Genomic DNA, 71252 nt, shown 5'->3' on the forward strand with positions numbered 1-71252 from the left:
CGGGGGCAGTGAGCACAGGGGGTGATGGGTGAGTGGGACTCGGTGTGAGTTAGGACACGGGGTCAGCGAGCACAGGGGGTGAGGGGGGAGCGGGACTCGGTGCGAGTTAGGACACGGGGTGAGCACAGGTGGGTGATGGGTGAGCGGGACTGGGTGCGAGTTAGGACACAGGGGCAGCCAGCACAGGGGGTGATGGGTGAGTGGGACTCGGTGCGAGTTAGGACACGGGGTGAGTGAGCACAGGGGGCGATGGGTGAGTGGGATTCGGTGCAAGTTAGGACAGGGGTCAGTGAGCACATGGGGTGATGGGTGAGTGGGACTGGGTGCGAGTTCGGACACGGGGGGCAGTGAGCACAGGGGATGATGGGTGAGCGGGACTGGGTGCGAGTTAGGACACGGGGTCAGCGAGCACAGGGGGTGATGGGTGAGCGGGACTGGGTGCGAGTTAGGACACGGGGGCAGTGAGCACAGTGGGTGATGGGTGAGCGGGACTCGGTGCGAGTTAGGACACGGGGCAGTGAGCACAGCGGGGTGATAGGTGAGCAGGACCCGGTGCGAGTTAGGACACGGGGTCAGTGAGCACAGCGTGTGATGGGTGAGCGGGACTCGGTGCGAGTTAGGACACGGGGGCAGTGAGCACAGGGGGTGATGGGTGAGTGGGACTCGGTGCGAGTTAGGAAACGGGGGCAGTGAGCACAGGGGGTGATGGGTGAGTGGGACTGGGTGCGAGTTAGGACACGGGGTCAGTGAGCACAGGGGGTGATGAGTGAGTGGGACTCGGTGCGAGTTAGGACACGGGGGCAGTGAGCACAGGGGGTGATGGGTGAGCGGGACTCGGTGCGAGTTAGGACACGGGGGCAGTGAGCACAGGGGGTGATGGGTGAGCGGGACTCGGTGCGAGTTAGGACACGGGGGCAGCGAGCACAGGGTGTGATGGGTGAGCGGGATGCGGTGCGAGTTAGGACACGGGCTGAGCACAGGTGGGTGATGGGTGAACGGGACTCAGTGCGAGTTAGGACACGGGGTCAGCGAGCACAGCGGGTGATGGGTGAGCGGGACTCGGTGCGACTTAGGACACGGGGTGATGGGTGAGTGGGACCCGGTGCGAGTTACGACACGGGGTCAATGAGCACAGGGGGTGATGGGTGAGCGGGACTGGGTGCGAGTTAGGACACTGGGCAGTGAGCACAGGGGGTGATGGGTGAGCGGAACTCGGTGCGAGTTAGGACACGGGGTCAGCGAGCACAGGGGGTGATGGGTGAGTGGGACTCGGTGCGAGTTAGGACACGGGGCAGTGAGCACAGGGGGTGACGGGTGAGCAGGACTCGGTGCGAGTTAGGACACGGGGTCAGTGAGCACAGCGGGTGATGGGTGAGCGGGACTCGGTGCGAGTTAGGACACGGGGGCAGTGAGCACAGAGGGCGATAGGTGAGCAGGACTTGGTGCGAGTTAGGACACGGGGTCAGTGAGCACAGGGGGTGATGGGTGAGCGGGACTCGGTGCGAGTTAGGACACGGGGTCAGTGAGCACAGGGAGTGATGGGTGAGCGGGACTCGGTGCGAGTTAGGACACGGGGGCAGTGAGCACAGGGGGTGATGGGTGAGCGGGACTCGATGCGAGTTAGGACACGGGGGCAGTGAGCACAGGGGGTGATGGGTGAGTGGGACTGGGTGCGAGTTAGGACACGGGGTCAGTGAGCACAGGGGGTGATGGGTGAGTGGGACTCGGTGAGAGTTAGGACACGTGGTCAGCGAGCACAGGGGGTGATGGGTGAGCGGGACTCGGTGAGAGTTAAGACACGGGGTCAGCACAGGGGGGTGATGGGTGAGCGGGACTCGGTGCGAGTTCGGACACGGGGTCAGTGAGCACAGGGGGTGATGGGTGAGACGGACTCGGTGCGAGTTAGGACACGGGGACAGTGAGCACAGGGGGTGATGGGTGAGCGGGACTCGGTGCGAGTTAGGACACGGGGCAGTGAGCACAGCGGGGTGATAGGTGAGCAGGACCCGGTGCGAGTTTGGACACGGGGACAGTGAGCACAGGGGGTGATGGGTGAGCGGGACTCGGTGTGAGTTAGGACACGGGGTCAGTGAGCACATGGGTGATGGGTGAGCGGGACTCGGTGAGAGTTAGGACACGTGGTCAGCGAGCACAGGGCGTGATGGGTGAGCGGGACTCGGTGCGAGTTTGGACACGGGGGCAGTGAGCACAGGGGGTGATGTGTGAGTGGGACTCGGTGAGAGTTAGGACACGTGGTCAGTGAGCACAGGGGGTGATGGGTGAACGGGACTGGGTGCGAGTTAGGACACTGGGCAGTGAGCACAGGGGGTGATGGGTGAGCGGAACTCGGTGCGAGTTAGGACACTGGGCAGTGAGCACAGGGGGTGACGGGTGAGCAGGACTCGGTGCGAGTTAGGACACGGGGTCAGTGAGCACAGGGAGTGATGGGTGAGCGGGACTCGGTGCGAGTTAGGACACGGGGGCAGTGAGCACAGGGGGTGATGGGTGAGCGGGACTCGGTGCGAGTTAGGATACGGGGCAGTGAGCACGGGGTGATGGGTGAGTGGGACTGGGTGTGAGTTAGGACACGGGGGCAGTGAGCACAGAGGGCGATAGGTGAGCAGGACTTGGTGCGAGTTAGGACACGGGGGCAGTGAGCACAGGGGGTGATGGGTGAGTGGGACTGGGTGCGAGTTCGGACACGGGGTCAGTGAGCACAGGGGGTGATGGGTGAGTGGGACTCGGTGCGAGTTAGGACACGGGGGCAGTGAGCACAGGGGTGATGGGTGAGCGGGACTCGGTGTGAGTTCGGACATGGGGTCAGTGAGCACAGCGTGTGATGGGTGAGCGGGACTGGGTGCGAGTTCGGACACGGGGGCAGTGAGCACAGCGGGTGATGGGTGAGTGGGACTCGGTGCGAGTTAGGAAACGGAGGCAGTGAGCACAGGGGGTGATGGGTGAGTGGGACTCGGTGCGAGTTAGGACACGGGGTTAGCGAACACAGGGGGTGATGGGTGAGCGGGACTCGGTGCAAGTTAGGACACGGGGCAGTGAGCACAGGGGGTGATGGGTGAGCGGGACTGGGTCCGAGTTGGGACACGGGGGCAGCGAGCACGGGGTGATGGGTGAGTGGGACTCGGTGCGACTTAGGACACGGGGTGATGGGTGAGTGGGACCCGGTGCGAGTTACGACACGGGGTCAATGAGCACAGGGGGTGATGGGTGAGCGGGACTGGGTGCGAGTTAGGACACTGGGCAGTGAGCACAGGGGGTGACGGGTGAGCAGGACTCGGTGCGAGTTAGGACACGGGGTCAGTGAGCACAGGGAGTGATGGGTGAGCGGGACTCGGTGCGAGTTAGGACACGGGGGCAGTGAGCACAGGGGGTGATGGGTGAGCGGGACTCGGTGCGAGTTAGGACACGGGGTGAGCACAGGTGGGTGATGGGTGAACGGGACTCGGTGCGAGTTAGGACACGGGGTGAGTGAGCACAGGGGGTGAGGGATGAGCGGGACTCGGTGCGAGCTCGGACACGGGGTCAGTGAGCACAGGGGGTGATGGGTGAGTGGGACTGGGTGAGAGTTAGGACACGGGGTCAGCAAGCACAGGGGGTGATGGGTGAGTGGGACTCGGTGCAAGTTAGGACACAGGGGCAGCGAGCACAGGGGATGATGGGTGAGAGGGACGCGGTGCGAGTTCGGACACGGGGGCAGGGAGCACAGGGGGCGATGGGTGAGCAGGACTCGGTGCGAGTTAGGACACGGGGGCAGTGAGCACAGGGGGTGATGGGTGAGCGGGACAGGGTGCGAGTTAGGACACGGGGGCAGTGAGCACGGGGTGATGTGTGAGTGGGACTCGGTGCGAGTTAGGACACGGGGGCAGTGAGCACAGGGGGTGATGGGTGAGCGGGACTCGGTGCGAGTTAGGACACGGGGTCAGTGAGCACAGGGGGTGATGGGTGAGTGGGACCCGGTGCGAGTTAGGACACGGGGGCAGTGAGCACAGGGGGTGATGGGTGAGTGGGACTCGGTGTGAGTTAGGACACGGGGTCAGCGAGCACAGGGGGTGAGGGGGGAGCGGGACTCGGTGCGAGTTAGGACACGGGGTGAGCACAGGTGGGTGATGGGTGAGCGGGACTGGGTGCGAGTTAGGACACAGGGGCAGCCAGCACAGGGGGTGATGGGTGAGTGGGACTCGGTGCGAGTTAGGACACGGGGTGAGTGAGCACAGGGGGCGATGGGTGAGTGGGATTCGGTGCAAGTTAGGACAGGGGTCAGTGAGCACATGGGGTGATGGGTGAGTGGGACTGGGTGCGAGTTCGGACACGGGGGGCAGTGAGCACAGGGGATGATGGGTGAGCGGGACTGGGTGCGAGTTAGGACACGGGGTCAGCGAGCACAGGGGGTGATGGGTGAGCGGGACTGGGTGCGAGTTAGGACACGGGGGCAGTGAGCACAGTGGGTGATGGGTGAGCGGGACTCGGTGCGAGTTAGGACACGGGGCAGTGAGCACAGCGGGGTGATAGGTGAGCAGGACCCGGTGCGAGTTAGGACACGGGGTCAGTGAGCACAGCGTGTGATGGGTGAGCGGGACTCGGTGCGAGTTAGGACACGGGGGCAGTGAGCACAGGGGGTGATGGGTGAGTGGGACTCGGTGCGAGTTAGGAAACGGGGGCAGTGAGCACAGGGGGTGATGGGTGAGTGGGACTGGGTGCGAGTTAGGACACGGGGTCAGTGAGCACAGGGGGTGATGGGTGAGTGGGACTCGGTGCGAGTTAGGACACGGGGGCAGTGAGCACAGGGGGTGATGGGTGAGCGGGACTCGGTGCGAGTTAGGACACGGGGGCAGTGAGCACAGGGGGTGATGGGTGAGCGGGACTCGGTGCGAGTTAGGACACGGGGGCAGCGAGCACAGGGTGTGATGGGTGAGCGGGATGCGGTGCGAGTTAGGACACGGGCTGAGCACAGGTGGGTGATGGGTGAACGGGACTCAGTGCGAGTTAGGACACGGGGTCAGCGAGCACAGCGGGTGATGGGTGAGCGGGACTCGGTGCGACTTAGGACACGGGGTGATGGGTGAGTGGGACCCGGTGCGAGTTACGACACGGGGTCAATGAGCACAGGGGGTGATGGGTGAGCGGGACTGGGTGCGAGTTAGGACACTGGGCAGTGAGCACAGGGGGTGATGGGTGAGCGGAACTCGGTGCGAGTTAGGACACGGGGTCAGCGAGCACAGGGGGTGATGGGTGAGTGGGACTCGGTGCGAGTTAGGACACGGGGCAGTGAGCACAGGGGGTGACGGGTGAGCAGGACTCGGTGCGAGTTAGGACACGGGGTCAGTGAGCAAAGCGGGTGATGGGTGAGCGGGACTCGGTGCGAGTTAGGACACGGGGGCAGTGAGCACAGAGGGCGATAGGTGAGCAGGACTTGGTGCGAGTTAGGACACGGGGTCAGTGAGCACAGGGGGTGATGGGTGAGCGGGACTCGGTGCGAGTTAGGACACGGGGTCAGTGAGCACAGGGAGTGATGGGTGAGCGGGACTCGGTGCGAGTTAGGACACGGGGGCAGTGAGCACAGAGGGCGATAGGTGAGCAGGACTTGGTGCGAGTTAGGACACGGGGTCAGTGAGCACAGGGGGTGATGGGTGAGCGGGACTCGATGCGAGTTAGGACACGGGGGCAGTGAGCACAGGGGGTGATGGTTGAGTGGGACTGGGTGCGAGTTAGGACACGGGGTCAGTGAGCACAGGGGGTGATGGGTGAGTGGGACTCGGTGAGAGTTAGGACACGTGGTCAGCGAGCACAGGGGGTGATGGGTGAGCGGGACTCGGTGAGAGTTAAGACACGGGGTCAGCACAGGGGGGTGATGGGTGAGCGGGACTCGGTGCGAGTTCGGACACGGGGTCAGTGAGCACAGGGGGTGATGGGTGAGACGGACTCGGTGCGAGTTAGGACACGGGGACAGTGAGCACAGGGGGTGATGGGTGAGCGGGACTCGGTGCGAGTTAGGACACGGGGGCAGTGAGCACAGTGGGTGATGGGTGAGAGGGACTCGTGCGAGTTAGGACGCGGGGTCAGTGAGCACAGGGGGTGATGGGTGAGCGGGACTCGGTGCGAGTTAGGACACGGGGTCAGTGAGCACAGGGGGTGATGGGTGAGTGGGACTCGGTGCGAGTTAGGACACGGGGGCAGTGAGCACAGTGGGTGATGGGTGAGCGGGACTCGGTGAGAGTTAGGACACGGGGTCAGCACAGGGGGGTGATGGGTGAGCGGGACTCGGTGCGAGTTCGGACACGGGGTGATGGGTGAGTGGGACCCGGTGCGAGTTACGACACGGGGTCAATGAGCACAGGGGGTGATGCGTGAGCGGGACTTAGTGCGAGTTAGGACACGGGGTCAGTGAGCACAGGGGGTGACGGGTGAGCGGGACTCGGTGCGAGTTAGGACACGGGGGCAGTGAGCACAGGGGATGATGGGTGAGCAGGACTCGGTGCGAGTTAGGACACGGGGTCAGTGAGCACAGGGAGTGATGGGTGAGCGGGACTCGGTGCGAGTTAGGACACGGGGTCAGCGAGCACAGGGGGTGATGGGTGAGCGGGACTCGGTGAGAGTTAGGACACGGGGTCAGCACAGGGGGGTGATGGGTGAGCGGGACTCGGTGCGAGTTCGGACACGGGGTCAGTGAGCACAGGGGGTGATGGGTGAGACGGACTCGGTGCGAGTTAGGACACGGGGACAGTGAGCACAGGGGGTGATGGGTGAGCGGGACTCGGTGCGAGTTAGGACACGGGGACAGTGAGCACAGGGGGTGATGGGTGAGCGGGACTCGGTGCGAGTTCGGACACGGGGCAGTGAGCACGGGGTGATGGGTGAGCGGGACTCGGTGCGAGTTAGGACAAGGGGTCAGTAAGCACAGGGGGTGATGGGTGAGCGGGACTGGGTGCGAGTTCGGACACGGGGGCAGCGAGCACGGGGTGTTGGGTGAGCGGGACTCGGTGCGAGTTAGGACACGGGGTCAGCACAGGGGGGTGATGGGTGAGCAGGACTCGGTGCGAGTTAGGACACGGGGTCAGTGAGCACAGGGGGTGATGGGTCAGCGGGACACGGTGCGAGTTAGGACACGGGGTCAGTGAGCACAGGGGGTGATGGGTGAGTGGGACTCGGTGCGAGTTAGGACACGGGGGCAGTGAGCACAGTGGGTGATGGGTGAGATGGACTCGTGCGAGTTAGGACGCGGGGTCAGTGAGCACAGGGGGTGATGGGTGAGCGGGACTCGGTGCGAGTTAGGACACGGGGTCAGTGAGCACAGGGGGTGATGGGTGAGTGGGACTCGGTGCGAGTTAGGACACGGGGGCAGTGAGCACAGTGGGTGATGGGTGAGCGGGACTGGGTGCGAGTCAGGACACTGGGTCAGTGAGCACAGGGGGTGATGGTGAGTGGGACTCGGTGCGAGTTAGGACACGGGGGCAGTGAGAACAGGGCGATGGGTGAGTGGGACTCGGTGCGAGTTAGGACACGGGGGCAGTGAGCACAGGGGGTGATGGGTGAGTGGGACTTGGTGCGAGTTAGGACACGGGGTCAGTGAGCACAGGGGGTGATGGGTAATAGGGACTCGGTGCGAGTTCGGACACGGGGGCAGTGAGCACAGGGGGTGATGGGTGAGCGGGACTCGGTGCAAGTTAGGACACGGGGCAGTGAGCACAGGGGTGATGGGTGAGTGGGACTGGGTGCGAGTTAGGACACGGGGTCAGTGAGCACAGGGGGTGATGGGTGAGCGGGACTGGGTGCGAGTTAGGACACGGGGCAGCGAGCACAGGGGGTGATGGGTGAGCGGGACTCAGTCCGAGTTAGGACACGGGGTCAGTGAGCACAGGGGATGATGGGTGAGCGGGACTCGGTGCGAGTTAGGACACGGGGCAGTGAGCACGGGGTGATGGGTGAGCGGGACTCGGTGCGAGTTAGGACACGGGGTCAGTGAGCACAGGGGGTGATGGGTGAGCGGGACTCGGTGCGAGTTAGGACACGGGGTCAGCACAGGGGGGTGATGGGTGAGCGGGACTCGGTGCGAGTTAGGACACGGGGTCAGTGAGCACAAGAGGTGATGGGTGAGCGGGACTCGGTGCGAGTTAGGACACGGGGCAGTGAGCACAGTGGGTGATGGGTGAGTGGGACTCGGTGCGAGTTAGGACACGTGGTCAGCGAGCACAGAGGGTGATAGTTGAGCAGGACTCGGTGCGAGTTAGGACACGGGGTCAGTGAGCACAGGGGTTGATGGGTGAGCGGGACTCGGTGCGAGATAGGACACGGGGGCAGTGAGCACAGGGGGTGATGGGTGAGCGGGACTCGGTGTGAGTTCGGACACGAGGTCAGCGAGCACAGGGGGTGATGGGTGAGCGGGACTCGGTGCGAGTTAGGACACGGGGTTAGCGAGCACAGGGGGTGATGGGTGAGCGGGACTCGGTGCGAGTTAGGACACGGGGTCAGCGAGCACAGGGGGTGATGGGTGAGCGGGACTCGGTGAGAGTTAGGACACGGGGGCAGTGAGCACAGGGGGTGATGGGTGAGCGGGACTCGGTGCGAGTTACGACACGGGGCAGTGAGCACAGGGGGTGATGGGTGAGCGGGACTCGGTGCGAGTTAGGACACGGGGGCAGTGAGCACGGGGTGTTGGGTGAGCGGGACTGGGTGTGAGTTAGGACACGGGGCAGTGAGCACAGGGGGTGATGGGTGAGCGGGACTCGGTGTGAGTTGGGACACGGGGCAGTGAGCACAGGGGGTGATGCGTGAGTGGGACTCGTGCGAGTTTGGACACGGGGTCAGTGAGCACAGGGGGTGATGGGTGAGCGGGACTCGGTGCGAGTTCGGACACGGGGTCAGTGAGCACAGGGGGTGATGAGTGAGCGGGACTCGGTGCGAGTTAGGACACGGGGTCAGTGAGCACAGGGGGTGATGGGTGAGCGGGACTCGGTGCGAGTCAGGACACTGGGTCAGTGAGCACAGGGGTTGATGGTGAGTGGGACTCGGTGCGAGTTAGGACACGGGGCAGTGAGCACAGGGGGTGATGGGTGAGAGGGACTCGGTGCGAGTTAGGACACGGGGGCAGTGAGCACAGGGGGTGATGGGTGAGAGGGACTCGGTGCGAGTTAGGACACGGGGCAGTGAGCACAGGGGGTGATGGGTGAGCGGGACTCGGTGCGAGTTAGGACACGGGGCAGTGAGCACAGGGGGTGATGGGTGAGAGGGACTCGGTGCGAGTTAGGACACGGGGCAGTGAGCACAGGGGGTGATGGGTGAGCGGGACTGGGTGCGAGTTAGGACACGGGGGCAGCGAGCACGGGGTGTTGGGTGAGTGGGACTGGGTGTGAGTAAGGCCACGGGGTCAGTGAGCACAGGGGGTGATGGGTGAGCGGGACTCGATGCGAGTTCGGACACGGGGTCAGTGAGCACAGGGGGTGATGGGTGAGCGGGACTCGGTGCGAGTTAGGACACGAGGACAGCGAGCACAGAGGGTGATAGGTGAGCAGGACCCGGTGCGAGTTAGGACACGGGGTCAGCGAGCACAAGGGGTGACGGGTGAGAGGGACTCGGTGCGAGTTAGGACACGGGGTCAGCGAGAACAGGGGGTGATGGGTGAGTGGGACTGGGTGCGAGTTCGGACACGGGGGCAGCGAGCACAGGGGGTGATGGGTGAGCGGGACTGGGTGCGAGTTAGGACACGGGGTCAGCACAGGGGGTGATGGGTGAGCAGGACTCGGTGCGAGTCAGGACACTGGGTCAGTGAGCACAGGGGGTGATGGTGAGTGGGACTCGGTGCGAGTTAGGACACGGGGGCAGTGAGAACAGGGCGATGGGTGAGTGGGACTCGGTGCGAGTTAGGACACGGGGGCAGTGGGCACAGGGGGTGATGGGTGAGTGGGACTTGGTGCGAGTTAGGACACGGGGTCAGTGAGCACAGGGGGAGATGGGTAATAGGGACTCGGTGCGAGTTCGGACACGGGGGCAGTGAGCACAGGGGGTGATGGGTGAGCGGGACTCGGTGCAAGTTAGGACACGGGGCAGTGAGCACAGGGGTGATGGGTGAGTGGGACTCGGTGCGAGTTAGTACACGGGGTCAGTGAGCACAGGAGGTGATGGGTGAGCGGGACAGGGTGTGAGTTAGGACACGGGGCAGTGAGCACAGGGGGTGATGGGTGAGCGGGACTCGGTGTGAGTTAGGACACGGGGCAGTGAGCACAGGGGGTGATGCGTGAGTGGGACTCGGTGCGAGTTAGGACACGGGGTCAGTGAGCACAGGGGGTGATGGGTGAGCAGGACTCGGTGCGAGTTCGGACACGGGGTCAGTGAGCACAGGGGGTGATGAGTGAGCGGGACTCGGTGCGAGTTAGGACACGGGGTCAGCGAGCACAGAGGGTGATGGGTGAGTGGGACTCGGTGCGAGTTCGGACACGGGGCAGTGAGCACGGGGTGATGGGTGAGCGGTACTCGGAGCGAGTTAGGACAAGGGGTCAGTCAGCACAGGGGGTGATGGGTGAGCGGGACTGGGTGCGAGTTCGGACACGGGGGCAGCGAGCACAGGGGGTGATGGGTGAGCGGGACTCGGTGCGAGTTAGGACACGGGGTCAGCACAGGAGGGTGATGGGTGAGCGGGACTCGGTGCGAGTCAGGACACTGGGTCAGTGAGCACAGGGGTTGATGGTGAGTGGGACTCGGTGCGAGTTAGGACACGGGGCAGTGAGCACAGGGGGTGATGGGTGAGCGGGACTGGGTGCGAGTTAGGACACGGGGGCAGCGAGCACGGGGTGTTGGGTGAGTGGGACTGGGTGTGAGTAAGGACACGGGGTCAGTGAGCACAGGGGGTGATGGGTGAGCGGGACTCGGTGCGAGTTCGGACACAGGGTCAGTGAGCACAGGGGGTGATGGGTGAGCGGGACTCGGTGCGAGTTAGGACACGAGGACAGCGAGCACAGAGGGTGATAGGTGAGCAGGACCCGGTGCGAGTTAGGACACGGGGTCAGCGAGCACAACGGGTGATGGGTGAGAGGGACTCGGTGCGAGTTAGGACACGGGGTCAGCGAGCACAAGGGGTGATGGGTGAGAGGGACTCGGTGCGCGTTAGGACACGGGGTCAGCGAGAACAGGGGGTGATGGGTGAGTGGGACTGGGTGCGAGTTCGGACACGGGGGCAGCGAGCACAGGGGGTGATGGGTGAGCGGGACTCGGTGCGAGTTAGGACACGGGGTCAGCACAGGAGGGTGATGGGTGAGCGGGACTCGGTGCGAGTCAGGACACTGGGTCAGTGAGCACAGGGGCTGATGGTGAGTGGGACTCGGTGCGAGTTAGGACACGGGGGCAGTGAGAACAGGGCGATGGGTGAGTGGGACTCGGTGCGAGTTAGGACACGGGGGCAGTGAGCACAGGGGGTCATCGGTGAGTGGGACTTGGTGCGAGTTAGGACACGGGGTCAGTGAGCACAGGGGGTGATGGGTAATAGGGACTCGGTGCGAGTTCGGACACGGGGGCAGTGAGCACAGGGGGTGATGGGTGAGCGGGACTCGGTGCAAGTTAGGACACGGGGCAGTGAGCACAGGGGTGATGGGTGAGTGGGACTCGGTGCGAGTTAGGACACGGGGTCAGTGAGCACAGGGGGTGATGGGTGAGCGGGACTGGGTGCGAGTTAGGACACGGGGCAGCGAGCACAGGGGGTGATGGGTGAGCGGGACTGGGTGCGAGTTAGGACACGGGGTCAGTGAGCACAGGACGTGATGGGTGAGCGGGACTCAGTCCGAGTTAGGACACGGGGTCAGTGAGCACAGGGGATGATGGGTGAGCGGGACTCGGTGCGAGTTAGGACACGGGGTCAGCACAGGGGGGTGATGGGTGAGCGGGACTCGGTGCGAGTTAGGACACGGGGTCAGTGAGCACAAGAGGTGATGGGTGAGCGGGACTCGGTGCGAGTTAGGACACGGGGGCAGTGAGCACAGGGGGTGATGGGTGAGTGGGACTCGGTGCGAGTTAGGACACGGGGGCAGTGAGCACAGGGGGTGATGGGTGAGTGGGACTGGGTGTGAGTTAGGACACGGGGGCAGCGAGCACAGGGGGTGATGGGTGAGCGGGACTCGGTGCGAGTCAGGACACTGGGTCAGTGAGCACAGGGGTTGATGGTGAGTGGGACTCGGTGCGAGTTAGGACACGGGGCAGTGAGCACAGGGGGTGATGGGTGAGCGGGACTGGGTGCGAGTTAGGACACGGGGCAGTGAGCACAGGGGGTGATGGGTGAGCGGGACTGGGTGCGAGTTAGGACACGGGGGCAGCGAGCACGGGGTGTTGGGTGAGTGGGACTGGGTGTGAGTAAGGCCACGGGGTCAGTGAGCACAGGGGGTGATGGGTGAGCGGGACTCGGTGCGAGTTCGGACACGGGGGCAGTGAGCACAGGGGGTGATGGGTGAGCGGGACTCGGTGCGAGTTAGGACACGAGGACAGCGAGCACAGAGGGTGATAGGTGAGCAGGACCCGGTGCGAGTTAGGACACGGGGTCAGCGAGCACAAGGGGTGACGGGTGAGAGGGACTCGGTGCGAGTTAGGACACGGGGTCAGCGAGAACAGGGGGTGATGGGTGAGTGGGACTGGGTGCGAGTTCGGACACGGGGGCAGCGAGCACAGGGGGTGATGGGTGAGCGGGACTCGGTGCGAGTTGGGACACGGGGTCAGCACAGGAGGGTGATGGGTGAGCGGGACTCGGTGCGAGTCAGGACACTGGGTCAGTGAGCACAGGGGGTGATGGTGAGTGGGACTCGGTGCGAGTTAGGACACGGGGGCAGTGAGAACAGGGCGATGGGTGAGTGGGACTCGGTGCGAGTTAGGACACGGGGGCAGTGGGCACAGGGGGTGATGGGTGAGTGGGACTTGGTGCGAGTTAGGACACGGGGTCAGTGAGCACAGGGGGAGATGGGTAATAGGGACTCGGTGCGAGTTCGGACACGGGGGCAGTGAGCACAGGGGGTGATGGGTGAGCGGGACTCGGTGCAAGTTAGGACACGGGGCAGTGAGCACAGGGGTGATGGGTGAGTGGGACTCGGTGCGAGTTAGTACACGGGGTCAGTGAGCACAGGAGGTGATGGGTGAGCGGGACAGGGTGTGAGTTAGGACACGGGGCAGTGAGCACAGGGGGTGATGGGTGAGCAGGACTCGGTGCGAGTTAGGACACGGGGCAGTGAGCACAGGGGGTGATGCGTGAGTGGGACTCGGTGCGAGTTAGGACACGGGGTCAGTGAGCACAGGGGGTGATGGGTGAGCAGGACTCGGTGCGAGTTCGGACACGGGGTCAGTGAGCACAGGGGGTGATGAGTGAGCGGGACTCGGTGCGAGTTAGGACACGGGGTCAGCGAGCACAGAGGGTGATGGGTGAGCGGGACTCGGTGCGAGTTCGGACACGGGGCAGTGAGCACGGGGTGATGGGTGAGCGGCACTCGGAGCGAGTTAGGACAAGGGGTCAGTCAGCACAGGGGGTGATGGGTGAGCGGGACTGGGTGCGAGTTCGGACACGGGGGCAGCGAGCACAGGGGGTGATGGGTGAGCGGGACTCGGTGCGAGTTAGGACACGGGGTCAGCACAGGAGGGTGATGGGTGAGCGGGACTCGGTGCGAGTCAGGACACTGGGTCAGTGAGCACAGGGGTTGATGGTGAGTGGGACTCGGTGCGAGTTAGGACACGGGGGCAGTGAGCACAGGGGGTGATGGGTGAGAGGGACTCGGTGCGAGTTAGGACACGGGGCAGTGAGCACAGGGGGTGATGGGTGAGCGGGACTGGGTGCGAGTTAGGACACGGGGGCAGCGAGCACGGGGTGTTGGGTGAGTGGGACTGGGTGTGAGTAAGGACACGGGGTCAGTGAGCACAGGGGGTGATGGGTGAGCGGGACTCGGTGCGAGTTCGGACACGGGGTCAGTGAGCACAGGGGGTGATGGGTGAGCGGGACTCGGTGCGAGTTAGGACACGAGGACAGCGAGCACAGAGGGTGATCGGTGAGCAGGACCCGGTGCGAGTTAGGACACGGGGTCAGCGAGCACAAGGGGTGATGGGTGAGAGGGACTCGGTGCGAGTTAGGACACGGGGTCAGCGAGAACAGGGGGTGATGGGTGAGTGGGACTGGGTGCGAGTTCGGACACGGGGGCAGCGAGCACAGGGGGTGATGGGTGAGCGGGACTCGGTGCGAGTTAGGACACGGGGTCAGCACAGGAGGGTGATGGGTGAGCGGGACTCGGTGCGAGTCAGGACACTGGGTCAGTGAGCACAGGGGCTGATGGTGAGTGGGACTCGGTGCGAGTTAGGACATGGGGGCAGTGAGAACAGGGCGATGGGTGAGTGGGACTCGGTGCGAGTTAGGACACGGGGGCAGTGAGCACAGGGGGTGATGGGTGAGTGGGACTTGGTGCGAGTTAGGACACGGGGTCAGTGAGCACAGGGGGAGATGGGTAATAGGGACTCGGTGCGAGTTCGGACACGGGGGCAGTGAGCACAGGGGGTGATGGGTGAGCGGGACTCGGTGCAAGTTAGGACACGGGGCAGTGAGCACAGGGGTGATGGGTGAGTGGGACTCGGTGCGAGTTAGGACACGGGGTCAGTGAGCACAGGGGGTGATGGGTGAGCGGGACTGGGTGCGAGTTAGGACACGGGGCAGCGAGCACAGGGGGTGATGGGTGAGCGGGACTGGGTGCGAGTTAGGACACGGGGTCAGTGAGCACAGGACGTGATGGGTGAGCGGGACTCAGTCCGAGTTAGGACACGGGGTCAGTGAGCACAGGGGATGATGGGTGAGCGGGACTCGGTGCGAGTTAGGACACGGGGTCAGCACAGGGGGGTGATGGGTGAGCGGGACTCAGTGCGAGTTAGGACACGGTGCAGTGAGCACAGGGGGTGATGGGTGAGCGGGACTCGGTGCGAGTTAGGACACGGTGCAGTGAGCACAGGGGGTGATGGGTGAGCGGGACTCGGTGCGACTTAGGACAAGGGGGCAGTGAGCACAGGGGGTGGTGGGTGAGCGGGACTCAGTGCGAGTTAGGACACGGTGCAGTGAGCACAGGGGGTGATGGGTGAGCGGGACTCGGTGCGACTTAGGACACGGGGGCAGTGAGCACAGGGGGTGGTGGGTGAGTGGGACTCGGTGCGAGTTAGGACACGGGGCAGTGAGCACAGTGGGTGATGGGTGAGTGGGACTCGGTGCGAGTTAGGACACGTGGTCAGCGAGCACAGAGGGTGATAGTTAAGCAGGACTCGGTGCGAGTTAGGACATGGGGTCAGTGAGCACAGGGGTTGATGGGTGAGCGGGACTCGGTGCGAGATAGGACACGGGGGCATTGAGCACAGGGGGTGATGGGTGAGCGGGACTCGGTGCGAGTTCGGACACGAGGTCAGCGAGCACAGGGGGTGATGGGTGAGCGGGACTCGGTGCGAGTTAGGACACGGGGTCAGCGAGCACAGGGGGTGATGGGTGAGCGGGACTCGGTGAGAGTTAGGACACGGGGGCAGTGAGCACAGGGGGTGATGGGTGAACGGGACTCGGTGCGAGTTACGACACGGGGTCAGTGAGCACAGGGGGTGATGGGTGAGTGGGACTCGGTGCGAGTTAGGACACGGGGCCAGTGAGCACAGGGGGTGATGGGTGAGCGGGACTCGGTGCGAGTTAGGACAAGGGGTCAGTCAGCACAGGGGGTGATGGGTGAGCGGGACTGGGTGCGAGTTCGGACACGGGGGCAGCGAGCACAGGGGGTGATGGGTGAGCGGGACTCGGTGCGAGTTAGGACACGGGGTCAGCACAGGAGGGTGATGGGTGAGCGGGACTCGGTGCGAGTCAGGACACTGGGTCAGTGAGCACAGGGGTTGATGGTGAGTGGGACTGGGTGTGAGTTAGGACACGGGGGCAGTGAGCACAGGGGGTGATGGGTGAGAGGGACTCGGTGCGAGTTAGGACACGGGGTCAGTGAGCACAGGGGGTGATGGGTGAGCGGGACTCGGTGCGAGTTAGGACACGAGGACAGCGAGCACAGAGGGTGATAGGTGAGCAGGACCCGGTGCGAGTTAGGACACGGGGTCAGCGAGCACAAGGGGTGATGGGTGAGAGGGACTCGGTGCGAGTTAGGACACGGGGTCAGCGAGAACAGGGGGTGATGGGTGAGTGGGACTCGGTGCGAGTTAGGACACGGGGTCAGTGAGCACAGGGGGTGATGGGTGAGCGGGACTCGGTGCGAGTTCGGACACGGGGTCAGTGAGGACAGGGGGTGATGGGTGAGCGGGACTCGGTGCGAGTTAGGACACGAGGACAGTGAGCACTGAGGGTGATAGGTGAGCAGGACCCGGTGCGAGTTGGGACACAGGGTCAGCGAGCACAGCGGGTGATGGGTGAGCAGGACTCGGTGCGAGTTAGGACACGGGGTCAGTGAGCACAGGGGGTGATGGGTGAGCGGGACTGGGTGCGAGTTCGGACACGGGGTCAGTGAGCACAGGGGGTGATGAGTGAGCGGGACTCGGTGCGAGTTCGGACACGGGGCAGTGAGCACGGGGTGATGGGTGAGCGGTACTCGGAGCGAGTTAGGACAAGGGGTCAGTCAGCACAGGGGGTGATGGGTGAGCGGGACTGGGTGCGAGTTCGGACACGGGGGCAGCGAGCACAGGGTGATGGGTGAGCGGGACTCGGTGCGAGTTAGGACACGGGGTCAGCACAGGAGGGTGATGGGTGAGCGGGACTCGGTGCGAGTCAGGACACTGGGTCAGTGAGCACAGGGGTTGATGGTGAGTGGGACTCGGTGCGAGTTAGGACACGGGGGCAGTGAGAACAGGGCGATGGGTGAGTGGGACTCGGTGCGAGTTAGGACACGGGGGCAGTGAGCACAGGGGGTGATGGGTGAGAGGGACTCGGTGCGAGTTAGGACACGGGGCAGTCAGCACAGGGGGTGATGGGTGAGCGGGACTGGGTGCGAGTTAGGACACGGGGGCAGCGAGCACGGGGTGTTGGGTGAGTGGGACTGGGTGTGAGTTAGGTCACGGGGTCAGTGAGCACAGGGGGTGATGGGTGAGCGGGACTCGGTGCGAGTTCGGACACGGGGTCAGTGAGCACAGCGGGTGATGGGTGAGCGGGACTCGGTGCGAGTTAGGACACGGGGTCAGTGAGCACAGGGGGTGATGGGTGAGCGGGACTCGGTGCGAGTTAGGACACGAGGACAGCGAGCACAGAGGGTGATAGGTGAGCAGGACCCGGTGCGAGTTAGGACACGGGGTCAGCGAGCACAAGGGGTGATGGGTGAGAGGGACTCGGTGAGAGTTAGGACACGGGGTCAGCGAGAACAGGGGGTGATGGGTGAGTGGGACTCGGTGCGAGTTAGGACACGGGGTCAGCGAGAACAGGGCGTGATGGGTGAGTGGGACTCGGTGCGAGTTAGGACACGGGGTCAGTGAGCACAGGGGTGATGGGTGAGCGGGACTCGGTGCGAGTTCGGACACGGGGTCAGTGAGGACAGGGGGTGATGGGTGAGCGGGACTCGGTGCGAGTTAGGACACGAGGACAGTGAGCACTGAGGGTGATAGGTGAGCAGGACCCGGTGCGAGTTAGGACACAGGGTCAGCGAGCACAGCGGGTGATGGGTGAGCAGGACTCGGTGCGAGTTAGGACACGGGGCAGTGAGCACGGGGTGATGGGTGAGCGGTACTCGGAGCATAGTTAGGACAAGGGGTCAGTGAGCACAGGGGGTGATGAGTGAGCGGGACTCGGTGCGAGTTCGGACACGGGGCAGTGAGCACGGGGTGATGGGTGAGCGGTACTCGGAGCGAGTTAGGACAAGGGGTCAGTCAGCACAGGGGGTGATGGGTGAGCGGGACTGGGTGCGAGTTCGGACACGGGGGCAGCGAGCACAGGGTGATGGGTGAGCGGGACTCGGTGCGAGTTAGGACACGGGGTCAGCACAGGGGTTGATGGTGAGTGGGACTCGGTGCGAGTTAGGACACGGGGGCAGTGAGAACAGGGCGATGGGTGAGTGGGACTCGGTGCGAGTTAGGACACGGGGGCAGTGAGCACAGGGGGTGATGGGTGAGAGGGACTGGGTGCGAGTTAGGACACGGGGGCAGCGAGCACGGGGTGTTGGGTGAGTGGGACTGGGTGTGAGTTAGGACACGGGGTCAGTGAGCACAGGGGGTGATGGGTGAGCGGGACGCGGTGCGAGTTAGGACACGGGGTCAGTGAGCACAGGGGGTGATGGGTGAGCGGGACTCGGTGCGAGTTAGGACACGAGGACAGCGAGCACAGAGGGTGATAGGTGAGCAGGACCCGGTGCGAGTTAGGACACGGGGTCAGCGAGCACAAGGGGTGATGGGTGAGAGGGACTCGGTGAGAGTTAGGACACGGGGTCAGCGAGAACAGGGGGTGATGGGTGAGTGGGACTCGGTGCGAGTTAGGACACGGGGTCAGTGAGCACAGGAGGTGCTGCGTGAGCGGGACTCAGTGCGAGTTAGGACTCGGGGTCAGTGAGCACAGGGGGTGATGGGTGAGCGGGACTCGGTGCGACTTCGGACACGGGGTCAGTGAGGACAGGGGGTGATGGGTGAGCGGGACTCGGTGCGAGTTAGGACACGAGGACAGTGAGCACTGAGGGTGATAGGTGAGCAGGACCCGGTGCGAGTTAGGACACGGGGTCAGCGAGCACAGCGGGTGATGGGTGAGCAGGACTCGGTGCGAGTTAGGACACGGGGCAGTGAGCACGGGGTGATGGGTGAGCGGTACTCGGAGCGTAGTTAGGACAAGGGGTCAGTGAGCACAGGGGGTGATCGGTGAGCGGGACTGGGTGCGAGTTAGGACACGGGGGCAGCGAGCATGGGGTGATGGGTGAGCGGGATTCGGTGCGAGTCAGGACATGGGGTCAGTGAGCACAGGGGGTGATGGGTGAGCGGGACTCGGTGTGAGTTTGGACACGGGGCAGTGAGAACAGGGCGATGGGTGAGTGGGACTCGGTGCGAGTTAGGACACGGGTGCAGTGAGCACAGGGGCTGATGGGTGAGAGGGACTCGGTGCGAGTTAGGACACGGGGTCAGTGAGCACAGGAGGTGATGCGTGAGCGGGACTCAGTGCGAGTTAGGACACGGGGTCAGTGAGCACAGGGGTTGATGGGTGAGTGGGACTCGGTGCGAGTTCGAACACGGGGTCAGCGAGCACAGGGGGTGATGGGTGAGCAGGACTCGGTGCGAGTTAGGACACGGGGTCAGTGAGCACAGGAGGTGATGCGTGAGCGGGACTCAGTGCGAGTTAGGACACGGGGTCAGTGAGCACAGCGGGTGATGGGTGAGCTGGACTCGGTGCGAGTTCGGACACGGGGTCAGTGAGCACAGGAGGTGATGGGTGAGCGGGACTCGGTGCGAGTTAGGACACGAGGACAGTGAGCACAGAGGGTGACTGGTGAGCGGGACCCGGTGCGAGTTAGGACACGGGGTCAGTGAGCACAGGGGGTGATGGGTGAGTGGGACTCGGTGTGAGTTAGGACACGGGTCAGTGAGCACAGGGGGTGATGGGTGAGTGGGACTCGGTGCGAGTTAGGACACGGGGGCAGTGAGCACAGGGGGTGATGGGTGAGAGGGACTCGGTGCGAGTTCGGACACGGGGCAGTGAGCACAGGGGGTGATGGGTGAGCGGGACTCGGTGCGAGTTAGGACACGGGGTCAGCGAGCACAGGGGGTGATGGGTGAGCGGGACTCAGTGCGAGTTAGGACACAGGGGCAGTGAGCACAGTGGGTGATGGGTGAGTGGGACTCGGTGCGAGTTCGGACACGGGGCAGTGAGCACAGGGGGTGATGGGTGAGTGGGACTCGCTGCGAGTTAGGACTCGGGGGCAGTGAGCACAGTGGGTGATGGGTGAGTGGGACTCGGTGCGAGTTCGGACACGGGGCACTGAGCACGGGGTGAGGGGTGAGCGGGACTCGGTGTGAGTTAGGACACGGGGTCAGTGAGCACAGGGGGTGATGGGTGAGTGGGACTCGGTGCGAGTTCGGACACGGAGCACTGAGCACGGGGTGATGGGTGAGCGGGACTCGGTGTGAGTTAGGACACGGGGTCAGTGAGCACAGGGGGTGATGGGTGAGCGGGACTGGGTGCGAGTTAGGACACGGGTTCAGCGAGCACGGGGTGATGGGTGAGTGGGACTCGGTGCGAGTTCGGACACGGGGCAGTGAGCCCGGGGTGATGTGTGAGCGGGACTCGGTGCGAGTTAGGACACGGGGTCAGCACAGGAGGGTGATGGGTGAGCGGGACTCAGTGCGAGTTAGGACACGGGGCAGTGAGCCGGGGGTGATGGGTGAGCGGGACTCGCTGCGAGTTAGGACACGGGGTCAGCACAGGGGGTGATGGGTGAGCGGGACTCGGTGCGAGTTAGGACACGGGGCAGTGAGCACGGGGTGATGTGTGAGCGGGACTCGGTGCGAGTTAGGACACGGGATCAGTGAGCACAGAGGGTCATAGGTGAGTGGGACTCGGTGCGAGTTAGAACACGGGGCAGTGAGCACAGGGGGTGATGGGTGAGTGGGACTCGGTGCGAGCTAGGAGACGGGGTCAGTGAGCACATGGGGTGATGGGTGAGTGGGACTGGGTGAGAGTTAGGACACGGGGTCAGTGAGCACAGGGGGTGATGGGTGAGCGGGACTCGGTGCGAGTTAGGAAACGGGGGCAGTGAGCACAGGGGGTGATGGGTGAGTGGGACTTGGTGCGAGTTCGGACACGAGGACAGTGAGCACAGAGGGTGATAGGTGAGCAGGACCCGGTGCGAGTTCGGACACGGGGTCAGTGAGCACAGGGTGTGATGGGTGAGTGGGACTCGGTGTGAGTTAGGAAAAGGTGTCAGTGAGCACAGGGGGTGATGGGTGAGCGGGACTCAGTGCGAGTTAGGAAAAGGTGTCAGTGAGCACAGGGGGTGATGGGTGAGCGGGACTCGGTGCGAGTTGGGACACGGGGTCAGTGAGCACAGGGGGTGATGTGTGAGCGGGACTCGGTGCGAGTTAGGACACGGGGTCAGTGAGCACAGGGGGTGATGGGTGAGCGGGACTCGGTGCGACTTAGGAAACGGGGTCAGTGAGCACAGGGGGTGATGGGTGAGCGGGACTGGGTGTGAGTTAGGACACGGGGGCAGTGAGCACAGGGGGTGATGGGTGAGTGGGATTCGGTGTGAGTTAGGACACGGGGTCAGCGAGCACAGGGGCTGATGGGTGAGTGGGACTCGGTGTGAGTTAGGACACGGGGGCAGTGAGCACAGGGTGTGATGGGTGAGCGGGACTCGGTGCGAGTTAGGACATGGGGTCAGCGAGCACAGGGGGTGATGGGTGAGTGGGACTCGGTGTGAGTTAGGACACGGGGTCAGTGAGCACAGGGGGTGATGGGTGAGCGGGACTCGGTGCAAGTTTGGACACGGGGGCAGTGAGCACAGGGTGATGGGTGAGTGGGACTCGGTGCGAATTAGGAAACGGGGTCAGTGAGCACAGGGTGATGGGTGAGCGGGACTCGGTGCGAATTAGGAAACGGGGTCAGTGAGCACAGGGGGTGATGGGTGAGCGGGACTCGGTGCAAGTTTGGACACGGGGGCAGTGAGCACAGGGTGATGGGTGAGTGGGACTCGGTGCGAATTAGGAAACGGGGTCAGTGAGCACAGGGTGATGGGTGAGCGGGACTCGGTGCGAATTAGGAAACGGGGTCAGTGAGCACAGGGGGTGATGGGTGAGCGGGACTCGGTGCGAGTTTTGGATCACCTCTAGTTTATGTAGAACAGCTCGAAAGAAGAGCAAAGGGATTGGAGTATAAGAGTTCGGATGTCTTCCTCCAGTTATACAAGGCCCTGGTGAGACCACACCTGGAGTATTGTGCACAGTTTTGGTCTCCTTAAGGAAGGATTTTCTTGCCATTGAGGGAGTGCAGCGAAGGTTCACCAGACTGATTCCTGGGATGGGGCATTGCCCTATGATGAGATTGAGCGGACTGGGCCGATATTCTCTCGAATTTATTAGAATCAGAGGTGATCTCATTGAAACAGCCAAAATTCTTACAGGGCTTGACAGGGTAGATAGAGACATAGAAACATGGAAAATAGGTACAGGAGTAGACCATTCGGCCCTTCGAGCCTGCACCACCATTCAATAAGATCATGGCTGATCATTCCCTCAGTATCCCATTCCTGCTTTCTCTCCATTCCCCTTGATCCCTTTAGCCGTAAGGGCCACATCTAACTCCCTTTTGAATATATTTAGTGAATTGGCCTCAACTACTTTCTGTGGTAGAGAATTCCACAGGTTCACAATTCTCTGGGTGAAGAAGTTTCTCCTCATCTCGGTCCTAAATGGCTTACCCCTTATCCTTCGACTGTGACCCCTGGTTCTGGACTTCCCCAACATCGGGAACATTCTTCCTGCATCTAACCTGTCCAGTCCCGTCAGAATTTTATAAGTTTCTATGAGATCCCCTCTCATTCTTCTAAATTCCAGTGAATACAAGCCCAGTTGATCCAGTCTTTCTTCATATGTCAGTCCAGCCATCCCGGGAATCAGTCTGGTGAACCTTCGCTGCATTCCCTCAATAGCAAGAATGTCCTTCCTCAGGTTAGGAGACCAAAACTGTACACTATACTCCAGGTGAGGCCTCACCAAGGCCCTGTACAACTGTAGCAACACCTCCCTGCTCCTATACTCAAATCCTCTCGCTCTGAATGCCAACATGCCATTTGCCTTCTTCACCGCCTGCTGTACCTGCATGCCAACCTTCAATGACTGATGTACCATGACACCCAGGTCTCGTTGCACCCTCCGCTTTTTCTAATCTGTCACCATTCAGCTAGATACAGGGAGTGTGTTCCCCCCGGGTTGCAGAGTCGAGAACCAGGGGTCACACAGTCTCAGGATGAGGGGTCGGCCATTTAGGACTGAGATGAGGAGGAATTTCTTCACTCAGAGGGGGGTGAATCTTTGGAATTCTCTGCCACAGAGGGCAGTGGAGGTTCAGTCGTTGGGTATATTCAAGTCTGAGATCAATAGATATTTGGATATTAAAGGAATCAAGGGATCGGGCGGGGAAGTGGGAGTTGAGACCGAAGGTCAGGTGCGATCTCATTAAATGGCGGAGCAGGCTCGAGGGGCCGAATGGCCGACTCCTGCTCCTATTTCTCGGACGGGGCGAGGGGCCTCACGCTCTCGGGGAAACAGAAAGCTCCCGACATTCCAACAGAAGTCTTACCTCAGCATCTGACTCAGCGAATCAAACAGACAATTTAATACAGCCACCAGCATCAACTGTGGGGCGGGGGGGGGGGAAAAGAGAGAGAGAGAGAGAGAATATACATCACACCATGGTACACTTTCCAATTCAGCCGAACACAGAACGTACATTTAAATGGCACCTTTCTCAAACTCTGGCCGTCCCAAAGCGCAGCACAGCCCAATAAAGTACTTGTAGTGAAGTGCGGTCACTGTTGTAACGTGGGAAACGCGGCAGCCTGTTTGCGCACAGCAAGCTCCCACAGACAGCCAAGTGATTTTAAAAAAAACAGAGTATCTGGGTCATTAAGTGATGCTATTCTTTGAAATAGTGACCCATGGGATTTTTTTCCGTCTAGCTGAGGGGGCAGACGGGGCCTTTGTTTCTCGCTTCGTCTGAAAGACTGCCCCTCCGACAGTGCGGCACTCCCTCAGTACTGCCCCTCCGACAGTGCGGCACTCCCTCAGTACTGCCCCTCCGACAGTGCGGTGCTCCCTCAGTACTGGCCCTCCGACAGTGCAGTGCTCCCTCAGTACTGCCCCTCCGACAGTGCGGCACTCCCTCAGTACTGCCCCTCCGACAGTGCGGTGCTCCCTCAGTACTGCCCCTCCGACAGTGCGGCACTCCCTCAGTACTGCCCCTCCGACAGTGCGGTGCTCCCTCAGTACTGCCCCTCCAACAGTGCGGCACTCCCTCAGTACTGCCCCTCCGACAGTGCGGTGCTCCCTCAGTACTGCCCCTCCGACAGTGCGGCCCTCCCTCAGTACTGCCCCTCCGACAGTGCGGTGCTCCCTCAGTACTGCCCCTCCGACAGTGCGGCGCTCCCTCAGTACTGCCCCTCCGACAGTGCGGCACTCCCTCAGTACTGCCCCTCCGACAGTGCGGCGCTCCCTCAGTACTGCCCCTCCGACAGTGCGGCACTCCCTCAGTACCGCCCCTCCGACACTCCCTCAGTACTGCCCCTCCGACACTGCTGGGCTCCCTCAGTACTGCCCCTCCGACAGTGCGGCACTCCCTCAGTACTGCCCCTCCGACAGTGCGGTGCTCCCTCAGTACTGCCCCTCCGACAGTGCGGCACTCCCTCAGTACTGCCCCTCCGACAGTGCGGCACTCCCTCAGTACTGCCCCTCCGACAGTGCGGCACTCCCTCAGTACTGCCCCGCCAACAGTGCGGCGCTCCCTCAGTACCGCCCCTCCGACAGTGCGGCACTCCCTCAGTACTGCCCCTCCGACAGTGCGGCACTCCCTCAGTACTGCCCCTCCGACAGTGCGGCACTCCCTCAGTACCACCCCTCCGACACTGCGGGGCTCCCTCAGTAGTGCCCCTCTGACAGTGCGGCGCTCCCTCAGTACCGCCCCTCTGACAGTGCGGCGCTCCCTCAGTACTGTCCCTCCGACAGTGCGGCACTCCCTCAGTACTGCCTCTCCGACACTGCGGGGCTCCCTCAGTACTGTCCCTCCGACAGTGCGGCACTCCCTCAGTACTGCCTCTCCGACACTGCGGGGCTCCCTCAGTACTGCCCCTCCGACAGTGCGGCACTCCCTCAGTACTGCACTGGAGTGTCCTTATACACAAGCTATCGCAGTTCTGTGGAATATGCTGGGACGATCTCCACCCACCTCATTCTCGTGCGAGCTGCCAATGACATAGAAATATAGATCAATGTTGCTCTTGTAGACAACCGTCAGCCCTTCCAGCAACGCAATCTCACCTGGGGAAGGATCACATTGCAGTTACACAGGAACAGCAGGGCATTCAGCCCCTCGAGCCTGTTACATTAGGAACAGGAGGTCATTCAGCCCCTCGAGCCTGTTACATTAGGGACAGGAGGAGGCCATTCAGCCCCTCGAGCCTGTTACATTAGGGACAGGAGGAGGCCATTCAGCCCCTCGAGCATGTTACATTAGGAACAGGAGGAGACCATTCAGCCCTCGAGCCTGTTACATTAGGGACAGGAGGAGGCCATTCAGCCCCTCGAGCATGTTACATTAGGAACAGGAGGAGACCATTCAGCCCTCGAGCCTGTTACATTAGGGACAGGAGGAGGCCATTCAGCCCCTCGAGCATGTTACATTAGGAACAGGAGGAGACCATTCAGCCCTCGAGCCTGTTACATTAGGAACAGGAGGAGGCCATTCAGCCCCTCGAGCCTGTTACATTAAGAACAGGAGGAGGCCGTTCAGCCCCTCGAGCTTGATCTGCCATTCAGTTAGATCGTGTCTGATCTGTGCCTGAACTACCTTTAACTCCCTTGTTTCTGTAACCCTTACCCAACAATCCTCTATCAATCTCAGTTTTGAAATTGTCAATTGAACCCCTGATCTTCACAGCACTTTTTTGGGGGAGAGAGTTCCAGATTTTCACCACCCTTCCCAACATCGTCCTCGAGCGGCCTGGCTCTAATGTTAAGGTTACTCTTGTTCTGGACTCCCGCCACCGCTCCCTCCCCCCCCGCGCCCCCACCACGGAGCGGGAGCCCCGCTGTCGGCCCTCCAGTCTGGCTAACTGCAGGGAGCGGGCAGATACTTACTGTCTGTACGGTGCGTCTTGTTAAAAATGTTCTTCTCAAAGGCCTTTTGCTCTTTGACTGATGGATAGGTGGAGTCATAATACTGCGGGGAGAGAGAGAGAGAGAGAGACATCTGATTAACAATCCCAATCTGTGTCAGAGAGAAGCACGACGAGACACACACACAGCGAGAGAGCAAGATACACAGGCGCAGCGCGCGCAGAGCGAGAGAGAGGCACACAGAGCGAGAGAGGGGGCACACAGAGAGCGAGAGAGAGGGGGCACAGAGCGAGAGAGAGAGACGCACACAGAGCGAGAGAGAGAGAGACGTACAGAGCGAGAGAGAGAGAGAGACGCACAGAGAGAGAGAGAGAGAGACACACAGAGAGAGAGCAAGATACACAGGCGCAGCGCGCGCAGAGCGAGAGAGAGAGACACACAGTGCGAGAGAGAGAGAGACGCACAGAGCGAGAGAGAGAGAGACGCACAGAGCGAGAGAGAGAGACGTACAGAGCGAGAGAGAGACGCACAGAGCGAGAGAGAGAGAGAGAGAGACGCACAGAGAGAGAGAGACGCACAGAGCGAGAGAGAGAGAGACGCACAGAGAGAGAGAGACGTACAGAGCGAGAGAGAGAGAGACGCACAGAGCGAGAGAGAGAGAGACGTACAGAGCGAGAGAGAGAGAGACGTACAGAGCGAGAGAGAGAGAGACGCACAGAGCGAGAGAGAGAGACGCACAGAGCGAGAGAGAGAGACGCACAGAGCGAGAGAGAGAGAGAGACGTACAGAGCGAGAGAGAAAGACGCACAGAGCGAGAGAGAGAGAGACGCACCGAGCGAGAGAGAGAGAGACGTACAGAGCGAGAGAGAGAGAGACGCACAGAGAGAGAGAGAGAGACGTACAGAGCGAGAGAGAGAGAGACACAGAGCGAGAGAGACGCACAGAGCGAGAGAGAGGCACAGAGCGAGAGAGAGAGAGAGACGTACAGAGCGAGAGAGACGTACAGAGCGAGAGAGAGACGTACAGAGCGAGAGAGAGAGACACACAGAGCGAGAGAGAGAGAGACGCACAGAGCGAGAGAGAGAGAGAGACGCACAGAGCGAGAGAGAGAGACACACAGAGCGAGAGAGAGAGAGACACACAGAGCGAGAGAGAGACGTACAGAGCGAGAGAGAGAGACACACAGAGCGAGAGAGAGAGAGACGCACAGAGCGAGAGAGACGCACAGAGCGAGAGAGAGAGAGACGCAGAGCGAGAGAGAGAGAGACGCACAGAGCGAGAGAGAGAGAGAGACGCACAGAGCGAGAGAGAGAGAGACGCACAGAGCGAGAGAGAGAGACGCACAGAGCGAGAGAGAGAGACACACAGAGCGAGAGAGAGAGAGACGTACAGAGCGAGAGAGAGAGACACACAGAGAGAGAGAGAGAGAAACGTACAGAGCGAGAGAGAGACGTACAGAGCGAGAGAGAGAGAGACGCACAGAGCGAGAGAGAGAGAGAGACGCACAGAGCGAGAGAGAGAGAGACGCACAGAGCGAGAGAGAGAGAGACGCACAGAGCGAGAGAGAGAGACACACAGAGCGAGAGAGAGAGAGACGTACAGAGCGAGAGAGAGAGAGACATACAGAGCGAGAGAGAGAGAGACGCACAGAGCGAGAGAGAGAGAGAGACGCACAGAGCGAGAGAGAGAGAGACGCACAGAGCGAGAGAGAGAGAGACGCACAGAGCGAGAGAGAGAGAGACGCACAGAGCGAGAGAGAGAGAGAGACGCACAGAGCGAGAGAGAGAGAGACGCACAGAGCGAGAGAGAGACGCACAGAGCGAGAGAGAGAGAGACACACAGAGCGAGAGAGAGAGAGACGCACAGAGCGAGAGAGAGAGAGACACACAGAGCGAGAGAGAGAGACGCACAGAGCGAGAGAGAGACGCACAGAGCGAGAGAGAGAGAGACACACAGAGCGAGAGAGAGAGAGACGCACAGAGCGAGAGAGAGAGAGACACACAGAGCGAGAGAGAGAGACGCACAGAGCGAGAGAGAGAGACACACAGAGCGAGAGAGAGAGAGACGCACAGAGCGAGAGAGAGAGAGACGCACAGAGCGAGAGAGAGAGACGTACAGAGCGAGAGAGAGAGAGACGCACAGAGCGAGAGAGAGAGAGACACACAGAGCGAGAGAGAGACGCACAGAGCGAGAGAGAGAGACGCACAGAGAGAGAGAGAGAGAGACGTACAGAGCGAGAGAGAGAGAGAGACACAGAGCGAGAGAGAGAGAGACGCACAGAGCGAGAGAGAGAGAGACGTACAGAGCGAGAGAGAGAGACGTACAGAGCGAGAAAGAGAGAGACGCACAGAGAGAGAGAGAGAGAGACGTACAGAGCGAGAGAGAGAGACGTACAGAGCGAGAAAGAGAGAGACGCACAGAGCGAGAGAGAGAGAGAGAGAGAGACACACAGAGCGAGAGAGAGAGACACACAGAGCGAGAGAGAGAGACGCACAGAGCGAGAGAGAGAGAGACGTACAGAGCGAGAGAGAGAGACGTACAGAGCGAGAGAGAGACGCACAGAGCGAGAGAGAGAGACGTACAGAGAGAGAGAGAGACGTACAGAGCGAGAGAGAGAGACGTACAGAGCGAGAGAGAGAGACGTACAGAGCGAGAGAGAGACGCACAGAGCGAGAGAGAGAGAGACGCACAGAGATAGAGAGACGTACAGAGCGAGAGAGAGAGACGCACAGAGAGAGAGAGAGACGTACAGAGCGAGAGAGAGAGAGAGACACAGAGCGAGAGAGAGACACAGAGCGAGAGAGAGAGAGACACACAGAGCGAGAGAGAGAGAAGCACAGAGCGAGAGAGAGAGAGACGCACATAGCAAGAGAGAGAGAGACGCACAGAGAGAGAGAGACGTACAGAGCGAGAGAGAGAGACACAGAGCGAGAGAGAGAGAGACACAGAGCGAGAGGGAGAGAGACACAGAGCGAGAGAGAGAGAGACGTACAGAGCGAGAGAGAGAGACGCACAGAGCGAGAGAGAGAGACGCACAGAGCGAGAGAGAGACGCACAGAGCGAGAGAGAGAGACGCACAGAGCGAGAGAGAGACGCACAGAGCGAGAGAGAGAGACGCACAGAGCGAGAGAGAGAGACGCACAGAGCGAGAGAGACACACAGAGCGAGAGAGAGAGAGACGTACAGAGCGAGAGAGAGAGACGTACAGAGAGAGAGAGAGAGACGTACAGAGCGAGAGAGAGAGAGACGCACAGAGCGAGAGAGAGAGAGACGTACAGAGCGAGAGAGAGAGAGACGTACAGAGCGAGAGAGAGAGAGAGACACAGAGCGAGAGAGAGAGACGCACAGAGCGAGAGAGAGAGAGACGCACAGAGCGAGAGAGAGAGAGACGTACAGAGCGAGAGAGAGAGAGAGAGAGTCGTACAGAGCGAGAGAGAGAGAGACGCACAGAGCGAGAGAGAGAGACACACAGAGAGAGAGAGAGAGAGACACAGAGCGAGAGAGAGAGACGCACAGAGCGAGAGAGAGAGAGACACACAGAGCGAGAGAGAGAGAGAGACAGAGCGAGAGAGAGAGACGCACAGAGAGAGAGAGAGAGAGACGTACAGAGCGAGAGAGAGAGAGACGCACAGAGCGAGAGAGAGAGAGACGCACAGAGCGAGAGAGAGAGAGAGACGCACAGAGCGAGAGAGAGAGACGCACAGAGCGAGAGAGAGAGACGTACAGAGCGAGAGAGAGAGAGAGACACACAGAGCGAGAGAGAGACACAGAGCGAGAGAGAGAGACGTACAGAGCGAGAGAGAGAGAGACGCACAGAGAGAGAGAGAGAGAGACGTACAGAGCGAGAGAGAGAGAGAGACACAGAGCGAAAGAGAGAGACGCACAGAGCGAGAGAGAGAGACGTACAGAGCGAGAGAGAGAGAGACACAGAGCGAAAGAGAGAGACGCACAGAGCGAGAGAGAGAGAGACACAGAGCGAGAGAGAGACGTACAGAGCGAGAGAGAGAGAGACACACAGAGCGAGAGAGAGAGACGCACAGAGCGAGAGAGAGAGAGACGCACAGAGAGAGAGAGAGAGACGTACAGAGCGAGAGAGAGAGACACAGAGCGAGAGAGAGAGACGCACAGAGCGAGAGAGAGGGAGACACACAGAGCGAGAGAGAGACACAGAGCGAGAGAGAGAGACGCACAGAGCGAGAGAGAGAGAGACACACAGAGCGAGAGAGAGACACAGAGCGAGAGAGAGAGACGTACAGAGCGAGAGAGAGAGAGACGCACAGAGAGAGAGAGAGAGAGAGACGTACAGAGCGAGAGAGAGAGAGAGACACAGAGCGAAAGAGAGAGACGCACAGAGCGAGAGAGAGAGACGTACAGAGCGAGAGAGAGAGAGAGACACAGAGCGAAAGAGAGAGACGCACAGAGCGAGAGAGAGAGAGACACAGAGCAAGAGAGAGAGAGACGTACAGAGCGAGAGAGAGAGAGACACACAGAGCGAGAGAGAGAGAGACACACAGAGCGAGAGAGAGAGAGACACACAGAGCGAGAGAGAGAGACGCACAGAGAGAGAGAGAGAGAGACGTACAGAGCGAGAGAGAGAGAGAGACACAGAGCGAGAGAGAGAGACGCACAGAGCGAGAGAGAGAGAGACACAGAGCGAGAGAGAGAGAGACGTACAGAGCGAGAGAGAGAGAGACACACAGAGCGAGAGAGAGAGACGCACAGAGCGAGAGAGAGAGAGACGCACAGAGCGAGAGAGAGAGAGACACACAGAGCGAGAGAGAGACGCACAGAGCGAGAGAGAGACGCACAGAGCGAGAGAGAGACGCACAGAACGAGAGAGAGAGAGACGTACAGAGCGAGAGAGAGACACACAGAGCGAGAGAGAGAGACGCACAGAGCGAGAGAGAGAGACGCACAGAGCGAGAGAGAGACGCACAGAGCGAGAGAGAGACGCACAGAGCGAGAGAGAGACGCACAGAACGAGAGAGAGAGACGCACAGAGCGAGAGAGAGAGACGTACAGAGCGAGAGAGAGAGAGACGCACAGAGCGAGAGAGAGAGAGACGCACAGAGCGAGAGAGAGAGACACACAGAGCGAGAGAGAGAGACACACAGAGCGAGAGAGAGAGAGACGCACAGAGCGAGAGAGAGAGAGAAGCACAGAGCGAGAGAGAGACACAGAGCGAGAGAGAGAGACGCACAGAGCGAGAGAGAGAGACGCACAGAGCGAGAGAGAGAGACGCACAGAGCGAGAGAGAGAGAGACGTACAGAGCGAGAGAGAGAGAGACGTACAGAGCGAGAGAGAGAGAGACGTACAGAGCGAGAGAGAGACGCACAGAGCGAGAGAGACGCACAGAGCGAGAGAGAGACGCACAGAGCGAGAGAGAGAGACGTACAGAGCGAGAGAGAGAGACACACAGAGCGAGAGAGAGACGCACAGAGCGAGAGAGAGAGACGTACAGAGCGAGAGAGACGTACAGCGCGAGAGAGAGAGAGACGCACAGAGAGAGAGAGAGAGAGACACACAGAGAGAGAGAGAGAGAGAGACGCACAGAGCGAGAGAGAGACGTACAGAGCGAGAGAGAGAGAGACGTACAGAGCGAGAGAGAGAGAGACGCACAGAGCGAGAGAGAGAGAGAGACGCACAGAGCGAGAGAGAGAGAGACACACAGAGCGAGAGAGAGACGCACAGAGCGAGAGAGAGAGACGTACAGAGCGAGAGAGAGAGACACACAGAGCGAGAGAGAGACGCACATAGCGAGAGAGAGAGAGACACAGAGCGAGAGAGAGAGACGCACAGAGCGAGAGAGAGAGAGACGTACAGAGCGAGAGAGAGAGAGACGTACAGAGCGAGAGAGAGAGAGACGCACAGAGCGAGAGAGAGAGAGACGTACAGAGCGAGAGAGAGAGAGACGCAGAGCGAGAGAGAGAGAGACGCACAGAGCGAGAGAGAGAGACGCACAGAGAGAGAGAGAGAGACGTACAGAGCGAGAGAGAGAGAGACGTACAGAGCGAGAGAGAGAGACGCACAGAGCGAGAGAGAGAGAGACGCACAGAGAGAGAGAGAGAGACGCACAGAGAGAGAGAGAGAGACGCACAGAGCGAGAGAGAGAGAGACGTACAGAGCGAGAGAGAGAGAGAGACACAGAGCGAGAGAGAGAGACGCACAGAGCGAGAGAGAGAGAGACACAGAGCGAGAGAGAGAGAGACGTACAGAGCGAGAGAGAGAGAGACACACATAGCAAGAGAGAGAGAGACGCACAGAGAGAGAGAGACGTACAGAGCGAGAGAGAGAGACACAGAGCGAGAGAGACGCACAGAGCGAGAGGGAGAGAGACACAGAGCGAGAGAGAGAGACACAGAGCGAGAGAGAGAGAGACACAGAGAGAGAGAGAGACGTACAGAGCGAGAGAGAGAGAGACACAGAGAGAGAGAGAGAGACGTACAGAGCGAGAGAGAGAGAGACGCACAGAGCGAGAGAGAGAGAGACGTACAGAGCGAGAGAGAGACGCACAGAGCGAGAGAGAGAGAGACGCACAGAGCGAGAGAGAGAGAGACGCACAGAGCGAGAGAGAGAGACGTACAGAGCGAGAGAGAGAGAGACACACAGAGCGAGAGAGAGAGACACAGAGCGAGAGAGAGAGACGCACAGAGCGAGAGAGAGAGAGACACACAGAGCGAGAGAGAGAGAGACGCACAGAGCGAGAGAGAGAGACACACAGAGCGAGAGAGAGAGACACACAGAGCGAGAGAGAGAGACACACAGAGCGAGAGAGAGAGAGACGCACAGAGCGAGAGAGAGAGACACACAGAGCGAGAGAGAGAGACACACAGAGCGAGAGAGAGAGAGACGCACAGAGCGAGAGAGAGAGAGACACAGAGCGAGAGAGAGAGACGCACAGAGCGAGAGAGAGAGACGCACAGAGCGAGAGAGAGAGACGTACAGAGCGAGAGAGAGAGAGACGTACAGAGCGAGAGAGAGACGTACAGAGCGAGAGAGACGCACAGAGCGAGAGAGAGAGACGTACAGAGCGAGAGAGAGAGACACACAGAGCGAGAGAGAGAGAGACGCACAGAGCGAGAGAGAGAGACGTACAGAGCGAGAGAGAGAGACGTACAGCGCGAGAGAGAGAGAGACGCACAGAGAGAGAGAGAGAGAGACACACAGAGCTAGAGAGAGAGAGACGTACAGAGCGAGAGAGAGAGAGACGTACAGAGCGAGAGAGAGAGACACACAGAGCGAGAGAGAGAGAGACGCACAGAGCGAGAGAGAGAGAGACGTACAGAGCGAGAGAGAGAGACACACAGAGCGAGAGAGAGAGAGACGCACAGAGCGAGAGAGAGAGACGTACAGAGCGAGAGAGAGAGAGACACAGAGCGAGAGAGAGAGACGCACAGAGCGAGAGAGAGACGCACAGAGCGAGAGAGAGAGAGACGTACAGAGCGAGAGAGAGTCGTACAGAGCGAGAGAGAGAGAGACGCACAGAGCGAGAGAGAGAGAGACACACAGAGAGAGAGAGAGAGACACAGAGCGAGAGAGAGAGACGCACAGAGCGAGAGAGAGAGAGACACACAGAGCGAGAGAGAGAGAGACAGAGCGAGAGAGAGAGACGCACAGAGAGAGAGAGAGAGAGACGTACAGAGCGAGAGAGAGAGAGACGCACAGAGCGAGAGAGAGAGAGACGCAGAGCGAGAGAGAGAGAGAGACGCACAGAGCGAGAGAGAGAGACGCACAGAGCGAGAGAGAGAGACGTACAGAGCGAGAGAGAGAGAGACGTACAGAGCGAGAGAGAGAGACGCACAGAGCGAGAGAGAGAGAGACGCACAGAGAGAGAGAGAGAGACGTACAGAGCGAGAGAGAGAGACACAGAGCGAGAGAGAGAGACGCACAGAGCGAGAGAGAGACACACAGAGCGAGAGAGAGAGACACAGAGCGAGAGAGAGAGACGCACAGAGCGAGAGAGAGAGAGACACACAGAGCGAGAGAGAGACACAGAGCGAGAGAGAGAGACGTACAGAGCGAGAGAGAGAGAGACGCACAGAGAGAGAGAGAGAGAGACGTACAGAGCGAGAGAGAGAGAGACACACAGAGCGAGAGAGAGAGACGCACAGAGAGAGACGTACAGAGCGAGAGAGAGAGAGAGACACAGAGCGAAAGAGAGAGACGCACAGAGCGAGAGACACAGAGCGAGAGAGAGAGAGACGTACAGAGCGAGAGAGAGAGAGACACACAGAGCGAGAGAGAGAGACGTACAGAGCGAGAGAGAGAGAGAGACACAGAGCGAGAGAGAGAGACGCACAGAGCGAGAGAGAGAGAGACGTACAGAGCGAGAGAGAGAGAGACACACAGAGCGAGAGAGAGAGACGCATAGAGCGAGAGAGAGAGAGACGCACAGAGCGAGAGAGAGAGAGACGCACAGAGCGAGAGAGAGAGAGACGTACAGAGCGAGAGAGAGAGACACAGAGCGAGAGAGAGAGACGCACAGAGCGAGAGGGAGAGAGACACAGAGCGAGAGAGAGAGAGACGTACAGAGCGAGAGAGAGAGAGACGCACAGAGCGAGAGAGAGAGAGACGCACAGAGCGAGAGAGAGAGACACACAGAGCGAGAGAGAGAGACACACAGAGCGAGAGAGAGAGACACACAGAGCGAGAGAGAGAGAGACGCACAGAGCGAGAGAGAGAGACACAGAGCGAGAGAGAGAGACGTACAGAGCGAGAGAGAGAGAGACGCACAGAGCGAGAGAGAGAGAGACGCACAGAGAGAGAGAGAGAGACGTACAGAGCGAGAGAGAGACGCACAGAGCGAGAGAGAGACGCACAGAACGAGAGAGAGAGACGCACAGAGCGAGAGAGAGAGACGTACAGAGCGAGAGAGAGAGAGACGCACAGAGCGAGAGAGAGAGAGACGCACAGAGCGAGAGAGAGAGACACACAGAGCGAGAGAGAGAGACACACAGAGCGAGAGAGAGAGAGACGCACAGAGCGAGAGAGAGAGAGACACAGAGCGAGAGAGAGAGACGCACAGAGCGAGAGAGAGAGACGCACAGAGCGAGAGAGAGAGACGTACAGAGCGAGAGAGAGAGAGAGACACAGAGCGAGAGAGAGAGAGACGCACAGAGCGAGAGAGAGACACACAGAGCGAGAGAGAGAGAGACGCACAGAGAGAGAGAGAGACACACAGAGCGAGAGAGAGACGCACAGAGCGAGAGAGAGAGAGACGTACAGAGCGAGAGAGAGAGATGCACAGAGCGAGAGAGACGCACAGAGCGAGAGAGAGACGCACAGAGCGAGAGAGAGAGACGTACAGAGCGAGAGAGAGAGACACACAGAGCGAGAGAGAGACGCACAGAGCGAGAGAGAGAGACGTACAGAGCGAGAGAGACGTACAGCGCGAGAGAGAGAGAGACGCACAGAGAGAGAGAGAGAGAGACACAGAGAGAGAGAGAGAGAGAGACGCACAGAGCGAGAGAGAGAGAGACGTACAGAGCGAGAGAGACACACAGAGCGAGAGAGAGAGAGACGCACAGAGCGAGAGAGAGACGTACAGAGCGAGAGAGAGACGCACAGAGCGAGAGACGCACAGAGCGAGAGAGAGAGACGTACAGAGCGAGAGAGAGAGAGACGCACAGAGCGAGAGAGAGACGCACAGAGCGAGAGAGAGAGAGAGACACACAGAGCGAGAGAGAGAGAGAGACGCACAGAGCGAGAGAGAGAGAGAGAGACACAGAGCGAGAGAGAGAGACGCACAGAGCGAGAGAGAGAGAGACGCACAGAGCGAGAGAGAGAGAGAGACGCACAGAGCGAGAGAGAGAGAGAGAGACACAGAGCGAGAGAGAGAGACGCACAGAGCGAGAGAGAGAGAGACGCACAGAGCGAGAGAGAGAGAGACGTACAGAGCGAGAGAGAGAGAGACGCACAGAGCGAGAGAGAGAGAGACGCACAGAGCGAGAGAGAGAGACGCACAGAGAGAGAGAGAGAGACGTACAGAGCGAGAGAGAGAGACACAGAGCGAGAGAGAGAGACGCACAGAGCGAGAGAGAGAGAGACACACAGAGCGAGAGAGAGAGACACAGAGCGAGAGAGAGAGACGCACAGAGCGAGAGAGAGAGAGACACACAGAGCGAGAGAGAGAGACACAGAGCGAGAGAGAGAGACACACAGAGCGAGAGAGAGAGAGACACAGAGCGAGAGAGAGAGAGACGCACAGAGCGAGAGAGAGAGAGACACACAGAGCGAGAGAGAGAGACACAGAGCGAGAGAGAGAGACGCACAGAGCGAGAGAGAGAGAGACACACAGAGCGAGAGAGAGAGAGACGCACAGAGAGAGAGAGAGTGACGTACAGAGCGAGAGAGAGAGAGACGTACAGAGCGAGAGAGAGACACAGAGCGAGAGAGAGAGACACAGAGCGAGAGAGAGAGAGACACACAGAGCGAGAGAGAGAGACACAGAGCGAGAGAGAGACACACAGAGCGAGAGAGAGAGAGACGCACAGAGAGAGAGAGAGTGACGTACAGAGCGAGAGAGAGAGAGACGTACAGAGCGAGAGAGAGACACAGAGCGAGAGAGAGAGACACAGAGCGAGAGAGAGAGAGACACACAGAGCGAGAGAGAGAGACACAGAGCGAGAGAGAGACACACAGAGCGAGAGAGAGAGAGACGCACAGAGAGAGAGAGAGTGACGTACAGAGCGAGAGAGAGAGAGAGAGAGAGAGAGACACACAGAGAGAGAGAGAGTGACGTACAGAGCGAGAGAGAGAGAGACACACAGAGCGAGAGAGAGAGACGCACAGAGCGAGAGAGAGAGAGACACACAGAGCGAGAGAGAGAGACGTACAGAGCGAGAGAGAGACACAGAGCGAGAGAGAGAGACACAGAGCGAGAGAGAGAGACGCACAGAGCGAGAGAGAGAGACGCACAGAGCGAGAGAGAGAGACGCACAGAGCGAGAGAGAGAGAGACGTACAGAGCGAGAGAGAGAGACGCACAGAGCGAGAGAGAGAGACGCACAGAGCGAGAGAGAGAGAGAGACGCACAGAGCGAGAGAGAGAGACGCACAGAGAGAGAGAGAGAGAGACACACAGAGCGAGAGAGAGAGAGACACACAGAGCGAGAGAGAGAGACGCACAGAGCGAGAGAGAGAGAGAGACGCACAGAGCGAGAGAGAGAGAGACGCACAGAGCGAGAGAGAGAGACACACAGAGCGAGAGAGAGAGAGACACACAGAGCGAGAGAGAGAGAGACACACAGAGCGAGAAAGAGAGAGACACACAGAGCGAGAGAGAGAGACGCACAGAGCGAGAGAGAGAGACGTACAGAGCGAGAGAGAGAGACGCACAGAGCGAGAGAGAGAGACGCACAGAGCGAGAGAGAGAGAGAGACGCACAGAGCGAGAGAGAGAGAGACGCACAGAGCGAGAGAGAGAGACACACAGAGCGAGAGAGAGAGAGACACACAGAGCGAGAGAGAGAGAGACACACAGAGCGAGAAAGAGAGAGACGCACAGAGCGAGAGAGAGAGACGCACAGAGCGAGAGAGAGAGAGACACACAGAGCGAGAGAGAGAGAGACACACAGAGCGAGAGAGAGAGAGACACACAGAGCGAGAGAGAGAGAGACACACAGAGCGAGAGAGAGAGAGACACACAGAGCGAGAGAGAGAGAGACGCACAGAGCGAGAGAGAGAGAGACACACAGAGCGAGAGAGAGAGAGACACACAGAGCGAGAGAGAGAGAGACGCACAGAGCGAGAGAGAGAGAGACACACAGAGCGAGAGAGAGAGAGACACACAGAGCGAGAGAGAGAGAGACGTACAGAGCGAGAGAGAGAGACGCACAGAGCGAGAGAGAGAGACGCACAGAGCGAGAGAGAGAGACACACAGAGCGAGAGAGAGAGAGAGACGCACAGAGCGAGAGAGAGAGACGCACAGAGAGAGAGAGAGAGACGCACAGAGCGAGAGAGAGAGAGAGAGAGAGACGCACAGAGCGAGAGAGAGAGAGACACACAGAGCGAGAGAGACACACAGAGCGAGAGAGAGAGACACACAGAGCGAGAGAGAGAGAGACACACAGAGCGAGAGAGAGAGACGCACAGAGAGAGAGAGAGAGAGAGAGAGACACACAGAGCGAGAGAGAGAGAGACGCACAGAGCGAGAGAGAGAGACACACAGAGCGAGAGAGAGAGACGCACAGAGCGAGAGAGAGAGAGACACACAGAGCGAGAGAGACGCACAGAGCGAGAGAGAGAGACGCACAGAGCGAGAGAGAGAGACGCACAGAGCGAGAGAGACACACAGAGCGAGAGAGAGAGACACACAGAGCGAGAGAGAGAGAGACACACAGAGCGAGAGAGAGAGAGACGCACAGAGCGAGAGAGAGAGAGACACACAGAGCGAGAGAGAGAGACGCACAGAGCGAGAGAGAGAGAGACACACAGAGCGAGAGAGAGAGAGACGCACAGAGCGAGAGAGAGAGAGACGCACAGAGCGAGAGAGAGACGCACAGAGCGAGAGAGAGACGCACAGAGCGAGAGAGAGAGAGACACACAGAGCGAGAGAGAGAGAGACGCACAGAGCGAGAGAGAGAGAGACACACAGAGCGAGAGAGACGCACAGAGCGAGAGAGAGAGACGCACAGAGCGAGAGAGAGAGACACACAGAGCGAGAGAGACGCACAGAGAGAGAGAGAGAGAGACACACAGAGCGAGAGAGAGAGAGACACACAGAGCGAGAGAGAGAGAGAGACGCACAGAGCGAGAGAGAGAGACGCACAGAGCGAGAGAGAGAGACACACAGAGCGAGAGAGACGCACAGAGCGAGAGAGAGAGACGCACAGAGCGAGAGAGAGAGAGACACACAGAGCGAGAGAGAGAGAGAGACGCACAGAGCGAGAGAGAGAGACACACAGAGCGAGAGAGAGAGAGACACACAGAGCGAGAGAGAGAGAGACGCACAGAGCGAGAGAGAGAGACACACAGAGCGAGAGAGAGAGAGACACACAGAGCGAGAGAGACGCACAGAGCGAGAGAGAGAGACACACAGAGAGAGAGAGAGAGACGCACAGAGCGAGAGAGAGAGAGACACACAGAGCGAGAGAGAGAGAGAGACGTACAGAGCGAGAGAGAGAGACACACAGAGCGAGAGAGAGAGACACACAGAGCGAGAGAGAGAGAGACACAGAGCGAGAGAGAGAGAGACACACAGAGCGAGAGAGACGCACAGAGCGAGAGAGAGAGACGCACAGAGCGAGAGAGAGAGAGACACAGAGCGAGAGAGAGAGAGACACACAGAGCGAGAGAGAGAGACGCACAGAGCGAGAGAGAGAGAGACACACAGAGCGAGAGAGAGAGACGCACAGAGCGAGAGAGAGAGAGACGTACAGAGCGAGAGAGAGAGAGACACACAGAGCGAGAGAGAGAGACGCACAGAGCGAGAGAGAGAGAGACACACAGAGCGAGAGAGAGAGACGCACAGAGCGAGAGAGAGAGAGACGTACAGAGCGAGAGAGAGAGAGAGACGCACAGAGCGAGAGAGAGAGAGACGCACAGAGCGAGAGAGAGAGAGACGCACAGAGCGAGAGAGAGACGCACAGAGCGAGAGAGAGAGACGCACAGAGAGAGAGAGAGAGACGCACAGAGCGAGAGAGAGAGAGACACACAGAGCGAGAGAGACGCACAGAGCGAGAGAGAGAGACGCACAGAGCGAGAGAGAGAGAGACACACAGAGCGAGAGAGACGCACAGAGCGAGAGAGAGAGACGCACAGAGCGAGAGAGAGAGACACACAGAGCGAGAGAGAGAGACACACAGAGAGAGAGAGAGAGACGCACAGAGCGAGAGAGAGAGAGACACACAGAGCGAGAGAGAGAGAGACGTACAGAGCGAGAGAGAGAGAGACGCACAGAGCGAGAGAGAGAGACACACAGAGCGAGAGAGAGAGAGACACACAGAGCGAGAGAGAGAGAGACGCACAGAGCGAGAGAGAGAGACGCACAGAGCGAGAGAGAGAGAGACGTACAGAGCGAGAGAGAGAGAGACGCACAGAGCGAGAGAGACACACAGAGCGAGAGAGAGAGACACACAGAGCGAGAGAGAGAGAGACGCACAGAGCGAGAGAGAGACGCACAGAGCGAGAGAGAGAGAGACACACAGAGCGAGAGAGAGACACACAGAGCGAGAGAGACGCACAGAGCGAGAGAGAGAGACGCACAGAGCGAGAGAGAGAGACACACAGAGCGAGAGAGAGAGACACACAGAGAGAGAGAGAGAGAGACGCACAGAGCGAGAGAGAGAGAGACACACAGAGCGAGAGAGAGAGAGACGTACAGAGCGAGAGAGAGAGAGACGCACAGAGCGAGAGAGAGAGACACACAGAGCGAGAGAGAGAGAGACACACAGAGCGAGAGAGAGAGAGACGCACAGAGCGAGAGAGAGAGACGCACAGAGCGAGAGAGAGAGAGAGACGTACAGAGCGAGAGAGAGAGAGACGCACAGAGCGAGAGAGACACACAGAGCGAGAGAGAGAGACACACAGAGCGAGAGAGAGAGAGACGCACAGAGCGAGAGAGAGACGCACAGAGCGAGAGAGAGAGAGACACACAGAGCGAGAGAGAGAGACGCACAGAGCGAGAGAGAGAGACGCACAGAGCGAGAGAGAGAGACACACAGAGCGAGAGAGAGAGACGCACAGAGCGAGAGAGAGACACACAGAGCGAGAGAGAGACGCACAGAGCGAGAGAGAGAGAGACACAAAGAGCGAGAGAGAGAGACACACAGAGCGAGAGAGAGAGAGACACAGAGCGAGAGAGAGAGAGACGCACAGAGCGAGAGAGAGACGCACAGAGCGAGAGAGAGACACACAGAGCGAGAGAGAGAGAGACGCACAGAGCGAGAGAGAGACACACAGAGCGAGAGAGAGAGACGCAGAGCGAGAGAGACGCACAGAGCGAGAGAGAGACGCACAGAGAGAGAGAGACGTACAGAGCGAGAGAGAGAGAGACGCACAGAGAGAGAGAGACGTACAGAGCGAGAGAGAGACGCACAGAGAGAGAGAGAGAGACGTACAGAGCGAGAGAGAGAGAGACGCACAGAGAGAGAGAGAGAGACGTACAGAGCGAGAGAGAGAGAGACGCACAGAGCGAGAGAGAGAGACGCACAGAGCGAGAGAGAGAGAGACACACAGAGCAAGAGAGAGAGAGAGACACAGAGCGAGAGAGAGAGAGACACACAGAGCGAGAGAGAGAGAGACACACAGAGCGAGAGAGAGAGAGACGTACAGAGCGAGAGAGAGAGAGACACACAGAGCAAGAGAGAGAGAGAGACACAGAGCGAGAGAGAGAGAGACACACAGAGCGAGAGAGAGAGAGACACACAGAGCAAGAGAGAGAGAGAGACACAGAGCGAGAGAGAGAGAGACACAGAGAGCAAGAGAGAGAGAGAGACACAGAGCGAGAGAGAGAGAGACACACAGAGCGAGAGAGAGAGAGACACACAGAGCAAGAGAGAGAGAGAGACACAGAGCGAGAGAGAGAGAGACACACAGAGCAAGAGAGAGAGAGAGACACAGAGCGAGAGAGAGAGAGACACACAGAGCGAGAGAGAGAGAGACACAGACACACACACACAGAGCGAGCGATGGAGAGAGACAGGATGATCAGGTACCTTGGCAAGGATTCGCTCCCCATCGTTATCCAGGATGAGGATTGCCTTCACGGTGTATAGGGTCGGTTCCTGTAACAACATTACAGCGAGTGTTGGTCACATTCAGACTAATCAAAATCTGGCATTTCCCTGGGCGACTCAATGCTTACCAGGTCACAACGAAACAAACTAATCCCACTGCCCCGCTCTCTCCCCATAGCCCTGTATCAATCCCAAACTAATCCCATTGCCCCACTCTCTCCCCATAGTCCTGCATCAATCCCCAAACTAATCCCACTGCCCCGCTCTCTCCCCATAGTCCTGTATCAATCCCCAAACTAATCCCACTGCCCCGCTCTCTCCCCACAGCCCTGTATCAATCCCCAAACTAATCCCACTGCCCCGCTCTCTCCCCATAGCCCTGTATCAATCCCCAAACTAATCCCACTGCCCCGCTCTCACCCCACAGTCCTGTATCAATCCCCAAACTAATCCCACTGCCCCGCTCTCTCCCCATAGCCCTGTATCAATCCCCAAACTAATCCCACTGCCCCGCTCTCTCCCCATAGTCCTGTATCAATCCCCAAACTAATCCCACTGCCCCGCTCTCTCCCCATAGCCCTGTATCAATCCCAAACTAATCCCACTGCCCCGCTCTCTCCCCATAGCCCTGTATCAATCCCAAACTCATCCCATTGCCCCACTCTCTCCCCATAGCCCTGTATCAATCCCCAAACTAATCCCACTGCACCGCTCTCTCCCCATAGTCTGTATCAATCCCCAAACTAATCCCACTGCCCCGCTCTCTCCCCATAGTCCTGTATCAATCCCCAAACTAATCCCACTGCCCCGCTCTCTCCCCATAGCCCTGTATCAATCCCCAAACTAATCCCACTGCCCCGCTCTCTCCCCACAGTCCTGTATCAATCCCCAAACTAATCCCACTGCCCCGCTCTCTCCCCATAGTCCTGTATCAATCCCCAAACTAATCCCACTGCCCCACTCTCTCCCCATAGTACTGTATCAATCCTCAAACTAATCCCACTGCCCCGCTCTCTCCCCATAGCCCTGTATCAATCCCCAAACTAATCCCACTGCCCCGCTCTCTCCCCATAGCCCTGTATCAATCCCCAAACTTATCCCACTGCCCCACTCTCTCCCCATAGCCCTGTATCAATCCCCAAACTAATCCCACTGCCCCGCTCTCTCCCCATAGTCCTGTGTCAATCCCCAAACTAATCCCACTGCCCCGCTCTCTCCCCATAGTCCTGTATCAATCCCCAAACTAATCCCACTGCCCCGCTCTCTCCCCATAGCCCTGTATCACTCCCCAAACTAATCCCACTGCCCCGCTCTCTCCCCATAGTCCTGTATCAATCCCCAAACTAATCCCACTGCCCCGCTCTCTCCCCATAGTCCTGTATCAATCCCCAAACTAATCCCACTGCCCCACTCTCCCCATAGTCCTGTATCAATCCTCAAACTAATCCCACTGCCCCGCTCTCTCCCCATAGCCCTGTATCAATCCCCAAAATAATCCCACTGCCCCACTCTCTCCCCATAGCCCTGTATCAATCCCCAAACTAATCCTACTGCCCCGCTCTCTCCCCATAGCCCTGTATCAATCCCAAACTAATCCCACTGCCCCGCTCTCTCCCCATAGCCCTGTATCAATCCCAAACTAATCCCACTGCCCCGCTCTCTCCCCATAGTGCTGTATCAATCCCAAACTAATCCCACTGCCCCGCTCTCTCCCCATAGTCCTGTATCAATCCCAAACTAATCCCACTGCCCCGCTCTCTCCCCACAGCCCTGTATCAATCCCAAACTAATCCCACTGCCCCGCGCTCTCCCCATAGCCCTGTATCAATCCCCAAACTAATCCCACTGCCCCGCGCTCTCCCCATAGTCCTGTATCAATCCCCAAACTAATCCCACTGCCCCGCGCTCTCCCCATAGTCCTGTATCAATCTCCAAACTAATCCCACTGCCCCGCACTCTCCCCACAGCCCTGTATCAATCCCCAAACAAATCCCACTGCCCCACGCTCTCCCCATAGCCCTGTATCAATCCCCAAACTAATCGTACTGCCCCGCACTCTCCCCACAGCCCTGTATCAATCCCCAAACTAATCCCACTGCCCCGCATCAATCCCCAAACTAATCCCACTGCCCCGCTCTCTCCCCATAGCCCTGTATCAATCCCCAAACGAATCCCACTGCCCCGCACTCTCCCCACAGACCTGTATCAATCCCCAAACGAATCCCACTGCCCCGCTCTCTCCCCATAGCCCTGTATCAATCCCCAAACTAATCCCACTGTCCCGCTCTCTCCCCATAGTCCTGTATCAATCCCCAAACTAATCCCACTGCCCCGCACTCTCCCCACAGCCCTGTATCAATCCCCAAACTAATCCCACTGCCCCGCTCTCTCCCCATAGCCCTGTATCAATCCCCAAACTAATCCCACTGCCCCGCTCTCTCCCCATAGCCCTGTATCAATCCCCAAACTAATCCCACTGCCCCGCTCTCTTCCCATAGCTCTGTATCAATCCCCAAACTAATCCCACTGCCCCGCTCTCTCCCCACAGCCCTGTATCAATCCCCAAACTAATCCCACTGCCCCGCTCTCTCCCCATAGCTCTGTATCAATCCCCAAACTAATCCCACTGCCCCACTCTCTCCCCATAGCCCTGTATCAATCCCAAACTAATCCCACTGCCCCACTCTCTCCCCATAGCCCTGTATCAATCCCAAACTAATCCCACTGCCCCGCGCTCTCCCCATAGCCCTTTATCAATCCCAAACTAATCCCACTGCTCCGCTCTCTCCCCATAGCCCTGTATCAATCCCCAAACTAATCCCACTGCCCCGCTCTCTCCCCATAGCCCTGTATCAATCCCCAAACTAATCCCACTGCCCCGCTCTCTCCCCATAGCCCTTTATCAATCCCAAACTAATCCCACTGCCCCGCTCTCTCCCCATAGCCCTTTATCAATCCCAAACTAATCCCACTGCCCCGCTCTCTCCCCATAGTCCTGTATCAATCCCCAAACTAATCCCACTGCCCCGCTCTCTCCCCGTAGCCCTGTATCAATCCTCAAACTAATCCCACTGCCCCGCTCTCTCCCCATAGCCCTGTATCAATCCCTAAACTAATCCCACTGCCCCGCTCTCTCCCCATAGCCCTGTATCAATCCCCAAACTAATCCCACTGCCCCGCTCTCTCCCCATAGCCCTGTATCAATCCCCAAACTTATCCCACTGCCCCACTCTCTCCCCATAGCCCTGTATCAATCCCCAAACTAATCCCACTGCCCCGCTCTCTCCCCATAGTCCTGTATCAATCCCCAAACTAATCCCACTGCCCCGCTCTCCCCATAGTCCTGTATCAATCCCCAAACTAATAACACTGCCCCGCTCTCTCCCCATAGCCCTGAATCAATCCCCAAACTAATCCCACTGCCCCGCTCTCTCCCCATAGTCCTGTATCAATCCCCAAACTATTCCCACTGCCCCGCTCTCTCCCCATAGTCCTGTATCAATCCCCAAACTAATCCCACTGCCCCACTCTCTCCCCATAGTCCTGTATCAATCCTCAAATTAATCCCAATGCCCCGCTCTCTCCCCATAGCCCTGTATCAATCCCCAAACTAATCCCACTGCCCCACTCTCTCCCCATAGCCCTGTATCAATCCCCAAACTAATCCGACTGCCCCGCTCTCTCCCCATAGCCCTGTATCACTCCCAAACTAATCCCACTGCCCCGCTCTCTCCCCATAGCCCTGTATCAATCCCCAAACTAATCCCACTGCCCCGCTCTCTCCCCATAGTCCTGTATCAATCCCAAACTAATCCCACTGCCCCTCTCTCCCCACAGTCCTGTATCAATCCCAAACTAATCCCACTGCCCCGCGCTCTCCCCATAGTCCTGTATCAATCCCCAAACTAATCGTACTGCCCCGCACTCTCCCCACAGCCCTGTATCAATCCCCAAACTAATCCCACTGCCCCGCATCAATCCCCAAACTAATCCCACTGCCCCGCTCTCTCCCCATAGCCCTGTATCAATCCCCAAACTAATCCCACTGCCCCGCACTCTCCCCACAGCCCTGTATCAATCCCCAAACTAATCCCACTGCCCCGCTCTCTCCCCATAGCCCTGTATCAATCCCCAAACTAATCCCACTGCCCCGCTCTCTCCCCATAGCCCTGTATCAATCCCCAAACTAATCCCACTGCCCCGCTCTCTCCCCATAGCCCTGTATCAATCCCCAAACTAATCCCACTGCCCCGCTCTCTCCCCATAGTCCTATCAATCCCAAACTAATCCCACTGCCCCACTCTCTCCCCATAGCCCTGTATCAATCCCAAACTAATCCCACTGCCCCGCGCTCTCCCCATAGTCCTGTATCAATCCCAAACTAATCCCACTGCCCCGCGCTCTCCCCATAGCCCTGTATCAATCCCCAAACTAATCCCACTGCCCCGCGCTCTCCCCATAGTCCTGTATCAATCCCAAACTAATCCCACTGCCCCGCGCTCTCCCCATAGTCCTGTATCAATCCCCAAACTAATCCCACTGCCCCGCACTCTCCCCATAGTCCTGTATCAATCTCCAAACTAATCCCACTGCCCCGCGCTCTCCCCATAGTCCTGTATCAATCCCAGACTAATCCCACTGCCCCGCGCTCTCCCCATAGTCCTGTATCAATCCCCAAACTAATCCCACTGCCCCGCTCTCTCCCCATAGTCCTGTATCAATCCCCAAACTAATCCCACTGCCCCGCTCTCTCCCCATAGTCCTGTATCAATCTCCAAACTAATCCCACTGCCCCGCGCTCTCCCCATAGTCCTGTATCAATCCCCAAACTAATCCCACTGCCCCGCGCTCTCCCCATAGTCCTGTATCAATCCCCAAACTAATCCCACTGCCCCGCTCTCTCCCCATAGTCCTGTATCAATCTCCAAACTAATCCCACTGCCCCGCTCTCTCCCCATAGTCCTGTATCAATCCCCAAACTAATCCCACTGCCCCGCGCTCTCCCCATAGTCCTGTATCTATCCCCAAACTAATCCCACTGCCCCGCTCTCTCCCCATAGTCCTGTATCAATCCCAAACTAATCCCACTGCCCCGCTCTCTCCCCATAGCCCTGTATCAATCCCCAAACTAATCCCACTGCCCCGCTCTCTCCCCATAGTCCTGTATCAATCCCCAAACTAATCCCACTGCCCCGCTCTCTCCCCATAGCCCTGTATCAATCCCCAAACTAATCCCACTGCCCCGCTCTCTCCCCATAGTCCTGTATCAATCCCCAAACTAATCCCACTGCCCCGCTCTCTCCCCATAGTCCTGTATCAATCCCAAACTAATCCCACTGCCCCACTCTCTCCCCATAGCCCTGTATCAATCCCCAAACTAATCCCACTGCCCCGCTCTCTCCCCATAGTCCTGTATCAATCCCCAAACTAATCCCACTGCCCCGCTCTCTCCCCATCGTCCTGTATCAATCCCAAACTAATCCCACTGCCCCGCTCTCTCCCCATAGCCCTGTATCAATCCCCAAACTAATCCCACTGCCCCGCTCTCTCCCCATAGTCCTGTATCAATCCCAAACTAATCCCACTGCCCCGCTCTCTCCCCATAGTCCTGTATCAATCCCCAAACTAATCCCACTGCCCCGCTCTCTCCCCATAGCCCTGTATCAATCCCAAACTAATCCCACTGTCCCGCTCTCTCCCCATAGTCCTGTATCAATCCCAAACTAATCCCACTGTCCCGCTCTCTCCCCATAGCCCTGTATCAATCCCCAAACTAATCCCACTGCCCCGCTCTCTCCCCATAGTCCTGTATCAATCCCCAAACTAATCCCACTGCCCCGCGCTCTCCCCATAGTCCTGTATCAATCCCCAAACTAATCCCACTGCCCCGCTCTCTCCCCATAGTCCTGTATCAATCCCCAAACTAATCCCACTGCCCCGCTCTCTCCCCATAGTCCTGTATCAATCCCAAACTAATCCCACTGCCCCACTCTCTCCCCATAGCCCTGTATCAATCCCCAAACTAATCCCACTGCCCCGCTCTCTCCCCATACCCAAACTAATCCCACTGCCCCGCTCTCTCCCCATAGTCCTGTATCAATCCCAAACTAATCCCACTGCCCCGCTCTCTCCCCATAGCCCTGTATCAATCCCCAAACTAATCCCACTGCCCCGCTCTCTCCCCATAGCCCTGTATCAATCCCCAAACTAATCCCACTGCCCCGCTCTCTCCCCATAGTCCTGTATCAATCCCCAAACTAATCCCACTGCCCCGCACTCTCCCCACAGCCCTGTATCAATCCCCAAACTAATCCCACTGCCCCGCTCTCTCCCCATAGCCCTGTATCAATCCCAAACTAATCCCACTGCCCCGCTCTCTCCCCATAGCCCTGTATCAATCCCCAAACTAATCCCACTGCCCCGCTCTCTCCCCATAGTCCTGTATCAATCCCCAAACTAATCCCACTGCCCCGCTCTCTCCCCATAGTCCTGTATCAATCCCCAAACTAATCCCACTGCCCCGCTCTCTCCCCATAGCCCTGTATCAATCCCAAACTAATCCCACTGCCCCGCTCTCTCCCCATAGTCCTGTATCAATCCCCAAACTAATCCCACTGCCCCGCTCTCTCCCCATAGCCCTGTATCAATCCCAAACTAATCCCACTGCCCCGCTCTCTCCCCATAGTCCTGTATCAATCCCCAAACTAATCCCACTGCCCCGCACTCTCCCCACAGCCCTGTATCAATCCCCAAACTAATCCCACTGCCCCGCTCTCTCCCCATAGTCCTGTATCAATCCCCAAACTAATCCCACTGCCCCGCGCTCTCCCCACAGCCGTGTCGTCTCCCCGATGTTGTCATGTTCCGCCGCTCCCCCCGGACCCTCCGTCACCACTCCGCGCCGTGTTCGAGGCCCCCGAATCAAAGTTCTGTGATGCACTGACTTTTAGTTATCGCAGTCGGAGTGGACGACAGAACTTCGGCTCGAGGGTCGGGCTCCTGCACCTGGCGTCCGGCCGATCGGTCCTCGTTCCGGCGGGGGCTCGGCGCATCGTGACCCTCGTAGGTCGGTGCTCCCTCCCGCACCGCAGCCCTCCGCGGAACTCGCGTGATTGTGCGTCGAGTCTTTGCCCTCGGTTCCACCCAATCCCCATCGCCGCCCCCCCAGGCCCCCCCCCCCCTCCGACCCCCGTCTCCTCCCCACATCCCGCCAGAAGGCATGAACTCCTAGCGTCCAAGCTGCACCCATTCCTCACGTTGGCACCCGAACGGCAGCTATTTAACTACAGGGTACGTCACAGCCAAGTCCTGATACTGTCCTCGCGGACACAAGATCCCCCCGCACGTTCACACACCAACGCTCACGCACCGACACACACACACATAAACACACACACACGCGCACAATCACACGCACGCACACACACAAACACACGCACGAACACACGCGCACACACACAAACACACACACGCAAACGCACACGCACAAACACAAACACGCGCACACACACGCACACGCAAACACACGCACACACGCACTCACGCAAACACACAAAAACGCGCACACACGCACACACGCACAAACACGCGCACGCACACACAAACACACACACATAAACACACACACATAAACACACACACATAAACACACACATAAACACACACATAAACACACACACATAAACACACACACAAACACACACACACAAACACACACACACAAACAAACACACACACACAAACACACACACAAACATAAACACACAAACACACACACATAAACACACACACATAAACACACACACATAAACACACACACATAAACACACACACATAAACACACACACATAAACACACACACAAACACACACATAAACACACACATAAACACACACATAAACACACACATAAACACACACATAAACACACACATAAACACACACATAAACACACACACAAACATAAACACACATAAACACACACACATAAACACACACACATAAACACACACAAACACACATAAAGACACACACACATAAACACACACACACATAAACACACACACACATAAACACACACACATATAAACACACAAACACACATAAACACACACACAAACACAAACACATAAACACACACACAGTCAGGGAGCAGCGATCAGGAGCCCTGGTTGATATACCGCCCCCCCCCCCACACAGGCGGCGAGTCTATCTGCATCAACTTGAGGTCCCCTCGCTCTCTCTCACTCCTCCCTTCCACCCCCCGCATTGTCTCTCCGCTCCGCCCCGGAGCCAGTTCCATGGGAGCTGGCCGTCGGGACTGACCCCGTCAACACCGACACTCACACTCCCGCTCTACGGGACTGACCCCGTCACTCCGCGATCCTTACACTCCCGCTCTACGGGACTGACACCATCCCTCACTCCCCAACCTTCACACTCGCACTCTACAGGACTCACCCCTTCAACACCGACCCTCACATTCTACAACAACAACTTGTAGTTATATAGCGCCTTTAACTTAGTAAAACGTCCAAAGGCGCATCACAGGAGCGATTATACAACAAAACTCGACACCGAGCCACAGGAGGATATATTGGGACAGCAGCTTGGTCACAGAGGTAGGTTTTAAGGAGCATCTAGAAGGAGGAGAGAGAGGTAGAGAGGCGGAGAGGTTTAGGGAGGGAGTTCCAGAGCTTGGGGCCCCAGGCAACAGAAGGCACGGCCACCGATGGTGGAGCGATTATAATCAGGGATGCTCAGGAGGGCACAATTAGAGGAGTGCAGAGATCTCGGGAGGTTGTGGGGCTGGAGGAGGTTACAGAGATAGGGAAGGGTGTAGGAGCTGGAGGTTACAGAGATAGGGAGGGGTGTAGGGGCTGGAGGAGGTTACAGAGATAGGGAGGGGTGTAGGGACTGGAGGAGATTACACAGATAGGGAGGGGTGTAGGGGCTGGAGGGGGTTACAGAGATAGGGAGGGGTGTAGGAGCTGGAGGAGGTTACAGAGATAGGGAGTGGTGCAGGGGCTGGAGGATGTTACAGAGATAGGGAGGGGTGTAGGGGCTGGAGGAGATTACACAGATAGGGAGGAGTGTCGGGGCTGGAGGTGGTTACAGAGATAGGGAGGGGTGTAGGGGTTAGAGATTACAGAGATAGGGAGGGGTGTAGGAGCTGGAGAAGGTTACGCAGATAGGGAGGGGTGTAGGGGCTGGAGGAGGTTACACAGATAGGGAGGGGGTTACAGAGATAGGGAGGGGTGGAGGGGGTTACAGAGATAGGGAGGGGTGTAGGGGCTGGAGGGGGTTACAGAGATAGGGAGGGATGTAGGTGCTGGAGGTTAGAGAGATAGGAAGGGGTGTAGATGCTGGAGGACGTTACAGAGATAGGGAGGGGTGTAGGGGCTGAAGGAGATTACACAGATAGGGAGGGGTGTAGGGGCTGGAGGAGATTACACAGATAGGGAGGGGTATAGGGACTTGAAGGGGTTACAGAGATAGAAACATACAAACATAGAAAATAGGTGCAGGAGTAGGCCATTCGAGCCTGCACCACCATTCAATATGATCATGGCTGATCATGCAACTTCAGTACCCCATTCCTGCTTTCTCTCCATACCCCTTGTTCTCTTTAGCCGTAAGGGCCACATCTAACTCCCTCTTGAAGATTTCCAATGAACTGGCATCAACAACTCTCTGTGGTAGAGAATTCCACAGGTTAACAACTCTCTGAGTGAAGAAGTTTCTCCTCATCTCGGTCCTAAATGGCTTACCCCTTATCCTAAGACTGTGACCCCTGGTTCTGGACTTCCCCAACATCGGGCACATTCTTTCCGCATCTAACCTGTCCAGTCCCGTCAGATTTTATACATTTCTATGAGATTACCTCTCATCCTTCTAAACTCCAGTGTATAAAGGCCCAGTCGATCCAGTCTCTCCTCATATGTTAGTCCTGCCATCCCGGGAATCAGTCTGGTGAACCTTCGCTGCACTCCCTCAATAGCAAGAATGTCCTTCCTCAGATTAGGAGACCAAAACTGAACACAATATTCCAGGTGAGGCCTCACCAAGGCCCTGTACAACTGCAGTAAGACCTCCCTGCTCCTGTTCTCAAATCCTCTCACTATGAAGGCCAGCATGCCATTTGCCTTCTTCACCGCCTGCTGTACCTGCATGCCAACCTTCAATGACTGATGTACCATGACACCCAGGTCTCGTTGCACCTCCCCTTTTCCTAATCTGCCGCCATTCATTAATATTCTGCCTTCGTGTTTTTGCCCCCAAAATGGATAACCTCACATTTATCCACATTATACTGCATCTGCCATGTATTTGCCCATTCACCTAACCTGTCCAAGTCACCCTGCAGCCTCTTAGCATCCCCCTCACAGCTCACACCGCCACCCAGCTTAGTGTCACATGCAAACTTGGAGATATTACACTCAATTCCTTCAACGAAATCGTTAATGTATATTGTAAATAGCTGGGGTCCCAGCACTGAGCCCTGCGGCACTCCACTAGTCACTGCCTGCCATTCTGAAAAGGACCCGTTTATCCCGACTCTCTGCTTCCTGTCTGCCAAACAGTTCTCTATCCACGTCAGTACATTACCCCCAATACCATGTGCTTTAATTTTGCACACCAATCTCTTGTGTGGGACCTTGTCAAAAGCCTTTTGAAAGTCCAAATACACCACATCCACTGGTTCTCCCTTGTCCACTCTGCTCGTTACATCCTCAAAAAATTCCAGAAGATTCGTAAAGCATGATTTCCCTTTCATAAATCCATGCTGACTTGGACCGATCCTGTCACTGCTTTCCAAATGCGCTGCTATTTCATCCTTAATGACTGATTCCAACATTTTCCCCACTACCGATGTCAGGCTGACCGGTCTATAATTACCCGCTTTCTTTCCCTCCTTTTTTAAAAAGTGGTGTTACGTTAGCTACCCTCCAGTCCATAGAAACTGATCCAGAGTCGATAAACTGTTGGAAAATGATCACCAATGCATCCACTATTTCTAGGGCCACTTCCTTCAGTACTCTGGGATGCAGACTATCAGGCCCCAGGGATTTATCAGCCTTCAATCCCATCAATTTGCCTAACACAATTTCCCGCTTTATAAGGATATCCTTCAGTTCCTCCTTCTCACTAGACCCACTGTCCCCTAATACATTCGGAAGGTTATTTGTGTCTTCTTTCGTGAGGACAGAATTGGTCAGCCATTTCTTTGCAGCCACTGCAAAAGACCTACGTTTGTCTTCACTAATCTTTTTCTCTTCACATATTTAAAGAAGCTTTTGCAGTCAGTTTTTATGTTCCCTGCAAGCTTCCATTTGTACTCTATTTTCCCCCTCTTAATTAAACCCTGAGTCTTCCTCTGTTGAATTCTAAATTTCTCCCAGTCCTCAGGTTTGTTGCTTTTTCTAGCCAATTTCTATGCCTCTTCCTTGGTTTTAACACTAGCCTTAATTTCCCTTGTCAGCCACGATTGAGCCACCTTTCCCAGTGGGTGTAGGGGCTGGAGGAGGTTACAGAGATAGGGAGGGGTGTAGAGTACAGAGATAGGGAGGGGAGAGTAGGGAGGGGTGTAGAGGGGCTGGAGGAGGTTACAGAGATAGGGAGGGGTGTAGGGGCTGGAGGAGGTTACAGAGATAGGGAGGGGTATAGAGGGGCTGGAGGAGGTTACAGAGATAGGGAGGGGTGTAGAGGCTGGAGGAGGTTACAGAGATAGGGAGGGGTGTAGAGGGGCTGGAGGAGGTTACAGAGAGAGGGAGGGGTGTAGAGGGGCTGGAGGAGGTTACAGAGATAGGGAGGGGTGTAGAGGGGCTGGAGGAGGTTACAGAGATAGGGAGGGGTGTAGGGGCTGGAGGAGGTTACAGAGATAGGGAGGGGTGTAGGGGCTGGAGATTAAAGAGATAGGGAGGGGGCGAGGAGGCCACGGAAGGATTTGTAAACAAGGATGGAGAATTTTGAAATCGAGCCATTGCTTAACCAGGAGCCAATGTAGGTCAGCGAGCACAGGGGTGATGGGTGAGCGGGACTCGGTGCGAGTGAGGACACGGGGACAGCCGAGTTTTGGATCACCTCTAGTTTACGTCGGGTAGAATGTGGGAGGCCAGCCAGGAATGCGTTGGAATAGTCAAGTCTGGAGGTAACAAAGGCACGGATGAGGGTTTCAGCAGCGGATGAGCTGAGGCAGGGGGCGGAGACGGGCGATGTTATGGAGGCTGGAAATAGGCGGGTTTAGTTACGCTGTGGATATGTGGCCGGGAGCTCAATACCGAGGTTGAAACAGAGAGTCCCACGCACCCCCAGTCTATGGGACTGACTCCCTCCGAATACGGCCACCAATACCGAAAAAGTCGATCCTTTTTGCGATAGATCAGTCACTATCCACATTCTCCCGACAGCACTCAATACCTTCCCTCTCCAGGATCACATTCCAACGCACGTTAAACTAATTTTCCACCTCCTTGTACTATTTCCCCAACCTCCGGAACATTCCAGCCCTTTCGCCCACAAATAAAAAACAGTGTACATGGCTCAGTGCAGGGTATTGTCTTCGCCGAGTCAGAAGGATGTAGGTTCAATTCCCAGCCCAGAGACTCGAGGCCATATTATGGGCCAACACACTCAGTGCAGGAATGAGGGAGCGCCGCACTGTCGGAGGGGCGGTACTGAGGGAGCGCCGCACTGTCGGAGGGGCAGTAGTGAGGGAGTGCCGCACTGTCGGAGGGGCAGTACTGAGGGAGCGCCGCACTGTCGGAGGGGCGGTACTGAGGGAGCGCCGCACTGTCGGAGGGGCGGTACTGAGGGAGCGCCGCACTGTCGGAGGGGCGGTACTGAGGGAGTGCCGCACTGTCGGAGGGGCAGTACTGAGGGAGCGCCGCACTGTCGGAGGGGCGGTACTGAGGGAGCGCCGTACTGTCGGAGGGGCAGTACTGAGGGAGTGCCGCACTGTCGGAGGGGCGGTACTGAGGGAGCGCCGCACTGTCGGAGGGGCGGTACTGAGGGAGCGCCGCACTGTCGGAGGGGCGGTACTGAGGGAGTGCCGCACTGTCGGAGGGGCGGTACTGAGGGAGCACCGCACTGTCGGAGGGGCGGTACTGAGGGAGCGCCGTACTGTCGGAGGGGCGGTACTGAGGGAACGCCGCACTGTCGGAGGGGCAGTACTGAGGGAACGCCGCACTGTCGGAGGAGCCGTCTTTCGGATGTGACGTTAAACCGAGGCCCCGTCTGCCTAGTTAGGGAGTGTGTTAAAAGATCCCACGGCCATTATTTTGAAGAAGAGCACTGGGGGCGAGGGCGCTGTTTAAACGCGTTCACCCCAGTGGCCTGGGGCCAATATTTACCCCTCAACACCAGCCAACAGCACAGCATCAATGCTCCTACATCTCACGTGCTGTGCATCTACTGAACAGCAACCACACCTCAAAGTAATGCTTGGTACACAAAGCGCTTTCAAACCCTTCAGCGGCGAGGCTATTGGATGCTCTGGCCCTCTACCCACACTGCTCAACCCTTTCTCTCTCCAGTCGCTACCCCCAGTTACCCCCTGGACCCAGTCACCATCTGGTGCAAAGGAAAGACTCGCACTTATCCAGCGCTTTTCATAACCTCGGGACTTTTTTTGGCATGCGGTCACTGGTAACAAACATAAGAATTGGCCATTCGGCCCCTCGAGCCTGCTCCGCCATTCACTAAGATCACGGCTGATCATCCACCTCAACTCCACTTCCCCACCCGATCCCTCGATTCCTCGAGTGTGCAAAAATGTAGCGATCCCAGCCTTGAATATACTCAACGACTGAGCCTCCACAGCCCTCTGGGGCAGGGAATTCCAAAGATTCACCCCCCTCTGAGTGAAGAAATTCCTCTTCATCTCAGTCCTAAATGGCCGACCCCTTATCCTGAGACTGTGTGACCCCTGGTTCTAGACTCCCCAGCCCGGGGGGAAACACCCTCCCTGCATCTACCCTGTCAATCCCCCTCAGAATCTGGTCTGTTTCAATGGGATCACCTCTCATTCTTCTAAACTCCAGAGAGTATCGGCCCATTTAGATGGAGAAAGATTGCAAAGTGCCGCAGTACAGCGGGACCTGGGGGTTACTTGTGCATGAAACACAAAAGGTTAGTATGCAGGTACAGCAAGTGATCAGGAAGGCCAATGGTATCTTGGCCTTTATTGCAAAGGGGATGGAGTATAAAAGCAGGGAAGTCTTGCTACAGTTACACAGGGTATTGGTGAGGCCACACCTGGAGTACTGCGTGCAGTTTTGGTCTCCATATTTACGAAAGGATATACTTGCTTTGGAGACAGTTCAGAGAAGGTTCACTCGGTTGATTCCGGAGATGAGGGGGTTGACTTATGAGGAAAGGTTGAGTAGGTTGGGCCTGTATTCATGGGAGCTCAGAAGAATGAGAGGTGATCTTATCAAAACGTATAAAAAATAATGAGGGGGCTCGACAAGGTGGATGCAGAGAGGATGTTTCCACTGATGGGGGAGACTAGAACTAGGGGGCATGGTCTTAGAATAAGGGGCCGCCCATTTAAAACTGAGATGAGGAGGAATTTCTTCTCTCAGAGGGTTGTAAGTCTGTGGAATTCTCTGCCCCAGAGAGCTGTGGAGGCTGGGACATTGAATATATTTAAGGCGGGAGATAGACAGATGTTTGAGCGATAAGGGAGTGAAGGGTTATGGGGAGCGGGCGGGGAAGTGGAGCTGAGTCCATGATCGGATCAGCCATGGTGGTATTAAATGGCGGAGCAGGCTCGAGGGGCCGAATGGCCTGCTCCTGCTCCTGTTTCTGATGTTCTTAACGCCCAGCCGAAGAAACACCAGTCTTGGGCCTGACGTGACGTGCTATGGCCGGTGCAACAGGGTTGACGTCAGTCTCTCTTACCTTCTCGCATTCCCCTCCGTCTCGCACACACTCTCTCTCTCTCTCCGGAAATACGTTCAATCCCCCGACACCCAACCCCTCCACCCCCTCTCTGTCAGCCCAACATCCTTTCTCACCCTCCGGGAGGCAGCAACACAGACAGACCCTGCCATCCGTTCCCCCACCCCAACTCATCGCGATCAGTGGGGTCATTGATTCAGAGGGTGATTTGGAGGGAGGGGGAACGCAAACAGATGGAAATTGGGGGAAAGTGGGGTGAAAAACGGGGAGGGGGTAAACTTGAATTAAATGGGGTAAAAATGAAGGAAGTTTGAGTAAAATGAGGCAAAAATGGGCGAACAATGAGGGAAGTGAGGGTAAAATTGGGGTACAATTGAAAAGGAAAACTTTCATTTATATTGACCACCAGACGTCCCAAAGCGCTTCACAGCCAATTAAGTACTTTTGGAGTGCAGTCACTGTTGTAATGTGGGAAACGCCAATTTGCGCACAGCAAGCTCCCACACACAGCAACGTGATAATGACCCAGATCGTCTGTTTTTGTCATGTTGAGATAAATATTGGGCAGGCAAATAAGAGAAAGGGGGATAGAATTGAGGAAAAAGGAGGTAAAGAACATAAGAAACAGGAGTCGGCCATTCGGCCCCTCGAGCCTGCTCCGCCATTTAATACCATCATGGCTGATCTGATCATGGACTCAGCTCCACTTCCCCGCCCGCTCCCCATAACCCTTCACTCCCTTATCGCTCAAACATCTGTCTATCTCCACCTTAAATATATTCAATGTCCCAGCCTCCACAGCTCTCTGGGGCAGAGAATTCCACAGATTTACAACCCTCTGAGAGAAGAAATTCCTCCTCATCTCAGTTTTAAATGGGCGGCCCCTTATTCTAAGACCATGCCCCCTAGTTCTAGTCTCCCCCATCAGTGGAAACATCCTCTGTGCATCCACCTTGTCAAGCCCCCTCATAATCTTATACGTTTCGATAAGATGGGATAAAATTGAGGTACAATTGAGAGAAAATAGGGTAAAATTGAGGGAAAGGGGTAAAATTGAGGGAGGGGTAAAATTGAAGGAGAAGGGGCAAGATGGGACAAAATTCAGGAACAATTGCGAGAAAGGGGGTAATGTTGATGTACAATCGAGGGAGAGGAGGCACAATCGAGGGAGAGGGAGCACAATGGGGTATAATTGGGGGAGAGGGATACAATGGGGAATATTTCAGGGAACAGTAGGGAATAGCTGGGGTACAATTGGGAGTATTTGGGGGTGCAGTGGGAAGTATTTGGGGGTACAATAGGGAATATTTGGGGGGGACAGTGGGGAATATTTGGGGGGTACAGTGGGGAATATTTTGGGGTACAATGGGGAATATTTGGGGGGGTACGATGGGGAATATTTGGGGGCACGATGGGGAATATTTGGGGGTACGATGTGGAATATTTGGGGGTACGATGGGGAATATTTGGGGTCACGATGGGGAATATTTTGGGGTACGATGGGGAATGTTTGGGGGTACGATGGGGAATATTTGGGGGTATGATAGGGAATATTTGGGGGTACGATGGGGAATATTTGGGGGGTACGATGGGGAATATTTGGGGGTACGATGGGGAATATTTGGGGGATACGATGGGGAATATTTGGGGGTATGATAGGGAATATTTGGGGTACGGTGGGGAATATTTGGGGGTATGGTGGGGAATATTTGGGGGTGCGATGGGGAATATTTGGGGTATGATAGGGAATATTTGGGGGTACGATGGGGAATATTTGGGGGGTACGATGGGGAATATTTGGGGGGTACGGTGGGGAATATTTGGGGGTACGATGGGGAATATTTGGGGGTACGATGGGGAATATTTGGGGGTACGGTGTGGAATATTTGGGGGTACGATGGGGAATATTTGGGGGTGCGGTGGGGAATATTTGGGGGTACGGTTGGGAATATTTGGGGGGTACGATGGGGAATATTTGGGGGGTACAATGGGGAGTATTTGGGGGATACAATGGGGAATATTTGAGGGAGTACAATGGGGAATATTTGGGGGTACAATTGGGAATATTTGGGTGTACAATGGGAGTATTTGGGGGTACAATGGGGAATATTTGGGGTACAATGGGGGAATATTTGGGGGTACAGTGGGGAATATTTGGGGGTACAATCGGGAATATTTGGGGGTACATTGGGGAGTATTTGGGGGTACAATGGGGAATATTCGGGGGTACAATGGGGAATATTTGGGGGTACAATGGGGAATATTTGAGGGAGTACGATGGGGAATATTTGGAGGATACAATGGGGAGTATTTGGGGGGATACAATGGGGAATATTTGGGGGGGGGGGTACAACGGGGACTATTTGGGGGTACAACGGAGAATATTTGGGGGTACAATGGGGAATATTTGAGGGTACAGTTGGGAATATTTGGGGGTACAACTGGGAATATTTTGGGGTACAATGGGGAATATTTGGGGGTACAATGGGGAGCATTTGGGGGTACAATGGGGAATATTTGGGGGGTACAATTGGGAATATTTGAGGGTACAACGGGGAATATTTGGGGGAGTATAATGGGGAATATTTGAGGTACAATTGGGAATATTTGGGGGTACAATGGGGAATATTTGGGGGTACAGTGGGGAATATTTGGGGGTACAATGGGGAATATTTGGGGGAATACAATGGGGAATATTTGGGGGTACAATGGGGAATATTTTGGGGTATAGTGGGGAATATTTGGGGGAGTACAATGGGGAATATTTGGGGGTACAATGGGGAATATTTGGGGGTACAATGGGGAATATTTGGGGGTACAGTGGAGAATATTTGGGGGTACACGGGAATATTTGGGGGGTACAATGGGGAATATTTGGGGGGTACAATGGGGAATATTTGGGGGTATAATGGGGAATATTTGGGGGAGTACAATGGGGAATATTTGGGGGTACAATGGGGAATATTTGGGGGGTACAATGGGGAATATTTGGGGGTACAGTGGAGAATATTTGGGGGTACACTGGGAAATATTTGGGGGGTACACTGGGAAATATTTGGGGGGTACAATGGGGAATATTTGGGGGGTACAATGGGGAATATTTGGGGGAGTACAATGGGGATTATTTGGGGGGCACAATGGGGAATATTTGGGGGAGTACAATGGGGAATATTTGGGGGAGTACAATGGGGAATATTTGGGGGTACAATGGGGAATATTTGGGGGTATAGTGGGGAATATTTGGGGGAGTACAATGGGGAATATTTGGGGGAGTACAATGGGGAATATTTGGGGGTACAATGGGGAATATTTGGGGGGTACAATGGGGAATATTTGGGGGAGTACAATGGGGAATATTTGGGGGTACAATGGGGAATATTTGGGGGTATAGTGGGGAATATTTGGGGGAGTACAATGGGGAATATTTGGGGGGTACAATGGGGAATATTTGGGGGAGTACAATGGGGAATATTTGGGGGTATAGTGGGGAATATTTGGGGGAGTACAATGGGGAATATTTGGGGGAGTACAATGGGGAATATTTGGGGGGGTACAATGGGGAATATTTGGGGGGTACAATGGGGAATATTTGGGGGGCACAATGGGGAATATTTGGGGGAGTACAATGGGGAATATTTGGGGGGTACAATGGGGAATATTTGGGGGGCACAATGGGGAATATTTGGGGGGGGTACAATGGGGAATATTTGGTGGGGGGGGGGGGTACAATACCTTGCTCCCCCAGGCCGCGCCTCCCCCCCGGCCCGCCGCACTACGCGAGGCCCAGGCTTGCGGGCGCGCACTAGGCCCGGGCCCCGGGGGGAGAGCCCCTGGAGGCGGGGAGGGAGACCCCGCGGGTGTGTGTGTGTGTGTGTGAGGGGAGTGTCTCCCCTCCCTCATTCCCTCATTCCCCTCCCTCATTCCCCTCTCCCTCTCCCTCCATTCCTCCCTCTCTCACCAGCGCCAGCGCCTCCATCTTGATTCGCCCGCTGTCGACGTGGAGCCGTTCCCCCGTCCCCGGCCTGTCAATCATCCGCCCTCGCCCCGCCCCCTTTTCCTTGCTCTCCGCCAATCGCCGCGCCGCTCGGTGATGTCAGTCACATCGACAGAGCCGCCCCTTCTCTCCGACTGTCACAGGGGGGGGAACTGGGCTCCGCCCCCTCTCTCGCTCTCCGCCAATCAGTGAGCTCCGAGTGATGTCAGTCACAAAGGGAAGACCCCGCCCCCTTCTCTCGAGCCCGCTCCTCTCCCCAACTGTCACAGTGGGGGGGACTGGGCTCCGCCCCCTCTCTCGCTCTCCGCCAATCAGTGAGCTCCGAGTGATGTCAGTCACAAAGGGAAGACCCCGCCCCCTTCTCTCGAGCCCGCTCCGCTCCCCAACTGTCACAGTGGGCTGGATACGCCCCCTCTCTCTCTCCACCAATCAGTGAGGCTCCAGGTGATGTCACTCATACACAAGGGCACCGCCCCCTTCTCTCCGTGCCCGCTCCTCTCCCCAACTGTCACAGGAGACTGGGCTCCGCCCCCGCTCCACTCTCCTCCAATCACTGAGGCTCCGGGTGATGTCAGTCACTAAGATGGTCCCCGCCCCCTTCTCGCGAGCCCCCGCTCCTCCCCCAACTATCAAAAGGGACTGGACACGCCCCCTACTCCCTCCCCCACCAATCAGTGAGGCGCTGCATAATGTCAGTGTTGAAGACGGTCCCCGCCCCCTTCTCTCGAGCCCCGCTCCTCCCACAACTCTCACCGGGAATGAACCCCGCCCCTCCTCTCTCTCCGCCAATCAGTGAGCAGCTGGGTGATGTCAGTCATTCAGAAGGACACCGCCCACTCTCCCGCTCCTGTCAGTCAAAACCAAAGGGTCCCGCCTCGCAACCTCTCCGCCAATCAGCGAGCTGCAGCAAGAGTGACCCCGCCCCTTTCCTCGAGCCGTCTCCTCCCCAACTGTCAAAGGGGACGGTTTCCCGCCGCCTCCTCTCTCCACCAATCAGTGAGCTGCAGTAACAGAGACCCCGCCCCTTCTCTGGAACCCTCTTCCCCCCCCCAACTGTCAAAGGGACTGGGCTCCGCCCCCCTCCACACGCCAGCCAATCGGTGAGCAGTCCCCGGGGCCATGCCCCTCCCCCCCGGGGCAGTGGTCCTCAGCACCATCGGGAGGCGGGGCCTCCCCTGCACTCAAACCCGCCCCCAATCCCACCGCCCTCCGCCAGCGAGCCAATGGGGCGAAGCCGCTCGAGGCGGAGGCACAGCAAGATCCCATACCGCCCCCTGGAGCCGCTTACATCAGGAACAGCAAGATCCCATTCCGCCCCCTGGAGCCGCTTACATCAGGAACAGCAAGATCCCATTCCGCCCCCTGGAGCCGCTTACATCAGGAACAGCAAGATCCCATTCCGCCCCCTGGAGCTGCTTACATCAGGAACAGCAAGATCCCATACCGCCCCCTGGAGCCGCTTACATCAGGAACAGCAAGATCCCATACCGCCCCCTGGAGCCGCTTACATTAGGAACAGCAAGATCCCATACCGCCCCCTGGAGCCGCTTACATCAGGAACAGCAAGATCCCATACCGCCCCCCTCAAGCCGCTTACATCAGGAACAGCAAGATCCCATACCGCCCCCTGGAGCCGCTTACATCAGGAACAGCAAGATCCCATTCCGCCCCCTCAAGCCGCTTACATCAGGAACAGCAAGATCCCATTCCGCCCCCTCAAGCCGCTTACATCAGGAACAGCAAGATCCCATACCGCCCCCCTCAAGCCGCTTACATCAGGAACAGCAAGATCCCATTCCGCCCCCTGGAGCCGCTTACATCAGGAACAGCAAGATCCCATTCCGCCCCCTCAAGCCGCTTACATCAGGAACAGCAAGATCCCATTCCGCCCCCTGGAGCCGCTTACATCAGGAACAGCAAGATCCCATACCGCCCCCTGGAGCCGCTTACATCAGGAACAGCAAGATCCCATACCGCCCCCTGGAGCCGCTTACATCAGGAACAGCAAGATCCCATACCGCCCCCCTCAAGCCGCTTACATCAGGAACAGCAAGATCCCATTCCGCCCCCTGGAGCCGCTTACATCAGGAACAGCAAGATCCCATACCGCCCCCTGGAGCCGCTTACATCAGGAACAGCAAGATCCCATACCGCTCCCTGGAGCCGCTTACAACAGGAACAGCAAGATCCCATTCCGTCCCCTGGAGCCAGTTACATCAGGAACAGCAAGATCCCATACCGTCCCCTGGAGCCAGTTACATCAGGAACAGCAAGATCCCATACTGCCCCCTGGAGCCAGTTACATCAGGAACAGCAAGATCCCATACTGCCCCCTGGAGCCGCTTACATCAGGAACAGCAAGATCCCATACCGCCCCCTCAAGCCGGTTACATCAGGAACAGCAAGATCCCATTCAGTCCCCGGTGTCTCTCAGTCCACTCTCCCTCAGGGAGATATCTGTACACTGACTGGTGTCGCTCAGTCCCTCTCTCTCAGGGAGATATCTGTACACTGACTGGTGTCTCTCAAATCCCCTCTCCCTCAGGGAGATATCTGTACACCGACTAGTGTCTCTCAGTCCCCTCTCCCTCAGGGAGATATCTGTACACTGACTGGTGTCTCTCAGTCCCTCTCTCTCAGGGAGATATCTGTACACTGACTGGTGTCTCTCAGTCCCTCTCCCTCAGCGGGATATCTGTACACTGACTGGTGTCTCTCATAGAAACATAGAAACATAGAAAATAGGTGCAGGAGCAGGCCATTCAGCCCTTCTAGCCTGCACCGCCATTCAATGAGTTCATGGCTGAACATGAAACTTCAGTACCCCCTTCCTGCTTTCTCGCCATAACCCTTGATCCCCCGAGTAGTAAGGACTTCATCTAACTCCCTTTTGAATATATTTAGTGAATTGGCCTCAACTACTTTCTGTGGTAGAGAATTCCACAGGTTCACCACTCTCTGGGTGAAGAAGTTTCTCCTCATCTCGGTCCTAAATGGCTTACCCCTTATCCTCAGACTGTGACCCCTGGTTCTGGACTTCCCCAACATCGGGAACATTCTTTCTGCATCTAACCTGTCTAAACCCGTCAGAATTTTAAACGTTTCTATGAGGTCCCCTCTCATTCTTCTGAACTCCAGTGAATACAATCCCAATTGATCCAATCTTTCTTGATAGGTCAGTCCCGCCATCCCGGGAATCAGTCTGGTGAACCTTCGCTGCACTCCCTCAATAGCAAGAATGTCCTTCCTCAAGTTAGGAGACCAAAACTGTACACAATACTCCAGGTGTGGCCTCACCAAGGCCCTGTACAACTGTAGCAACACCTCCCTGCCCCTGTATTCAAATCCCCTCGCTATGAAGGCCAACATGCCATTTGCTTTCTTAACCGCCTGCTGTACCTGCATGCCAACCTTCAATGACTGATGTACCATGACACCCAGGTCTCGTTGCACCTTCCCTTTTCCTAATCAGTCCCCTCTCCCTCAGGGAGATATCTGTACACTGACTGGTGTCTCTCAGTCCCCTCTCCCTCAGGGAGATATCTGTACACTGACTGGTGTCTCTCAGTCCCCTCTCCCTCAGGGAGATATCTGTACACTTGACTGGTGTCTCTCAGTCCCCTCTCCCTCAGGGAGATATCTGTACACTGACTGGTGTCTCTCAGTCCCTCTCCCTCAGCGAGATATCTGTACACTGACTGGTGTCTCTCAGTCCCTCTCCCTCAGCGAGATATCTGTACACTGACTGGTGTCTCTCAGTCCCTCTCCCTCAGCGAGATATCTGTACACTGACTGGTGTCTCTCAGTCCCTCTCCCTCAGGGAGATATCTGTACACCGACTGGTGTCTCTCAGTCCCCTCTCCCTCAGGGAGATATCTGTACACCGACTGGTGTCTCTCAGTCCCCTCTCCCTCAGGGAGATATCTGTACACTGACTGGTGACTCTCAGTCCCCTCTTCCTCAGGGAGATATCTGTACACCGACTGGTGTCTCTCAGTCCACTCTCCCTCAGGGTGATATCTGTACACTGACTGGTGTCTCTCAGTCCCTCTCTCTCAGGGAGATATCTGTACACTGACTGGTGTCTCTAAGTCCCCTCTCCCTCAGGGAGATATCTGTACACCAACTGGTGTCTCTCAGTCCCCTCTCCCTCAGGGAGATATCTGTACACTGACTGGTGTCTCTCAGTCCCCTCTCCCTCAGGGAGATATCTGTACACTGACTGGTGTCTCTCAGTCCCCCCTCTGTCTCAGGGAGATATCTGTACACTGACTGGTGTCTCTCAGTCCCCTCTCCTTCAGGGAGATATCTGTACACTGACTGGTGTCTCTCAGTCCCCTCTCCCTCAGGGAGATATCTGTACACTGACTGGTGTCTCTCAGTCCCCTCTCCCTCAGGGAGATATCTGTACACTGACTGGTGTCTCTCAGTCCCCTCTCCCTCAGGGAGATATCTGTACGCTGACTGGTGTCTCTCAGTCCCTCTCTCTCAGGGAGATATCTGTACGCTGACTGGTGTCTCTCAGTCCCTCTCCCTCAGGGTGATATCTGTACACTGACTGGTGTCTCTCAGTCCCCTCTCCCTCAGGGAGATATCTGTACACTGACTGGTGTCTCTCAGTCCCCCCTCTCTCCCTCGGGGAGATATCTGTACACTGACTGGTGTCTCTCAGTCCCCTCTCCCTCAGGGAGATATCTGTACACTGACTGGTGTCTCTCAGTCCCCCCTCTCTCCCTCAGCGAGATATCTGTACACCAACTGGTGTCTCTCAGTCCCCTCTCCCTCAGGGAGATGTCTGTCCACCGACTGGTGTCTCTCAGTCCCCTCTCTCTCAGGGTGATATCTGTACACTGACTGGTGTCTCTCAGTCCCCTCTCCCTCAGGGAGATATCTGTACGCTGACTGGTGTCTCTCAGTCCCTCTCTCTCAGGGTGATATCTGTACACTGACTGGTGTCTCTCAGTCCCCTCTCCCTCAGGGAGATATCTGTACACTGACTGGTGTCTCTCAGTCCCCTCTCCCTCAGGGAGATATCTGTACGCTGACTGGTGTCTCTCAGTCCCCTCTCCCTCAGGGTGATATCTGTACACTGACTGGTGTCTCTCAGTCCCCTCTCCCTCAGGGAGATATCTGTACACTGACTGGTGTCTCTCAGTCCACTCTCCCTCAGGGTGATATCTGTACGCTGACTGGTGTCTCTCAGTCCCTCTCTCTCAGGGAGATATCTGTACGCTGACTGGTGTCTCTCAGTCCCCTCTCCCTCAGGGAGATATCTGTACACTGACAGACCAATTGAACAAATACCTTTGTTCTGTCTTCTCGAAGGAAGGCACAAATAACGTTCTTGAAATACTATGGGACCGAGGGTTGAGTGAGAAGGAGGAACTGAAGGATATCCTTGTTAGTCAGGAAATTGTGTTAGGGAAATTGATGGGGTTAAAGGCCGATAAATCCCCAGGGCCTAATAGTCTGCATCCCAGAGTACTTAAGGAATAGTGGATGCATTGGTGATCATTTTCCAACAGTCTATCGACTCTGGATCAGTTTCTATGGACTGGAGGGTAGCTAATGTAACACCACTTTTTAAAAAAGGAGGGAGAGAGAAAACGGGTAATTATAGACCGGTCAGCCTGACATCAGTAGTGGGGAAAATGTTGGAATCAATCATTAAAGATGAAATAGCAGCGCATTTGGAAAGCAGTGACAGGATCGGTCCAAGTCAGCATGGATTTATGAAAGGGAAATCATGCTTGACAAATCTTCTGGAATTTTTTGAGGATGTAACTAGTAGAGTGGAAAAGGGAGAACCAGTGGATGTGGTGTATTTGGACTTTCAAAAGGCTTTTGACAAGGTCCCACACAAGAGATTAGTGTGCAAAATCAAAGCACATGGTATTGGGGGTAATGTACTGACGTGGATAGAGAACTGGTTGGCAGACAGGAAGCAGAGAGTCGGGATAAACGGGTCCTTTTCAGAATGGCAGGCAGTGACTAGTGGAATGCCGCAGGGCTCAGTGCTGGGACCCCAGCTATTTACAATATACATCAATGATTTAGATGAAGGAATTGAGTGTAATATCTCCAAGTTTGCAGATGACACTAAGCTGGGTGGTGGTGTGAGCTGTGAGGGGGATGCTAAGAGGCTGCAGGGTGACTTGGACAGGTTAGGTGAATGCGCAAATACATGGCAGATGCAGTAAAATGTGGATAAATGTGATGTTATCCATTTTGGGGGCAAAAACAGGAAGGCAGAATATTATCTGAATGGAGGCAGATTAGGAAAAGGGGAGGTGCAGCGAGACCTGGGTGTCATGGTACATCAGTCATTGAAAGTTGGCATGCAGGTACAGCAGGCGGTGAAGAAGGCAAATGGCATGTTGGCCTTCATAGCGAGAGGATTTGAGAACAGGAGCAGGGAGGTCTTACTGCAGTTGTACAGGGCCTTGGTGAGACCTCACCTGGAGTATTGTGTTCAGTTTTGGTCTCCTAATCTGAGGAAGGACATTCCTGGTATTGAGGGAGTGCAGCGAAGGTTCACCAGACTGATTCCTGGGATGGCAGGACTGACATATGAAGAAAGACTGGATCGACTGGGCCTGTATTCACTGGAGTTTAGAAGAATGAGAGGGGATCTCATAGAAACATATAAAATTCTGACGGGATTGGACAGGTTAGATGCAGGAAGAATGTTCCTGAAGTTGGGGAAGTCCAGAACCAGGGGTCACAGTCTAAGGATTAGGGGTAAACCATTTAGGACCGAGATGAGGAGAAACTTCTTCACTCAGAGAATTGTGAACCTGTGGAATTCTCTACCACAGAGAGTTGTTGAGGCCAGTTCGTTGGACATATTCAAAAGGGAGTTAGATGTGGCCCTTACGGCTAAAGGGATCAAGGGGTATGGAGAGAAAGCAGGAATGGGGTACTGAAGTTGCATGATCAGCCATGATCATATTGAATGGTGGTGCAGGCTCGAAGGGCCGAATGGCCTACTCCTATTTTCTATGTTTGTATGTTTCTATGACTGGTGTCTCTCAGTCCCTCTCCCTCGGGGAGATATCTGTACACTGACTGGTGTCTCTCAGTCCCTCTCCCTCAGGGAGATATCTGTACACTGACTGGTGTCTCTCAGTCCCGCTCCCTCAGGGAGATAATCTGTACACTAACTGGTGTCTCTCAGTCCCTCTCTCTCAGGGAGATATCTGTACACTGACTGGTGTCTCTCAGTCCCTCTCCCTCAGGGAAATATCTGTACACTGACTGGTGTCTCTCAGTCCCCTCTCCCTCAGGGAGATATCTGTACACTGACTGGTGTCGCTCTGTCCCGCTCCCTCAGGGAGATATCTGTACACTGACTGGTGTCTCTCAGTCCCTCTCCCTCAGGGAGATATCTGTACACTGACTGGTGTCTCTCAGTCCCTCTCCCTCAGGGAGATATCTGTACACTGACTGGTGTCTCTCTGTCCCTCTCCCTCAGGGAGATATCTGTACACTGACTGGTGTCTCTCTGTCCCTCTCCCTCAGGGAGATATCTGTACACTGACTGGTGTCGCTCTGTCCCGCTCCCTCAGGGAGATATCTGTACACTGACTGGTGTCTCTCAGTCCCGCTCCCTCAGGGAGATATCTGTACACTGACTGGTGTCTCTCAGTCCCGCTCCCTCAGGGAGATATCTGTACACTGACTGGTGTCTCTCAGTCCCTCTCCCGCAGGGGGAAATATCTGTACACTGACTGGTGTCTCTCAGTCCCTCTCCCTCGGGGAGATATCTGTACACTGACTGGTGTCTCTCAGTCCCTCTCCCTCAGGGGGAAATATCTGTACACTGAGTAGTATTACCGAGGTCTGATTCTGCTTTCGCCAGCATGGATAGTATTCTCCATATGTTGCTCTTGGAATGTCTTATTGCGCCAGAGTTCAGGATGTTGTTGCTTGGGGCACGATTATCAAGATAATATGTGTGGTTTTCCGTTACAGAGTACTCATTTCATAACCTCGTAGCACATTTTAACAGACTTTAGCTAACCGTATTTCACAATTACGGGAAGTGAAGGCAGCCCCAATGTGCCGAGCAGTGTGCTCTCGGTGAATCCGTGGTTATTCCCACTCTTCCCGGATGGGTGGGAGCATGATGGTTCATCCCACTCTCCCCAGACCACGCATCCCTGATTCCTGTTGCATGGGGGGAGGGGAGGTTTGGGGCACGCGGCTGTGAGTTCAGTGAGAAGACGGAGCGGGGGTTGGGGGGGGCATTGGGGGTGGGTGGGGAAACAGACATGTGCAGCAGGGAAATACAGCAGCATTTCAATGTACCATAATACCCCGGGTACAAGTCGCTGCCTCTTTTTTTTTCAATTGTTTCTGGTTGAGCAATAAACTTTGTGAGTGGCAGGTTTGCTCAGGGGGAAAAGAACACTGAAATTGTGAGGTTATCCACTTTGGCGGAAAAAATAAAAAAGCAAATTATAATTTAAATGGAGAAAAATTGCAAAGTGTTGCTCTGCAAAGGGACCTTGTTCATGAAACACAAAATGTTAATATGCAGGAACAGCAAGTGATCAGGAAGGCCAATGGAATGTTGGCCTTTATTGCAAAGGGGATGGAGTATAAAAGCAGGGAAGTCTTGCTACAGTTATACAGGGTATTGGTGAGGCCTCACCTGGAGTACTGCGTGCAGTTTGGTCTCCGTATTTACGAAAGGATATACTTGCTTTGGAGGCAGTTCAGAGAAGGTTCACTCGGTTGATTCCGGAGATGAGGGGGTTGACTTATGAGGAAAGGTTGAGTAGGTTGGGCCTCTACTCATTGGAGTTCAGAAGAATGAGAGGCGATCTTATAGAAAGGTATAAGATTATGAGGGGGGCTCGACAAGGTGGATGCAGAGAGGATGTTCCCACTGATGGGGGAGACTGGAACTAGGGGGCTTGGTCTTAGAATAAGGGGCCGCCCATTTAAAACTGAGATGAGGAGGAATTTCTTCTCTCAGAGGGTTGTAAATCTGTGGAATTCTCTGCCCCAGAGAGCTGTGGAGGCTGGGACATTGAATAAATTTAAGGTGGAGATAGACAGATTTTTGAGCGATAAGGGAGTGAAGGGTTATGGGGAGCGGGCGGGGAAGTGGAGCTGAGTCCATGATCGGATCAGCCATGATCGTATTAAATGGCGGAGCAGGCTTGAGGGGCCGTATGGCCGACTCCTGCTCCTGTTTCTGATGGTCTTATGAAACAGTGGTCTTCAACCTCGAGGGTACCTAAACTACATTTGGATTCTGATGAAGGGTTATTGATCTGAAACGTTAACTCTGTTTCTCTCCACAGATGCTGCCTGACCCACTGAGATTTACAGCAGTTTCTGTTTTTATATTTCTTCTGGGTTGGATTGGCATGTACCCAGTGAACTGGGTGGAGTTAAGTTGGGTTGCATTGAGTTGGGTTGGGTTGCGTTGGGTTGAGTTGAGTTGGGTTGAGCTGCGTTGAGTTGGGTTGGGTTGAGTTGGATTGAGCTGAGTTGGGTTGAGTTGAGTTGGGTTGAGTTGGGTTGGATTGAGCTGAGTTGGGTTGGGTTGAGTTGAGTTGTGTTGGGTTGGGTTGAGTTGGGTTGGGCTGAGTTAAGTTGGGGTGAGTTAAGTTGGGTTGGGTTGCGTGGGTTGAGTTGGGTTGAGTTGAGTTGGGTTGCGTTGAGTTGAGTTGAGTTGAGTTGAGCTGCGTTGAGTTGGGTTGGGTTGAGTTGAGTTGTGTTGAGTTGAGTTGGATTGAGCTGAGTTGGGTTGGGGTGAGTTAAGTTGAGTTGGGTTGGGTTGGGTTGAGTTCAGTTGAGTTGGGGTGAGTTAAGTTGGGTTGAGTTGAGTTGAGTTGGGTTGGGTTGAGTTCAGTTGGGCTGAGTTGAGTTGAGCCGGGTTGGGTTGAGTTGAGTTGGGTTGAGTTGGGTTGGGTTGTGTTGAGTTGAGTTGTGTTGAGTTAAGTTGAGTTGAGTTGGGTTGAGTTGGGATGAGTTGAGTTGAGCTGAGTTGGGATGAGTTGAGTTGGGTTGGGTTGGGTTGGGTTGAGTTCAGTTGGGTTGAGCTTGGGTTGAGTTGGGTTGGGTTGAGTTGGGTTGAGTTGAGTTGGGTTGAGTTGAGTTAAGTTGGGTTGAGTTGAGTTGGGTTGGGTTGGGTTTAGTTGGGCTGAGTTGAGTTGAGTTGGGTTGAGTTGAATTGGGTTGAATTGGGTTGGGTTGGGTTGAGTTGAGTTGGGTTGGGTTGACTTGGGTTGGGTTGAGTTGAGTTGGGTTGGGTTGAGTTGAGTTGGGTTCAGTTGGGTTGAGTTGAGTTGGGTTGGGTTGGGGTGAGTTGGGTTGGGTTGGGTTGAGTTGAGTTGACTTGAGTTAGGATGAGTTGAGTTGAGTTGGGTTGGGTTGAGTTGAGTTGAGTTGGGATGAGTTGAGTTGAGTTGGGTTGAGTTGGGTTGAGTTGAGTTGAGATGAGTTGAGTTGAGTTGGGTTGAGTTGAGTTTGGATGAGTTGAGTTGAGTTGGGTTGGGTTGAGTTGAGCTGGGTTGAGTTGGGTTGGGATGAGTTGAGTTGAGTTGGGTTGAGTTGAGTTGATTTGGGTTGAGTTGAGTTGAGTTGGGTTGGGTTAAGTTGGGTTGAGTTGGGTTGGGATGAGTTGAGTTGAGTTGGGATGAGTTGAATTGGGTTGAGTTGAGTTGAGTTGGGTTGGGTTGAGTTGGGTTGGTTGAGTTGGGTTGAGTTGAGTTGAGTTGGGTTGGGTTGAGTTGGGTTGGGTTGGGATGAGTTGAGTTGAGTTGAGTTGGGATGTGTTGAGTTGAGTTGGGTTGAATTGAGTTGAGTTGGGTTGGGTTGAGTTGGGTTGGGTTGAGTTGGGTTGGGATGAGTTGAGTTGAGTTGGGATGAGTTGAGTTGAGTTGGGATGAGTTGA

At 56.9% G+C, this 71252-nt stretch overlaps 1 protein-coding gene across 1 annotated transcript; it reads right to left on the bottom strand.

Annotated features, from left to right (window-relative positions):
• Nucleotides 1–23213: 23213 nt before the first annotated feature.
• LOC139254777 (coatomer subunit zeta-1-like) lies at nucleotides 23214–60381 on the bottom strand. Its single transcript, XM_070873798.1, has 5 exons — nucleotides 60305–60381; nucleotides 41423–41491; nucleotides 25789–25870; nucleotides 24878–24969; nucleotides 23214–23292 (listed from the first exon to the last, which is right to left on the bottom strand). Exons 1-5 carry the CDS (start codon nucleotides 60377–60379, stop codon nucleotides 23233–23235), a joined length of 378 nt encoding a protein of 125 aa, XP_070729899.1. The 5' UTR covers nucleotides 60380–60381; the 3' UTR covers nucleotides 23214–23232.
• Between the last annotated feature and the right edge of the window lie 10871 nt (nucleotides 60382–71252).

This window comes from Pristiophorus japonicus, unplaced genomic scaffold (genome assembly GCF_044704955.1).
Source record: "Pristiophorus japonicus isolate sPriJap1 unplaced genomic scaffold, sPriJap1.hap1 HAP1_SCAFFOLD_573, whole genome shotgun sequence".
NCBI classification, from domain to species: Eukaryota; Metazoa; Chordata; class Chondrichthyes; family Pristiophoridae; genus Pristiophorus; species Pristiophorus japonicus.

Coding starts and splice junctions, on each gene's coding strand:
- LOC139254777 (XM_070873798.1), bottom strand. CDS start 60,379: ATGATTGACAGGCCGGGGACGGGGGAACGGCTCCACGTCGACAGCGGG. Junction 24,970..25,788: donor CAAGACGCACCGTACAGACA/GTAAGTATCTGC, acceptor ATCCTTCCCCAG/GTGAGATTGCGTTGCTGGAA. Junction 23,293..24,877: donor GCAGCTCGCACGAGAATGAG/GTGGGTGGAGAT, acceptor CCCGCCCCACAG/TTGATGCTGGTGGCTGTATT.